Below are 70,250 nucleotides of genomic sequence, written 5' to 3'. Positions count from 1 at the left end.
ACAGCTTATAAATTCTAGGTGGTTTAACTGAATCGTTTTGAAATGTTTTATACATTTTTGAAAAGGTATAATGATCTTCTATCAGAAACTATGAAAAAATTAAAAATGGGTACAAATTTGACGAAGCTAGAATTTTTTCAATGGGTGAAGGTCCAAACTCCAGATTTTGGGGGTGTTAGGGACTTTTTAAATACCGTTTCGTAATCAGTGCGACTAGCTCTACAAAACGTGATAGGTCACAGTGTTAAAGAAGCATTATTTTTTATTCACGTCCCTCGCAAAAAAAAATAGTACGCTTACACCACAGTGACCGTTTAAATTTATTATTTCCTGATGTGAGCATTGCGCCTCAAATGTTATTTATTTGACATATAATTCTAACTTAATTGAATGTAGTCCATATAACATTCCTGTTGATTTGTTTCATTTCACCTTAAAAACCACAACATACAAATATTTTTTCAAGCGTAAAAATCATTGATTCTTTTGATTTACTTGAAAAAAAGTAAAACCTGAACTACATAGAAACGCAAAGTGAAAAAAGTACAAAAAAGTTTCTAATTTTTCAAATAATTTATATTTTTAAATATCACATCAATAAATTTTGTTTTTGTTATTTTGTACTTTTGTTTATCTGATTTTTGCACTTTTCTTGCCTTCGTGTTTCGATGTAGCAATCTAACCATCAGGCAGGTTTAAAAAAAAAATTAGCATGTGGGGGTGCCAACTTTTCACATAGCCCACTCACTTAGGTACAAAAATATTTTTTTTTGCTTTTCAAAAAAAAACAAGTACAAGTTTAACCCTTGTCGCGAAAAAAAAAATATATTTTATGAATTATTATTCTGAAAATGTTTCTTAATCAAACCAATTAAGTTGCGTCTTTTTTTTTTCGGAGGTCATATTCCTTAGGTACGACACGGTATTTTCTCTGTAGAACAAACAAACTTCTCAAGAAATCAAAAAATAAGTTGTTCCTTCTATTTTATTGTAGTAACGTGTTTTTAATCTTCACCAAACCCTTTTCTATTTCCTTTTTTTTTCGAATATCAACACAATTTTTTGTTTTTAATATATCTTTTTAAATGTAATTTATTTGAATAATAATATTTATAAGAACCAGTATACAACTTAAAATTAGTAAAAAATCATTAAAATATTTATGTATGTACGAGTTTATATATAATTACAAAAGCTTATATTGCAAAAAACATCATCAACTAAAATCCTACAATACCGCCACCGGTTTTACATCCTTCAAATATAATTCAAAAGTTTTATCTTCCTGCAACGCTGGATCAAAATCATTAATCATTTTGGCTAATTTTGGATTATCCAACATTGTTGTGTGACTTCCTTCAACAAACTTCACTGTTACCGTACTCGTAGTCAATTTCGACAAACTATAATCTTCTTCAACGTCCACCATTGCAACTTCTGATGGACGAACTAAAGTTATTGGTGCTTTCAATACATCTAATGATTCGAGATCAACTTCAGCAGCCATTTTAACTCGATTAAACATAGCATTTACCATTACTTTGGCATATTCTTTACTATATAGGCTTTGTTTTTCAACAAACTCCATGAATCTTGCCATTTTTTCTTCATATGTTTTTAGTGGTAAAAATATTTGAGCTGCTGATTCGGTTGATTCATTGGGAAAGATTTGATTGACAATCCCAGAAAAGAGTAAATTATACAGATCTTCATCTTTGTAATCGGCTCCCAAATGTCCTAAAGTTAAAGTCTTTAAAAAGTGTGGCGCACCATCGATCAATAGAACTTGTCCTCGGTAACCAGCTTTCTCTAATAGACTTGCAAGGTTAAGAGCTATAAATGTTCCAAAGGAGTAACCGATTATGTAAAACTTTTCTGATGATTTCAAAACCGATTTCACGCTCTAAAAAAAATTCAACATTTTATTTAAAACATTAATAGAAAGCAAGATAAATTCTCACCTCAAAAACTTCTTGGGCAACTTCATTAATTGTTGTTAGATTAGCTGTTGTATGTAACTGTAAGACGGTTGATTTTGAATACAAACGTTTGCCAATTGAATACCATGCCTCTCCAGTAGTACCCTCTAAGCCAGGAATTATTATACTAGGATTCAAGTTAAGCTTTGAAGCATCAGCTGAAGTCACCAAGGGACACAAAACTTTGTTACAATTGGCTTCATCACCCAAATTACGTAAAAGCAGCTTCATTCCCAATGGTGTATTCTCAGAGGCAAGTACCAGCTTAACAGTATCATTTTGTTCACCTTCCTTAGAATCTTCATATTCTTGAAGCTTTTGGAATGTCAAAGAACGCAAATCCTGTGGTGAAAGACACAACTCAAAGTCACGTTCAAGTGTTTGCTTAATTTCAACAGCCATCAAAGAGTCCATTCCCATTTCGGATAGTGTCATGCCAAGTGAAACAGACTTAAGATCCCTTATGCCCATAATATTCATTACTGTCTCTGTAATGCTCTCATTTCCACCGCGACCAACACGTTTTTCAGCTACAACCATACTTGCAACTATTGCATCTGTTGTTGGAATTAAATTGTCTAATTCCTGAAGACACGAAGAGATTCTCTGCTGTAAGGTTCCTCCAATCTCCATATCAATCTTATCTTCTGCCATATCAGCTACTAAACCTACTTCACCCACAGCACCCCATTGTACAGCTTTGCCAGGGAATCCATTAGCAACACGATCTTCGATTATTCGTTCCATAATCGAATTGGCCATTCCATAATTAGTTTGGCCGGCATTACCACGACCACATGAAACACTCGAGAAAACAATAAACTGTTCCAAATCGGGGCACATTTTTCGAGATAACTCATCCAAATATTGTGTTGCTAGAGCTTTAGGAGCGAAAGATTCTAAGAACTTTTCAGCAGTTTGATTGGCAAATAACCCATCTCGCAAAACTACAGCAAGATTAAAGATACCTCCAACTGGTTTGCAGTTAATGGCTTCTTTTAAAAGTTTTTCACAACCAGCTCGTGTGGTGATATCCGCTGTGCTAACTATTACTTCACAGCCATATGTTTTCCAAAGCCTATTTTTGGAAAAATATTTAAACATTAAAAAAGTCTCTTTTAAAAAGCTTCAATTTAAAAAACCTACGCAATTCTATAACTTTGATAATCCTTAGAGATTCCTCGACTTGAACTTAATACAAGCTTTTTCGCACCTCTCATTACAATCCAATCAGCCAATTCAAGACCAAATCCACCAAGTCCTCCAGGAATTACATAAGAAAATTCAGGATTAAAGTAAACTTGTTTAAGAACCGGAACTGGCAGTGTGTAAGGAGACTCTGTATCATCTCGCACCTGAACTAGTACCTTGCCAATATGTTTTCCACCAATCAGATGCCTGAATGCTTGCTCGATTTCATTCGCTGGGAAGACAGTAGAAGGCAATGGCTGAATAACACCTCCAGCGATATCATCATCAATCATCGCTTTAAGTTTCTGTATAAAGAAATGACTTTGGAAAAAACTTCACTTGGAGAAGGATTTATGAATCTTACATTAATAATTGAATCTGGAGCATGTAGTAGTGTATCAGCCAAAACAGCATGGAAAGTTAATTCCTTAAGGAAGCATCCCATACCAAGTTTGCTATCATTGGCCATATCAAATTTACCAATTTCCAAAAAGTGTCCACCTTGTCCCAGACATCGAACTGATGCTAAAAGTTTTTCTTCTGACAAAGAATTCAGGACAAAATCAACACCTCGACCTAAGGTCTGTTGTTGGATCATAATTTCAAAGGATGTGTCACGTGAATAACCAATATGTGAATCTTAAAAAAACAAACATTAAAAACAAACTCATACAAAACTCGCGCAATCAATTTTACCTTCCAATTCTGGGAATGTCTTTAGCAGGAATTCTCTTTTTTGTTGTGAGCTCACAGTTGTAAAGACCTCCAAGCCATAGGCTAAGGCTACTCTTATAGCTGCAAGACCAATTCCACCTGTTCCAGCATGAATAAGAATACTCTTACCCTTGCGTATGTCAACATGCATAAAGAATGCATAATACACTGTTATATAAACAACTGGCACTGTTGCCGCCTCCTGAAGTGACCAATTTTCGGGAATATTCCAAATCAAGCGAGATGGTTTGTCAACATAAGACGCAACACCACCTTTCATTACCATACTCATAATACGCTTGCCAGTTCGAGTATTAATTCCAGAGTATTCAAATCCCAATACAAGACTTAGATCCATTCGGCTACTGCCGTTGAGTTCAGCAGCCAAACGTCCAGTTGCTAACATAATATCACGGAAATTGATAGATGAATACATGATTTTTATTTCACAATCTTTTGGAGCAAGTGGTCCTTCGAACCAGCGAAGGGAGGACAAGTCTCCACGATGTATAACGTTTCCATAAATGTGTTCAGCACGTGGAAGTATTTGATTTTCGGTACTAAGTTGCAAATGACGGTATGTGCCCCATTGACCCTTGAAAAAGCAAAAATATCATTTAAATTAGAAGAATCAAACCAAAAAAAAAATATATGAAAAACTCACATTGCGATAAACGTTTATTCCCAATCCTAGTGCTAGTTGCTCCTTATAGAAAGGACTTTCTAAATTAAATTCTGGAGCATGGACATCGTCTACAAGCACGCATCTCACCAAATGACCTTCAGGTTCCTTTCTTAAACAATTTGTCAAACCAAGCAACCCATTAAACTTTTCATTTTCTGCATAAAGAACTACTGGACCGTTTTTCATAGCTTCTTGAACCTTTTCTATCCATTTGAATTCTATATCGTTAACCGATACTTTGATAGCTATTGAATCTCCTATCAACTTCTTTTTCTGTTTCTGAAGAAGTAGAATTACTTCATCCTCAATTGTTGGAATAACCAACACAAGTTTGAGATCATTTGGTATTAACATGTTTGCATCATACATTTGTCCTTGAGTTTGTCGAGCTACCAAAAATCCGCCTTCTGAAAGACTTTTCAATGCCAAAGTTAAGATATTCCCCTGGTTCAATAGATTTTTCACTAAAATAAAATAGCAATTTGATTGTGTTGAAAGTTTCCCATTTTCAACATGCACTCCAGGCAATTCTAAAGTCTGATTTGTTAGGAACATATAATCTCCAGTTACAACTGGTAAATCTTCGACTGCGTCCAAGAAATACCCAATCACTGGTGCCTCCTGTTCCGTATCAACTTCAACAATTTTAATTTTTGGTACAGGTACATTCTCAAGTCCCAATTGGATACAAATTCGTGCTGCATCGTTTAAATTCATCTTCGGTGCAGGAAAATGTGGAATAAAATGATATCTTTCCAATACAGGAATACCTGGTGGACGTTTCCTTTGAATTGGACTAGCATGTAGTCCGATCATTTCTACTCCTCCAGCAATAACTCTATCAAACTGCTGACTAGCATAAACATCAAATACACGATCATCGGGATTCATTTGAGACATCATATCGAAATGATGCCGCCCATTGATACGAAGCTTTCGAATCTTCGTTGGCAGAAAAAGAGTTCGTGAATCAGTGCCAACAATATGAATTTGCAACATTGCATCCATGAATGATACCCAATTGTATTTCCATTCAATTTGACCGAACTTTCCATCACTACGAGCACTACGAACAGCTCTAAATGAACCGTTATAATGATAACCTCTCAGCTTAAGTTCCTTGTAGAAATCTTTCTTAGCCATCATGGGAAATTTAGATTCTTTATCTAAAGAAATCTGCATAGGTGGTGGAGAATCTTCAGGAATTTCTCGAATACTTCCTGTCACAACAACACTATTTGATTCTGTGATCTAAAGAAAAAAATTGTTTAAATTTTCTAAAAAACAAGACATAATTTTTTAAAATTAACCTCAAAATTTCCAGTTCCATAATGAATCATAACTTTAAGTTCAACATTTCCTCCCGAAGTTATTGGTGTAGCACGTACAAAACGAACATCTTCAAATTCAACCGAAACATCCATATAACTTGGTCCATGGTACATTAGGGAGAAAGTTTCCCAAACATATTGCAAGTAACCAGTAGCTGGGACAAGAATTTTCCCATCAATCACATGGCCACTTAAATATTCCTCATCATCACTTTGTAGATTCACATTGAAGATTCTTTCTCCACTTGCTTTAGTTTTCATATTTTCGTATTTAGTTACGAACCAATCTTCATTATGATCCCATTTAATTAAAGCTGCAATTCCAGGTGTTCCCCGTGACACGGGAAATTGAACAGCAGGATAAAGATTTTCAAATGGAAGTGTAACACCATTGTTGAAAAGTCTACAAAAAAAAAAAAAGAAGAGAAGAGAGTAAAAACATGGTTCTCTTATGATTTTTTTGAGGAACTTACTTTCCAAGAGATCCTAAGAAGAATAAAGCATTATTTTTATTTCCCCTCTGAGTCAATGGAACATGAACACCACCTGGCATTGATCTTTTAAGAATCGCCTGCAATAGACCATGTGGAGCGATTTCAATGGTCAAAGAATTCTTGGGGAGTAAGGCAAAAGTCTCCTCAAAAAGAACACTACTCAAGAGATTGTTTGTATGGTATTCTGCTGAACAAAGATCACGTCCGGTTTGTTCCCACTCGGCTTTTGGTACGCTCGAACTCAGCCATTTTGAAGTTCTTTGTTTTGGTTTTGGAATTGTTGCTTTAAGGTATTTAAGAAGTTGTGGTCCCATGTGGGCAATATAACGCGAATGATAAGCAATATTTGAGCAAGGAACTTCCTTAGCGAAAATGCCTTGAGATTTCAAATCGGCAACAAAACGTGTTACATCTTCTGCTGGTCCTGAAATCGTACTTGAGTCTTCTCCATTATGACATGCTACTTCAATACTCTCTGGTAACAGATTAACAATTTGCTTATAGCCCATACCAATTGCAGCCATAGAACCACGGATTTTTTCAATTTCTAAGCTTACTTTTCCACGATAATAGGCAGCCAAAATCATTTGCTCTGGTGTAAAACCTCCATCGGCATAACCACAACCAAGTTCTCCCACCGAATGTCCAATAATATAATCTGGTTCCAAATTCAAAGCTCTCAAAATGTCTACTAGACCAATTTGGATAGCAGCTATTCCAACAAAAGAATGTAGAATATTATCATACATATGAGGATCCTTTGATGTTAGAATATCAATTAGATTTAAATCTTTAGATTTAAGTGCATTATGACAGAGCTGTATTGAGTTTCGGAAGATTGGAATTTCCATCAAAGATGCACCCATTTGAGTCCATTGTGATCCCATTCCACTGAATACCCATACTAAAGGTCGCTTAATACCAGTATAATGTTGAATATCTTTAACAAGACACTTTGCATTCGAGTCATTGCCATTTTTGGAGAAAATTCCATAACCTCGGAAAACTAAACCAGAAACATCTCGCTGAATATTATGCAACAATCCAATATATTCAGCATCAAGTGGTCGTTTTTCGATAGAATCCAAAATAGATGTGACAGCTTGTTCGGTTCTTCCGGCCCATCCAACAATTCTAGGAATTTCATCAAATGGCAATCCATTATTTATCTTCTCTTTGCCACATGCTTTTAGCAATGCATGTGCATTTGCACCACCAAATCCAAATGAATTTACTCCAATATAAGGTTTTGGCAGTAATTCAACATCATTGACAACAGTCAATCTTCCCTCAGCTAAAGCTGGAATCTCCTTTTTGATAGCATTGAAGTTGATGTTTGGAGGAATTTTACCATGTTCAAATGCAAAAACTGCTTTGACTAATGAACAAATACCTGAAGCTGCTTCAGAGTGACCAACATTTGATTTGACCGAACCAACAAGAAGTGATTCATTTCGTTGACTGCATATAACATTGTCAATAGCTCGACATTCTTCGGGATCTCCGACAATGGTTCCGGTACTATGAGCTTCTAGATAACCCAAATCACTTGGCTGGACATCAACGTCAGCATAGAATTCCCGAAGAAGTTTCTCCTGTAAGTTTCCAGAGGGATATGTGATACCTTCAGGTTTGTAGCCATCGCAATTTGTCTTGGAATAGATGACTTCAGCATAAATGCGTTTAGCATCACGTTTGCGTTGTAAAAACATGCAATTAACTGCTTCGGCACGTGTATAACCAGAAGCATCTTGATCAAATGGACGACAGAAACCGTGGGAGGCTAACACTCCTAACCTATAAATTTTAATTATTAAATTCAAATAATGTCTGTACATTGTTTTAAGAACTTTAAAACCCACCTAGCAAATTGCAGTGTCACAAATGGATGCAATAGTAAATTAGCACCTCCAATGATAGCAGCATCTATTTCACCATTCCTTAAAGCTGTAAAAGCATTATCCAAAGCATACATAGAACTTGAACAAGCTGTATCTAGAAGAAACGATGGTCCATTCAAACCCAATGCGTAAGAGATACGATTCGCAAGCATAGCTCGACTACATCCTGTGATACCAAAACCACCTGATGACACTTTTTCGTAAAACCATGTCTTCTCGGATTCGGAAATGCAAGATCCAATATATACTCCAGTGCGAGTACCTCGAAGATCTTTTGGATTGATGCCTGCATCAATGACTGCTTCGTAGGCAACTTCCATTAAAACACGACACTGGGGATCCATTGTATGTGCTTGCTTAAAATGGACTCCGAAAAAGGTGGCATCGAATTTCTCAAGTTCGTATAATTTACCCGCACGTTTAGGAATTTCGGGATTAAAGTGTCTCCATCTGCGTTCGTCATCATCAACCATATCAATCTTGAAAAAAAAAAATATGCAAAATTAAGGAAAGCTCAATTTTTTTTCTATAATTTTAAATATTTTTCCAAAATGATATGTATCGCTTCCTCAAAACAATAGAATGAATGCAAAATAACGAGGAGTCTGTTAAGTGGTCTCCTACAGGTAGGTATAATAAACCTAAAGTGAGATACAGGTGATAGCTTTCTTTTTTAGTATTTTGTAAATATTTTGAAAACAAGGGAATTACGATTTTGCAAAAAATTAAAACCCCTTAAATTTCCTACAAGAAAATCTCAAGCAGTTTAGTTCTAGGAGTATTAATTCACCTTTGATATACTGAATAAGGTTGGTTAGAAAAAAAAATGCACGACTGGGTCACACAACTTGCTCTAAGAGTTGTTAAAAATTTTAAGATTTTTAATATAGAAATTATGAAATTGATATAAAACAAAATATAAAATTCGTTTTTCAAAGGAAAAATAAAACAACATCTAAAAGCAAATTGATCACCAAACAAAGTATCTATGCAATTTCATTTGTTTTATTAAGATGCAATTTTAGAAAAAAAATTCAAAATCGTTAGAACCGTTTTTTTTTTTAAACTAATTTTTTATAAATATTATAAAAATAAGTGTTAAGAAATAAAATTGATATGCCATATTTTAGAAATCACTATTCGATATCTAAAACCAAAATATCAAAAATATTTAATGTCTCGTTTTCAAAAATTTGATTTTTCAAAAAATCCAAAAATTATTTTTTTTTTATTTTATTTCTGATTTATACTAAAATTATACCTATAAATGCTTTTGTATAAAAAAAATCGTTGAAATTGAATTATGGTAGTAGTTTGGCGGAAAATCAGATTTGGTAGGTACCGTCAAAATAATGATCTTCGAAAAAAAATGTGCATGAAAACATAGACTTTGCCTAAAGAATAACAGGACCCATTGGATTTATGTGCGGATGTGGGTGAAAATATAAAATGATTGGTATCTTGGATGGGTCTTTGATTTGGATGCATAAGACATGAAATTTTTGCAGACCCCAGGGGGTATTTGAAAAATAAAATGCATTTAAAATGCAGTTTTTTACGTAAGGAAAAAAATCTGTTGCCATCAGATACATCTTCCTGGGCTTATACCAAATTATCTGGTTTTTGAAAGTTTTATGGATTTATTTTACCACAATATCCACTTAAAGTATTCATTTTCAAGTGCATTTTTTGGTCAGAAGGCAACAATTAAACCATCTTAAACTTAACTTTCTCGTATCTAGGAAGAAAAATCATCGACGTATTTACTTTTTTTTCGGCAGCGTATCAGAATCCCGATTTTCAATATCCCGTTTTCTGAAATCCCGGAAAAAAAAATGTTTAAAATCCAGTTCCTAAAATACTGTATTTTGAAATCCCGCGGGAAAGAACGCTTTTTAAAACACAGTTTTTACCGCAAATCCCGTTTCGTACTTTCATAACTGCTACTCAATATGGTACACTTAAATTACATAGTAGTTCCTCAATGTTGAATAATGAAAAAAAAAAATGCATTGAAAATAAAAAATTTATTGCAAATAAAAAAAAAATTAATATTTTTTTTATTATTCGTACATTTTTAAAATAAAACACCTTGTGTTGACTCCAAAAGCGGGGTTATGAAAACGGGAATTTAATAAACGGGATGGCAAAAACGGGATTTTAAAAGCGGGAATTTTAAAAACAGTATTACAAAAAACGGGATTTTAATGGCAGGAATTTAAAAAAAAAAAAAACAGGATTATGAAAATTGGGTTACCGAACCTAACCCCGCGGCATTGTAGATGCATTAAATTTTGGGGTTGCCTCACCAGAGTCTGCAAGAACTTCGACTCTTATACTAATCAAAGAAGCATCCAAGATACCAATCATTTTCTTTTATCACCCATAACCTCATAGTTCGAGTGGGTCCTTTGTCTATCAAGTGCATTTTAACCAAAAACAAGCTAACAGCGTCATTTAAATATCAACCTTAGCTTATGGCACTTGATTTTGGGGTGTTTTTCGATGCTGCATCGCATGAAACTAAAACCAAAAAAATCGGACTTCCCTGAAAAAAAGTTTTGGCTGAAAAAACACTTTATAGCTTGAAAATAAGAATAGCCATAGCAAGTTCCGGGGATGTTTTTTTTTTTTTTTAAATCATATTTGTTATCTACTACTGATGCCCGTTCAAGCCAAAGCTATAGGTCTCTTTCGTATAGGGAAGAGTTGCCTATTTTCGGCCGTCTCCAGTTTCCGGCCACCTTTTGGAAAATCGTTATAGCTATGGATTTCATAGGGTTTATTCCAAAATTTTGTTCTTATGCTGTTTTCTTATTTGTTAGAACAGCATACGAGGGAAAATTTGGAATAAACGCCTTCGAAATAACTAGTTATAACGATTTTTCGAAAGGTGGCCGGAAACTGGAGACGGCCGAAAATAGGCAACTCTACCCTACTTGGTCTGGAGTTCTCGCAAATCGACGAGATTTGTTGCAGTGTTTTCGTGGCCCTCTAGCAGATAATTTTTTTCTCGAAAATGATTATGCGAGAAATTTTTAAATGAAGTTAAAACTAGAACAAATATTTCTTATTAAGGGGAAACATGTAAAAATTGGTCGCTTATTTATTTTAAATTAAACTTAGTTGATATAAAAAATTCCTTCGAAGAAAAAAAAATTTCCCTTTTCGATGCAAATTTAAGTTGAATAATACATATAATCAATAAAACAATGTGTAAATTAATTTTTAAATTAATTTAATGAAAATTAATTTTTAATAATAAATTTTTCAACGATTTTCCCTTTTGAAATTATCCACGCCTCGCCACAGCGCCCTACTGAAAGAAATGAACCAAGAATAATTTATAACAAGTTATATTTACTTGGTGTGTCTTAAATCGGAAATCAAAACATTGCGCACACAATCACAGAAAAAAACGAATAAGAAATAGTATATGGAAAAACCAAAACAACATTAGCGATTTTCAGATTCACAGTGCATTATCAATTTTTAGCTTTCGTAAATGATGGGAAAACTCTTGTTCTTCACAATTATATTCTTTTTGCCTAGTAGTCCAATAAATGAAGCTAAAAAAAAGGGGGTTACCCTACAAAAGGTCCGGTAGTTCTAAATTTTTGATATGTTGTTAGGTATGGTTAGTAGATAGAAAAACCCAATTTCCACAACCACGCCCCCTCCGCCCCCTTCAGCATCACCGAAAAACAATAGAAATCTGGCTCTTTTTTCACTTTTATGCCCATAACTTTCTTCTGGTGCATTTTATTGAAAAAAAGTTGTTGGTAGACTTGTAGAAAACATAATTTCCTACAAAAATGACTTTGGAAATATTTTTATACAACCAAAAACAACGAAGTTATGAAGCTTCCAAAAACATGTAAAATTTCGGATTTTGCAATATTTTCAGTTTCTTGTCACTTAACAGTGCTATAACTCTTTAACAATTGACTTTTACGCAAAAGTCTTCATAATCAATCTTATAGACAATTTAATTACCTAAAATAAAATATAAACCACTTTGATTTTGTGAATCAAATAACCGAGTTAGGGCTAAAATAGTAAAAAAATATTTTTGATAGTTTTCGAAAAATTTTTAACTATCCATTAAATGAAGGATTTGTATCCCACAAAAAGTCGGGTGGTTCTTATTCTATATTTAATCAGGTTTTAATGGTAGATTGAAAAAAAAGTTCATAGCCACGCCCCCTCCGCCCCCTTAACCATACTCCAAAAACCAATTCTGCATTTTTCAGTTTTATGAAGTTTCATACATGAGTTGATGAGTTGACAAGTACGATCGAAGGAGGTTCAGCCTTATTGCTATATACAATAGGGTGCTCCTTAGGAACAAAAAATTGGGGACGCTCCCTAGAATGGTTCCAAATCAGGAAAAATAAGTCCTAATTTTTTCAAATTTGTATTCCTAACCCTTCCTGACCATATTTCATTAAGAAGTTTATATCAAAAATCCGCCATTTACCCAACACTGGACACAGAATATCGCCCCTGCTATAGTAACTTCTTATCAAAATAGGGCCAGGAAGGGTCAGAGATAAAAATTTGAAAAAAATAGGGTTTTTTTCTCGATTTGGAACCAATCTAGGGAACGTCGCACTCAATTTTCGAAAAAGAGTAAAATAAGGACTACCCTAATATACAACTATCAATCGATAGTTGATACAAATTTAATTTTAATATCTTATTACTTAATTAAAAAAAGTTTTGAAAGCAGATAATGGTCCTAGTCGTTATAAAGAAATCTAATTACAAAATTCCAGTTGACCAGTTTTTCTATAATTTGGTTTAAAAATCCCAAATTTCAGTATTTATCAAAAATCGATTGACAGTTGTAAATCACAATACGGGTGATTATAAAATTGATAATAGCACAGTCAAATCCTGTTTTGATAAGAAGTATGGAGAAGGTTAAAAGGTTGAGAGTAGTCAAAGCAGCACAGTTTTGGAAGTCATTCGGTCTAATACAGATGAGTACCCATCCTCTATTTTTTGAAACTGTAATACTGAAGAATAAGATAAGATTGGATAAATGGAAAAGGAAATGTTTGGCCTTATCCCATGCTGTTATAGCTGCTGCTCGTCCCCGATCCTTCCTTTCCCCCCTTCCTAAGCTTCTCATTGATATGATTAAATCCCTTGGCTTTTCATCAAGTCTCCACGAGGCTCAGCTACTTGAAGTTTCTACTATCATGCAACCACAACCACCCCTGATTCAACTCGAACGTACAGATGCTTTCTTCCAGTTGCGCCAGAATTAGTATCTATACCATAGAGCTTCAAAGATTTTTGAGGAAGACATCGACTTACTTTACCTAGGGCCGATAACGTGTACCTTCGAAAACCTGGGAGGATCAATTTATCTGATGAATTCTCATTTTTCACATTCAATTCTATGGAGAACGTCTTACTCATTCATGCCATAAGTGAATGTGACACCACCTCAAACATCTTTGTTTTCGGAAAAAAACAAATTTTGCAAAATGTTTCAAAAACCCCTCTGCACTTGAAGCTGCAGAGAAGTTAAGGACCCAAATGCCAGAGTTCAGAAAGTATCGGAGGCGGAAGAACATATCTTGTTTATATTATATGGAGAGGACAGTGGACAATCTCTAAGCTCTCTTCGTTATTTCAAATTTATGAGCAATTCAACAAAACTTAATTTGTGCAAACTACCGCCTACAACAGATGCAGCACACTTTCATTTCCTCCGGACTTATCACCAGATCATGGCGTGGATGGGTATTGAGAAAAATCTTCTGGAATGGGACTGGACGAGAGGATGCCACGTATTGCAGTCCATTAAAACTGTACAAGATCCTGCTCCCCAAAAATTGATGAAAGCTGTGTCATGCAAATACCTATGTGCCTAGATGCATGGGAGCTGGCAGATGCAGGAAAGAGGGACTTAAATGTTCACATTCTGTAAGTTTTGCTGTGGACAATCCTGTCAAAATCGTCCACATGAATTTTTTATGAAGACGAAGAAGATCAGATATCATGGATCAATTTGAAGAAAAATTCAACGAAGCCAAATTTTCTCATAATTCACCATCTTCAACTCCACCTATTACTCCTATATTTCCCCACCTGCTACCCCTGCCCCTCATACCCCAATTCTTTTACCTTCGTCCACTCATAGCCGACCGCTTTATAAGCGCATGAGATATTAAACTAGGTTCTTATCAAAAGATAAAAGTTGTATTCATGAAAATGAATTCCCTACAAAAGGATTTTTGGCTAAAAATTAAAAATTAATAAGTTATAGCGCTGTAAACAGGTAAGAAACTGAAAATAAAGAAAATCGGAAATTGTAACTTTTTTGAAAAATTCTTAGTTTGGTGGATATTGGATGTGCAAGTTGTAGAAAATTTTGTGTTCTACAATTTTGCACATTAATTTTTCACATTTAAATGACCAGAAGGAAGCTACGGGCATAAAACTGAAAAAATGCAGAATTGGTTTTTGGAGTATGGTTAAGGGGGCGGAGGGGGTGTGGCTATGAATTTTTTTTTTCAATCTACCATTAAAATCTGATTAAATATAGAATAAGAACCACCCGACTTTTTGTGGGATACAAATAGTTCATTTAATGGACAGTTAAAAAATTTTCGAAAACTATCAAAAATACTTTTTTACTATTTTAGCCCTAACTCGGTTATTTGATTCACAAAATCAAAGTGGTTTATATTTTATTTTAGGTAATTAAATTGTCTATAAGATTGATTATGAAGACTTTTGCGTAAAAGTCAATTGTTAAAGAGTTATAGCACTGTTAAGTGACAAGAAACTGAAAATATTGCAAAATCCGAAATTTTACATGTTTTTGGAAGCTTCATAACTTCGTTGTTTTTGGTTGTATAAAAATACTTCCAAAGTCATTTTTGTAGGAAATTATGTTTTCTACAAGTCTACCAACAACTTTTTTTCAATAAAATGCACCAGAAGAAAGTTATGGGCATAAAAGTGAAAAAAGTGCCAGATTTCTATGGTTTTTTCGGTGATGCTGAAGGGGGCGGAGGGGGCGTGGTTGTGGAAATTTGGTTTTTCTATCTACTAACCATACCTAAGAACATATCAAAAATTTAGAACTACCGGACCTTTTGTAGGGTAAAACTCCTTTATTTACTGGACTATAGCTGCATAAGTGAAATTCAATGCACTTGTATTTTTGTGTTGTGAACTTTTTCTCTTTTTTCTGCTTTCAGAAACAAATTTCTACGTAAGTCGTTTTTGCCTGTTTGTTTAGAAATCGAAAAAAGCCTCTTAAAATAATATTAAACAAAAAACGAAAGAGATAAAAAAATAGTTGGTTTGAGTTATTAAATAAACTATTTTTTTTTTATTCTTTCATTTTTCTAAACAAACATGCAAAAACGACTTAAGAGGTTTTGCAGTTTAACCGTCGAATGATAAAGTAAGTAGTCTGCAACAAATTTCAAATGTTGCTAAGCGCCAGACACCTGTTAGGGCACATCTCGAATTTGTATAGCTGAAATTCCCTGGGTACAGAATTTGGTTCTAAATCCGACATCATTACTTGTTACAATAATCTTTGTATTAATTTGTTGGCATTCTTCTTCACTACATTTTAGTGGGTATTATTAATTATAATATTACAAATAAATTGAAGATAGCAAGATTATTCTGCGGAACTTTTTCGAGTTAGGACATATGTACGTAAAAGCAACTCATAGAAACTAAGTTGGTAGCAGCTAATTACAGTCGGCGGCGCCCGTTCGCCATTACACTATCAAATCACTCACTTGTTTATAATTCTTGTTTTTTATATATTATATATAGGTACATATTATTTGTCAGACAATTTCTCACCTTGTTGAACAAATTATATTCATATTCAGCTATATTACGCGAGTTGGGAAATTTTCCCGACATTCCGGAAATAACAATTTGATCGCCATCGGTTTCGGGAAAAATTCGGGAAAACTTTTTATTTTTATTCTTTGAAAGGGTTTCACTTGTTAAATCAGGAATGGACGTCATCTTTTTTTAATTAAATGTCTTATAAAGTTCACAGCACTATATTTGTATTATGGTATATCCTTTGGATCCTTTAAGGTCACTTTTTATTAAACAACAAAATTAAAGTTGAAGAAGAAGAAGAAGAAAAACCCACGAAATCAATGCGAACGAATTGCTAGACACACGGCAATTGTTTCTTCGTTAATGGGGTTTGTTCTTTTATAATCTGCCCGGTACTATCCTATTTAAATATTCAACAACAAAAAAATATACATACATAGAAGTCCATAAGAACGAATGATATAATGTATCGATTGACTATTCTTATAAAAAAGTCAAATTAGTAGCTGATAAATTTATTTATGAATACGTTTTTTACTGGTTATATTAAAGTGAATGTTCCTGTCACTATGCTCTAGTCAAAGCGTCTGAAAAAAAGGGCTTAACCTTGTGCACAGGCACAGAGACACTGTCAATTTTTATTCCATGAATCGGATAGGGGGTTTGGCTTTAAAGCTTAAAACCAAATTTGCATCACCTGGACCATTCTTTTTAGCAGATTTATACAAAAAAAATGCATTTATTGGTTTTTATCAAATATCTAGGCTTCAATATTTCGTAGTAGCCCAGTCGCAATAAATATTTCAAATGGAAACAAATTAATATCACTGGGAGCTTAAAACCATTTTTTCGAGAAAATCAAGCTTGAGCCAAAGCAGCCATCTTTGGATTTAAAGAAAAACAAGTTTTAGTGAATAACTCGGATATTTTGGATTTTTGCAAAAATTATTGAGACAAAATTGTAGAAAATTTTATTTTCTGCAACTTTTATCTTGATACATTTTTCTCTATCACCCATATTTTTCTTTTTAATTTGAAAACACTATTCCCTTAGTATAATTCAACATTATAGGCCCAATTTGAGTATAGATTTTATTGGTTTTAAGATATTTTGGTTTTAATCTGCCCGTGATCTTCTCTACGTCCTATGAAAACAAAAAAAATGGCTGCTGGAATGGGTCTGGCAGTGTTAGTTATACGATTTTGTTCTTGTCTGAGTGCAACCTACACGCCTAGGTTGTTGTTACATCTAATGCAAATTACCCTGTACTAGAACATTTTTCCTATATTCAAAAATTGCAACCTTTTTGAAGTTTTTTTCCTACAGATCAAAAACGGACTGTCAAATCGAAAAACCGTTAATGTAATAATTGAAGGTAATAAAAAGATCTACAACTTTTACTTCAAGTTAATTTTAAAAAAAGCTCAAATAAAAGAGATATGACGAAAATATGGTTTCAAAAAAAAACCACCCTAACTCTTAAACCGAAGGTATAATCGAAAAAAGTAATTTAACATATATTGTAGTAAATTAAATTATCTTCAAGTTTGCGATACATTTTTTTTTCTGTAGATTCAAAAATACATGAGTTATGTGAAAAATTGAAATTTTTATTAAAAAAACAAAATGGCGGCCAAATGACTCTAGATGCGATTGTTCAAAATGTGGTTTTGACTCGTGTCTTGATACTCTTTCGAGTCCTGAAGTCAAAATGTGTTATAAATTTTTTCCCAGACCTCCATATAACAAAATCTAACTTTCCCGAATACTAAAATGTGTGTCTGGCAAGGTGTTAGGCCCATCCGACGGGTCTGGCAGCTTACAAAAATTAATGTATTAGTTCCCTGAGTATTAATATAAAAATCAGCCTTGAGAAAATAAGAAAAGTAACTACGTATTTTTCGTACCTTTAGCACCTGTAAGTGGTAAAATGGCCGTCGGCACAAGATAGCCAGTATCCATACACTAATAGTATGTCCTAGCACTACGTAATTCCATACATTTTTTTCTTGAGAGAATAAGTAATGTCTGGCGGCCCTGGGATCTTGGACTATTATGGGCTATTGAAAAAAAAAATAAAAAAATCAATGTGTTCCTTAAAACTTTTTCTATCGTTTGGGTGTATGTTACTTCATTTTATTTAGAAAAAAGCCCACCTATTGGTTCTTTAAACAAAAAGAATGTATGCCAAATTGATAAAAAATGTTATATTATAACAAATAAATAATTCCTTTATTTTTTGACGAGGATATCCAGAAGACGAGAAACTCGAAAAAAAAAACGATTTTTTTTGTTTCGTTGTCAAAAATGCATTTTTGTGCATAGACCCGCTAAAAAGAATGGTCAAGTGGTGAGAATTTAATTTAAAGATAAAGTCAAAAGCAGACAGATTTTTAACTTAGTAAATTCATAAAATTGTTTTAGCATTATACTAAATAGTTGAAAATATTGCGCTAATAATTTTAAGAAAATAAATCAGCCCAACTTATTCACACTCAATTATATTTAAAGCCACCATTTAAAATGGGAAATTTGAAACTTTATTTGCGATTTGACAGTTTTCTAATTTTTAATGCGAACTTTGGAAACACAATGAAGAGTAAATAAATTGGCCCTTTGACATTGACTCACCTCAAATTGAGATTTTAATGGTAAAGTAAACATGTCAGTCATATAAATTTTATACTTCTGTTATAACCAATTACAAAACATAAAGAAATTGTGACCATCATTCGCTATTTAGAGATGTTAATGTTAATCTTAAAAGCGTTCGTTATATCGAAAAATTCATTATATTGATAATTCGTTATACTGGACGTCTACTGTACAACATAAGAATAACAGTCATTGCCCACCAAGCCTATTGAAAATCGTAAACAAAATTATTTACTTTTATTTATATAAATAATGTAGATATTCTCTTCATGTAGGTACCTATTTAATTTCTTTTTTTTTTTTTTTAATGCATTCCATTAAAATGCTAAATAGTCACAAATTATATGCCACTTCTTACTTTTTCTTTCTTTTTGAAAGGAAGGTCATATGAAGTGTTTTAAATAGATATATGAAAACTGAAATATTAGGCGTTTTTAATTCAAAACTCTACATTCATTTTTTTGTTAAGAAACTCAAAATAGTCTATTGAATAGACCCTTTTGAATGGAACAAATTCGTTCAAGAGTTTTTATTGCTGATTATGATTCCTTGGCATAAAAGAATACTCCAGCCAAAAGTGCTACTAAATCCATTGGTGCATTTCTGAGAAAACGGCAACACTGGTCGGTTTTCATTTTTTTTTGATTTAACTCGAAAACCAAGAATAACTTTGAAAAATTCTTTGATAATATTCAATTTTTAATTTTTTTTGTCAAGAAACAACTTAAATGTACCTATTCAAAAATTAGCACTTTTTCCAAATTTTTGACTTTTTTAGTTAAAAGCAAGTTTTTAAAACTCGATAAAATCGTATAAATTGGTAAGAGAAACTTTTCGTTGGTCGCTGATCTTACAACAATTGTTTTTCAGGCCATTGAAAACAGTAAAAGAGTTGGTATTAAATGTTCTTCTATGCAATAGACCAAAGCTAATGGCTCTCCGTCGATCCATTCGATCTGTATTTATAAAAATGCACATACACAAAATTGCACACAAGCCCATAAGGATGCAAATAAATTTGTTTGTTTGTCATATTTAGTTTATATTAAATCAATCCCTCTAAGTATGTTTACTTTAAAAGACTAAAAGTTACCAATTTATACGATTTTATCGAGTTTTAAAAACTTGCTTTTAACTAAAAAAGTCAAAAATTTGGAAAAAGTGCTAATTTTTGAATAGGTACATTTAAGTTGTTTCTTGACAAAAAAAATTAAAAATTGAATATTATCAAAGAATTTTACCTCTACTTTATTTCATTAGTACAAAGTTTGGACGTACCGGCTACATACACAAAATGCCCCTTGATTTAGTAAAAAAAAAAATAAAATCGTCAATTTTTTAACTTTTTTTTCTTTGATTTAAGTTGTTTCTTGACAAAAAAAATTAAAAATTGAATATTATCAAAGAATTTTACCTCTACTTTATTTCATTAGTACAAAGTTTGGACGTACCGGCTACATACACAAAATGCCCCTTGATTTAGTAAAAAAAAAAATAAAATCGTCAATTTTTTAACTTTTTTTTCTTTGATTTAAGTTGTTTCTTGACAAAAAAAATTAAAAATTGAATATTATCAAAGAATTTTACCTCTACTTTATTTCATTAGTACAAAGTTTGGACGTACCGGCTACATACACAGAATGCCCCTTGATTTAGTAAAAAAAAATAAAATCGTCAATTTTTTAACTTTTTTTTCTTTGATTTTAGGTTAGAATTTCAGTGAAAAATAATTTTTAAAATTTTGTAATTATCTTAACATGACAGAAAATTTAATTTGCTATGAAAAGTGTCTTTGAACCATTTCAAAGTTAGGCTTAGTTTTCGAATTAAATCAAAAAAACTGAAAACCGACCAGTGTTGCCGTTTTCTCAGAAATGCACCAATGGATTTAGTAGCACTTTTGGCTGGAGTCTTCTTTTATACCAAGGAAGCAAAATCAGCAACAAAAACTCTTGAACGAATTTGTTCTAGTTTTGCTCTGGAGCTCCGGTCTATTAAATAGACTAAAAAGTATTATTAATACAGTAAAATAAGGAGAAAAAAGGGGTAAATCTCGGAATGAATGTTAGTAGAAATTTTTTTTGCTCAATATCTTCCTTTTTCCATTCTATAACATATCTCAAAAGTCTAGATAAATCTCATGTCCGCTTGTCGCGATTTCAAGGTCAAATCCCGAAATAGAGATTTTCAAAATTAGCAAAAATAGGCTATGGTATTATATACACATATGATACATGATTTCAAAGTATTTTTTAATGCTGATTCCAAAAAATTTAAAATCAAGACAATCTGACGTCTCTGGAAAAAGTTATACCTGTTTTGCATCTGTCAACTCATATTATTATAACAGTTGCAAACTTACTGCCGAAAAACCCTTAAAAATTATGGTAGATGAACCAAATTTTGCATGAAGATTTTAGAATCCATCATTATTAAAAATCAAAACAATCCCCTACAAAAAATATATATACCTACGATATAATGGTATTTTTTGATGGAGGGGCAAATTTTAGGATATGCACTAAAGAAGATTCTTGTTCATCTTAGGAATAAGTGCAAATAGGCTAATTTTTTCATTTTAATCTTTGTTTGGATATTCTTTAACTACCCTCAAAAATCTAAAAAAATCCCATGTCCGCAAGTACTAATTTTCTTGGTTTGAAAATAAGGTGCAGATTTTAAAAAATTGGAAAACTACACTTCAGATATTTGTGTCAGATCAACATGAATAAGGTGCATTACTTTTCAGGGATGGTCAGGTTGACTTGTTTGTGAGTTTTGTTGGAATTACTGTTAAAAAATACCTTTAAATCATGTCGCTTATGTTGGTATACATATAAAAATTTAAACTTTTCTTATTAATTTTTTAAAATCTGCACCTTATTTTCAAACCAAGAAATTAGTACTTGCGGACATGAGATTTTTTTAGATTTTTGAGGGTAGTTAAAGAATATCCAAACAAAGATTAAAATGAAAAAATTAGCCTATTTGCACTTATTCCTAAGATGAACAAGAATATTCTTTAGTGCATATCCTAAAATTTGCCCCTCCATCAAAAAATACCATTATATCGTAGGTATATATATTTTTTGTAGGGGATTGTTTTGATTTTTAATAATGATGGATTCTAAAATCTTCATGCAAAATTTGGTTCATCTACCATAACTTTTAAGGGTTTTTCGGCAGTAAGTTTTCAACTGTTATAATAATATGAGTTGACAGATGAAAAACAGGTATAACTTTTTCCAGAGACGTCAGATTGTCTTGATTTTATATTTTTTGGAATCAGCATTAAAAAATACCTTGAAATCATGTATCATATGTGTATATACTACCATAGCCTATTTTTGCTAATTTTGAAAATCTCCATTTCGCGATATGACCTTGAAAACGCGACAAGCGGACATGAGATTTTTCTAGACTTTTGAGATATGTTATAGAATGGCAAAAGGAAGATATTGAGCAAAAAAAATTTCTACTAACATTCATTCCGAGGTTAAACCCTTATTTAACTGGATTATATATACAAATAAATAAATTATAATATGCCTTTATTATATTTAATATTTTTCAAAAGCATAACAACAAACACTGATTTCCAGATTTGGATGAAATTAATTGGAACAGTTTATTTTACGTATAAACGTTTTTACTTAGTTGTAATTTTAAAATTAATTATTTCGATAACCGTTGACGGTTTTAAAAAATTAGCAAAAAAATACTTCTTAATCACAAGAGTAACCTACCCTTGTTTTTTATGTCATTTAAAGTCATTTTTAGTAAATTGACAATCTTCTGTTAAACCTCTCGTTATTATTATGCGTCGACAAGATAATATTATTTTCACATAAAAAAAAATACGTATACGCCACAGTGACCTGTTTAGTTCAAACAATAAAAACATGAAGCATTCTCAGTATAAATCACTTAAGATGAATAAGATACAAAAAAAAATATAGGTATGAGAGGGGTGGGAGTGGTATTCAAACCAAAACTGGTTTGTTACTTAAAATAGAATAAACCCTTATGTACGATTTTTCTTCGAACCTCAGTATGTAATTTATTTTCTTTTTAAATAAACATAAAGTTAATGGGCCTTATTCATAGTCATATTAAAAACTCAGAACTAACTTAGAGTAATAATTATATTCACTATAACTCAACTTTGGGCAAACTTTTAACTTTTCAAACTTAAAAGTTGACTTTAACTCATACATAAGTTAAAAATTTGTTTCACAACTTGCTATTTTTAAACCCAAAGCTGTCCTGATTACATCTTTTTTTTAAATAAATCGGAAACATTTTCACGTAGAAATTCTTTTGATCAATTACTTGTAACGGATTTGGAAAATATGAATTGAATTCGATAAATTCAATAAAATGCGGATTGAGAATGGATTTTGAAAATTTGTGCGAAGATGGCCCAACTTTAACCGACTATAAAAAAAAGAAGGTTATCTTTTGATTTGTATAAGGTATGACAGATTTTTTTTTACTGTCATAATTTTTTTTTACTCCATACTTATTTAAAAAAAAAACTGCATTGTTATTGCAATCTTTCTCGGTACTGCCCTGCTCTAATATGCTAGAAGACTAGCGTATTTGTTATCCTTATCACTATGTTAGAGCCTGCCTGTAATTTCAATTTAAATGAATTGGTTACCTCACGCTCAAAAAAAGTGCTGCCCATCTTGCAGTCCATGTGTCATATTGTTGATATTTTATAATATTCACATATTGTCATTCTCTTAGAGCTTCTAAATGTGAAGCTATACTCTTATTCACCACTCTTACGTAAGTGGTTTGTATTAAAACGACTTGTTCTACGAACGCCAATTTGTGTTAACTAAGAAATTTAACTTAGCAGTTCCGTCCGCTTTTTGTATCGTTTTTGTGTCGTTTAAGTACAAACCAATTTTACAACCAAAATTGTAAAGTTTATGAAAGACCTTATTCAATTTCAATCTTCTCAATCTTTCTTTTTTTCTCCGAGATATCTTAAATTAAATGTGTTCGGAAGAAAGGCTCCCAATCGAAAAATTCAAAGAATATCATTTCTTTTTTGTTTTAATTTTGTTCAATATCTTCGTTTTGGCATTCTATAATTTACCTCAAAAGTCTAGAAAAATCCCATGTCCGCAAGTCGCGATTTTCAAGTTCAAACCGCGAAATGGAGATTTTCGAAATTAGCAATAATAGACAATGGTATCATACAGGGTGTCCCAAAAGTCACAGTTATCAGAAAAATAATTTAAAAAATCCTAGCCACATATTTTGTGAATTATAGGCATTCGAAAAAAAAAAATCGAAAAATGGTCACCCTGTGACGGTCTTTTATGTGCCGTGACTACAAACAGTTAAATCTTATCAAATTTTTCTTTTGCTACGGAACCTTGAATAGCCCTGCCAACAATTGCATTCGAAAATTTTAACTCAGCTCCATCAGTTTTGAAGAAAATATTACTTTTTTGCCCAACTAAGTACTCAAAAATTTTACATGACCCTAATTTAATGAACCGTAGTGTAAAAAAAATTTAATTTTTGTACCCTCTTAGAACTTAATTTGTATTTTTCGAAGTAGAAAAGTGCTGAATTTTTGAAAGATAAAAGAAAGTAATGAATACTCGAAAGGTAACAGTTGGTAAGCTACGTTTTAGCACAGGTTTTGAAAATAGTGGAAAAAAAAAACTATCCTTCATGTCTTTTGACCGGAAATGGCGACCGTAAAACAACACTTGGTCAAATAACTCATCACATAGGTATGATATTGGTCAGTTTAATATGTTTTTTTTTCATCTCCACCTTCTTCCTTCACTTTCGTTCTACATTCCAAAATGAAACATATTTTTTTTTGGTTGATTCTAACTGCAATGTTTTTAATTATTTTGGACAGACACCATTTTATTTTGTTCAATTACTAAGTGAAACTGACCGTTTCCTAGCAATTGAAAAAAAAACCTTGGAAGCTTCAAATCTAATATATGGGCACTAGGACCAATTGGGACTATAACACGTGTAACAATTTTTTCCATGAAATAATCTTTTCCTACTGCGCTAAGCTCGCTTTAATAGAGCGTAGTGTAGAAATGTGTTTTTTTTAACGAGATTTTTATAATTTGTAGCCGAAAACGGTTTCCCTATCGGACTTCATTTCGTTTTTGAACATTATTCCGAACAAATACAACGATAAAGCTGATTGTCTTGCGACACAAAGTTCAAAATTTACTTGATTCTCTACTTGCTTCTTTTTTAAGTTAATAGTTATTTGATGAGTAATCTATACACATTAAACTAAAGCAAATAAATTATAAAACGTGTACATTTCTTTGATGACCCTTTTTGTGGTCGTAATGCTTTCGTTGTCTGTGGATATTAGCATTTTTGTGTGGTTATGGTAATTGGATATTTAATTCTACCGGCAGAAAGTCAAGTTCAATGTGAAAGATTTTGTATAAAACCATTTACTTCAAGTTCAATTACCTTAAATGCAAATTAGCAAATGTGTGGACAAACATTTTTTTTTGGTTTTTAAAATTGATGCATATGCACAGGGTGGAATGTCGAATTTTTTGACATGTTACCTGTGAAGAACCTGATAATAGTGACAAGGGAGAACAAGCTTTTTAAAGCAAGACTAATGGCAGGATTATACGATCTATATATTCATAAGCTTCCTTGTTCCCTAAGAGGTGGCACTCATGAATACTTTTCCACCTTCAAAGGAATTCGGCTAATAATGGAATTGATTCTTTTTTGAAGAAGGTCGAATTCTTCCCACAGATTTTCAAAATGTATAGTAATTCTAAACAAAATAAATAAAAGAGAAAAGAAATTTTTATTTTCGCTTATCCACTTTTATTTTCGTTTTAATTTTTTCTGTGACTTTAATTTTCAAGTCAAAACCAGACAAGAGAATAACAAAAGAAACATGACACTACCGTTAAACTGCAACAACGCTTTAAGACTTGGCAACAAAATCAACACCCTTCTTGATGTTCTTTTGGAGCTCAGGCAAAGCTTCAACCAAAAGTTTCTTTTCGTAATCATTCAATTTTGGCAAGCCAAGGTTTTCCTCGAGTCCGTTCTTGCCCAAAACAACTGGTGTAGAGAAGAAGCGTGCCTCTGTGACAGTTGATTCAACGTACGAGCATTCAATGACATTACGTTCGCCATTCAATCCCCTCAACAAGGAATTGGCAAGGCGAGCTCCAGCGTAAGCCATTGAAAGTGTAGCGGAACCAGCTCCGGCCTTAGCTTTGACAACCTCAGTACCGGCATCTTGGATTCTCTTAGTAAGAGGTTCGATTTCTTTGGAGTATTTAGGCTGGCTCTGGGACAGAACTGGAATGATTGTCACACCAGAATGACCTCCGATGACAGGGATTTCTACTGATTGTGGGTCAACGTTGTTTCCGTGACCAATAAATGCTCGTGAACGAACAACATCCAATGTGGTGATGCCAAAAAGACGTTTTGGATCGTATGTGCCGTTCTGAAAGAAAAAATTTTTTTTTTCAATTAATAAAATTAAATTTTGTTAAAAATGTATTTCTAATATTACCTTCTTAAGAACTTCGGCAGCAATTGGAACAACGGTGTTCACTGGGTTGGTGATGATGGCGAGTAGAGCTTTTGGGCAGTTTTTGGAAACGGCATCAGCAATATCCCTGACAATACCAGCGTTCATGTTGAACAAGTCATCTCTGTCCATTCCTGGTTTACGAGGAACACCAGCGGAGACAACAACAACATCGGCTCCTAGAATAATTATAAATAACGAATTTATTAATTTTGATTCCTTTCCATTGTTTAAAATGTGGTCGAGATTTTTACAATAACTTATACATCTAATATATGTATATACACAACATCTATGTGTATGTTAACAGTCAAGGTATCGTTTAAGTACTTGAAAATAGTCACTTGTATATGGTTTCGATGGGAGCGATTTTATAAGCGATTTATACCACAAGAATGAAGTGATTTGGTAGAAAAAGAACTCATAGCAATTAAGGTAAGTGGTAGCACTGGTCAACAGCACTGGTCAACAATATTTAATATTTTTTTTTTCGTACAGAAACCAAATTATACTTTTCTAAAGGATTTTGCTACCCTGAGCTATAACCCGAAGTCAGAGAAATTTCGAGGTTATTTTATAGCGTTTGGTTATTTGTTATACTTCAATTTGTGCCGGTTTCTTTCTAAATCCGTTTAAATGTTTTTAAAATCTCTCTTGTTCTTCGAGAAATCTTAAGTTGAAAGCAACGTGTTGGATATATGTATCTCTTGTTCATTTGCTTTTAATAGCAAATCTCGAAAAGTTCTTTAACAATCGCTTTTAAATTTTGACACATCGTTCCATTTACATTCTTGTTAGTTCTTTTAGGTCGATTTTATTCACTCAAAGTTGAAAATAACTCGAGGATTTTTATTTTCAACTTAAGAATTCGATTTTATTCACTGAAAATTGAGGGTTTTAGCTTTCAGTTTTCAAATCTCAAGTTTGTCAACTTTTGACTTTCTCAACCTCCGAAAATATTAGAAGTGTGCAGAGTAAACTTGAGATTTTGCTTTGAAATGTCATTTTTATTTTCATTTTTGTTTCAAAAAATTGGTTTTAATTAATTGGTTTTTTTTTTTTGGAAAATTATTCATGTACCCATAACTGATGAACCTTTTTTCAAAACAATATTTTGTGACGCCAAAATTGAGATCATATTTGTTGAATAATTTAAAATAAATAAAAAAGTGATATGTGTGGCAAAATTTATTTTTTTTTTCTTCGCAATCCTCGGACAATCTACTTTTTTTATTGTAAATTGGCTCTGATGTTTCACCTTGGTTTGATTAATTAAACATTATAGCATGATATTCGAAATCATTAAAATGACATCATTCAAAATAACATTTAAAATTGACATTTTATTTTATTAACTGTCGAAAATATCCCAGGGATATTTTTTGGTTCGAAACTAGGGAGCTATGAAAAAAATTATTGAAAAAAACAAATTTTCAGCTTGCGATTTTAATCTATAGTTGGAGTTAACTCTCAAGCTACACAACTTCAGAGTTTTTCTAAAGTTGAGTAATAGTGAATAAAATGGCTCTTAGGGCGATTTTATTCACTCGAAGTTGAACACAACTCGAGGATTTTTATTTTCAACTTGAGAATTTGATTTCATTCACTAAGGCCCAATTTATTCACTCTCCATTATTTTTAAAGGCTCCATTAAAAATTATAAAACTGTCAAATCGCATACAAATTTTAAAATTTCCCTTTTTTAATGGCGACTTTAAATTTAATGGAGTGTGAATAAATTGGACCTAAAAGTTGACGTTTTTAACTTTTAATTTTTAAATCTAAGTGCCTGGCTACACAGTAATTTTTCAATCGATTGAAAAATCACATGCGGTGGCTACACACTGGTGTGCCCAATCACGTTCCACTTTTTAATTTTCTAGGAACAAATGTCAAAAAGAGGAAAAATTTAGCAATGGAACTGTACTACCCTCAGAAAATTCAGTTCCCTTCGTGAGCATCTTCCCCCTTCACTCCTCATCCCTCTTGCCTACAAATTCACTGCTTAGGCGATTGAAAAATCACCGTGTAGCCAGGCACTAAAGTTTATCAACTTCAAATTTTCTCAACTTCCGAAATTATCAGAAGTTTTCGAGCAAACCTGAGATTTTATTTTAAAATGTCAGTTTAAATTTGTATTTTTGTTTCAAAAGATTGTTAAAACTTAAAAGAAAAAAACCTTTTTTTATGATAAACAATTGTTTTTTTTTTTAATAGTGCGATGATAAAACTGGTGAGCCTTCGTGTGTTAAAGGAATTCAAAGAATTATTTTTTGGTGCCAAAATTGAGAAATAAAGAAGAAACATATTTTCCGAAATTGAGAAATAAAGAAGAAAAATATTTTCTGTACAATTTTGCTGGAAAATAAAAAAAAAATGCAAAAGTGATGTCTGTAACAAAAATTGATTTTTTTCTTTTTGAATTTGTTTCTTTGCAAAAAAAACATTTGTTTCGGAGTTTCTTTTTGTTTTGTCCGTGTAAACTGTCTCTAATGTATTTCCGCCGACATCACATTGGTTTAATTAGTAAAACTTATGTAGGTATATGTAGCATATTCGAAACCATGAAATTAAAAAAAAAACATATATGAAACTTCAAGTTGCAGTTGTTTTTATTAACTGTCACAAATATCCCTGGGATATTTTTAAAACGGCAAGTTGCGCAACTTTTGGTTTCGAACTAGCTAGGAAATAATTTATTGAATAAAACAAATTTTCAACTTGTGATTGAAATCTCGAGTTGGAGTTAACTCTCAAGCTTGTCAACTTCAGATTTTTCCAAAAGTTTAGTAATAGTGAATAAAATCGCCCTTAGGATCTTTAGGATAATCCATCGAAAAAGTTCCTAAAATTAGAAACCTATCAATTAAGTAGGTAAAAATCTAAATAATTTTGGAAAAATTACATTAAAAACTAATGATTTAATCCTAAAAATAATTTATTAAACTAATTTTAAGCTAAAATTAAATAATGACCCCAAAATAGCTCGAATGTTTTGTAAAACGTAAACAAAGTTTTAGAAGTATTGACGCAAGCAATTGGGTTTTACTCTGATACAGGAACAACTTTAATGGCTAAATAAAACATACAGACTAAAAGTGTCATCAATTTTTGTTGTTGTATGAAGTTATCACGTTTCTCCCGAACACCACAAATATAATTCTGTGTATGTTTGCAATTATTTTGCTCACCTGTTAAAAAAATCGAATTTCAATAAAAATATCCAAAAACAAAAAAAAATAAATTGCACGACTGGGGTCGCACGTACTTGCTCTCATGGTAAAAGTTACTCTAATGTTAAAGTTTTTCATTGAACAAAATAAGGGAAAATTTAAAATTTGATATTTTCACGGAATTTCGTTAGTGGTGCAAAAAAAATAAAATCTGTTTTTATAAATAATTAAATGCCGTTTTAAATGATCTTTTACAAAAAACTAAGTATGCCATTTTATTTCTAGTATAAAAAGGAATTTTTAGAAAAAAATTTTCGAAAATCGTTAGAGCCGTTTTTAAAAAAAAATAATTTTTTATATATAAAAATTTTCTAACATTTTTCAAAAAAAAAGTTGATATGCAATTTTGAATGAATAATTAATTTACACATAAAAACAAAATTTCAAAATTTTTCACCAACTCGTTTCCAAAAAATTGATTTTTCAAAAAAAAATTTTGAAATATTTTTTAAAAATCCAAAAATGTGTTTTTTGAAAAATTAAAATTTTTTTTAAATAATGATTGTTTGAACGTTTCTGTATTAAAAATTTGGTCGAAATCTGTTTTGTCGTTTTTGATAAATTCATAAATCCAAAAAACCGTTCTATGGCAGGTACCGTTAATAACGGTACAAAAAATATTTTTTTTATTATCAAAAGAGGCTCTTATTTGTAACAGTAAGCAGAAAAATTTTAATCAAAATCGTTTGAGCCGTTTTTGAAATAAATCAACTTTTCTGTTTCCGTTATATGACAGGTACCGTTAGTTTTGGTCCTAAAAAAAAAACTTCAATTTCTCCTCAAGGGAATCACCCAAAACTGTTAACTACCAAGTTTGAAGAAAATCTCTTCAGTAGTTTAGGCTGTAGCTCGAGGTTCTTACAGACAGACAGACAGACAGAATTGCCGGACCCACTTTTTTGGCATTTTCCATCATCGTAATGTCATGTAAAATTGTTATCTCGAGTTCGATTTTTTTTACGAGTCCTAAACTTGCCCTATAGTACCTATATCGCAAGTAAAAATGAGCTTAAATGGGACATCAAAAATAAACTAGAGTATTTAGATATCATAAAATGGCCTATGGAGCTAAAATGTTTTGTCTCCCCAAAAACTTCCATCTTTCCCCGAAAAACATAACAAATCTCATTTTTCTCTCTAGTAACTCTTAAAACAAAAGTAACAATATTACAAATTAAATTTTTAAAAACAAAAATATTTTCCAAAGAAAAAATTTTTTTTTTTAATAAGCTTTTAGGTCAAAGAAGGTTATCTATCTATCAAACACATTATTCTTTAAGCATCTGTTTGGGGATATAGATGAAAAAATACTAGAACAAAAAAAATATATGTTTTTTTACGCATCACATTTGAAGAGTCTTGGTGATCTACGGTATATGCACAAAGAATCGATCTTATCTCTTTAGTATCAAATAATATGAAACCACATGACAACAGTATACCATAACCGCAATATTAAAAAATAATTTAAAAGAAAATGAACAAGTTATATAAATCTGTTATATCCAAATCTTACCTTTCAAGGCAGCTCCCAATTCCTCGGGTCCCTTGAAACCTTGTGTTGTGCTGGAAGTGTCAATGTGTGAGAGATCAGCAGCTACACCGGGTGTTCCCACAATATCGTACAAATTCAATTGCGTGACCAATGGGTTCAGCTTCAAGAGCAGGGACAGGGGTTGTCCAATGCCGCCATTAGCACCGCAAACAGTTACTTTGAAGTTGCTCTAAAGAAATGTAATTAAGAAATAAGAAATCAGTACAAGGAAATAGATAAAAAATTGTTGCATCTGGAATAAAAAAAAAGTGCGTGAGGTCGACCTTCAAATGTTCCTATTAAGCGATAATACGACAAAAGACGAAATAAATTTTTGCACTGTTCTCAGATACCAAAAAGTATTACGTAAAGCCTCTGACGTTTTCTTGGTCGATGGGAAAATGATATGATTTTTTGAAATAAACTTACTTGTTTGCTGGTGGAGAAGTTCCTGGTAGCTTGGAAAGCTAATTGTTTGCTAACTTGCTTGAACATTTTTAATACCGTTAAATTATTTGCGGGAGCAATTGAAAAATAATGTGGATAAAAGTGATACACTCGACAACCGACCTTCGACACAGAGGTTATGCGAAATAAAATGAAAAATTTGAAAAAAAAAATCCCGATGAATAAATCGATTGACGTTTAAAAATGGAATGAACTTGGATTCTATTTGTTTACTTTTTAAACCTTAAGGTTCAAACACAATAGAGCTGCAGATCATGATTAAAGTTAAGTCCAAACCACAAACCACATTACTTGTGCTACATTTAAGGCTTGGCCACACTGGAGGGTACGCGGTAGAGGTACAGGTAACGGTACGGGTATTTGTATGGAAAAAATTCCAAACTGACACATCAACGTTCGGGTGTGGAATTTTTTTAATACAAATATCGTTGCCGCTACCCGTACCGCTACCGCGTACCCTCCGGTGTGGCCAAGCCTTTACACAAGTTAGTGATAATTTGCCGGTATTTAAAGGCTTGGCCACACCAAAGGGTACATGCGGTAGCGGTACAGGTAATTGTATGAAAAAAAAAACTCCAAACGGTGTGGGCAAGCCTTAAAGGCTTGCGGTACGGGTAATTGTATGAAAAAATTTCCACAGCTGAATTTTGATGTTCCTGTTTGGAATTTTTTTTCCAAACTGACACATCAACGTTCAGATGTGGAATTTTTTTCATAGAATTACCCGTACCGCTACCGCATGTACCACATTTTTTTTTTGTCTATTTTTACTGCTCTGCTATTGTCTATAATTAATGAAAGAAATAAAAAAAGAAATTTGATTTATATTATCAAAAAAAAAAACAAACCGCATTTGCAAAACAATTAGTTATCTTTGCTTGTCAGTTCTGTTTTTTTTTTTTGTCTGCTATCAGTTCTTTTTTTTTTTGTCTGCTGGATTGTTGCTGAATTCCTGAAAAGGTTTGTTTGGTTATTTCGTTTGGAGTTGAATGTTTTCATTTTCAGGTTTCTGGCAAGTTTAATCAAAAACTTGTGTTTTACGAAAACTTGTGGTTTATGAAAAATGTATGGAAAAACTTGTGTTTTTGATATAGGTTTTTAGGGTTTTTCGCAAAAACCGCGTTTTTGACTTGGTGTGAAAAGGCTATTAACTATATTGGCCACTTTTTGCAAATGTTCCAAAATGAAAATATTATTTTTCTCTGTAGCGCAATTTGTTTGGGAAAAAAATGTTTTTTAGACCAAAAAATAAGCTTTCTGAAAATTTTCACTTTAAAGGCTTGGCCACACCGGAGGGTACATGCGGTAGCGGTACGGGTAATTGTATGAAAAAAATTCCAAACTGACACATCAACGTTCAGATGTGGAATTTTTTTCATACAATTACCCGTACCGCTACCGCATGTACCCTCCGGTGTGGCCAAGCCTTAAAGGCTTGGCCACACCGGAGGGTACGCGGTAGAGGTACAGGTAACGGTACGGGTATTTGTATGGAAAAAATTCCAAACTGACACATCAACGTTCGGGTGTGGAACTTTTTTAATACAAATATCGTTGCCGCTACCCTTACCGCTACCGCGTACCCTCCGGTGTGGCCAAGCCTTAAGGCTTGGCCACACCGGAGGGTATGCGGTAGCGGTACGGGTAGCGGTAACGATATTTGTATGAAAAAAATTCAACACCTGAACGTTGATATGTCAGTTTGGAATATTTTTCATACAAGTACCGTTATCTCTACCCGTACCGCTACCGCATACCCTCTGGTGTGGCCAAGCCTTTATTTGTACTTTTTAAGCCTTAACTACATTGGCTCAAAAAGTGAAAAAGTACAAAAGTGAAAATTTAAACAAATGATGCAGAAAGCTTATTTTTGTGGCCTAAAAAACAATTTGTATACCTACTATTTTTCACAGAACAATTGCGCTAGAAAAAAAAATATTTTCACTTATGTACTTTTTCAAAAATTGGTGTATGTAGTTTAATGTAGTTAAGGCATTTTTGAATGAGAAATTTTTTGGAAGTCGCTCATGGGCAAAAGAATGCAGTTGATCGTGGCTCTTTTTTCAACTTTTTTCAACTTCGTCGTGCGACCAGCTTGACGTTATTTATGGTTTTTTTTCACGAGCTGCTTTTTGTTTACTGTTTCTTATATTTTATTTAATACTTCTCGAGTGGGTCAGTGGACCTATTGTTCATAAAAAATCATTATTAATAATAGGGGTATTTTTATTACGGTTTTAACTCTGGGTAAACCTGGAAAAACGGTAAATTCGGTAAACGAAATGTCAAATCGATACAAAATTTTGATTTGCCACGTTTACCAGGTTTACCCAGAGCTTACACCGTTTCATGGATTCTCCTAGTAAAATAAAAAAAAAAAAAACAAAACAAAATAGTCCCCAAATAAAGCCTTAAGGCTTAACTACATTCAACTTCAAAAAGTACAAAAGTGAAAAAATGTTTTGTCTTTCACCAACAAACTGCAAAATTCTATCTTTCATCTCAGAAAAACAAAAGTGAAAGTTAAAACATTTTTAACTTTTACTTTTTCACTTTTTGAAAACACCAACACATGCAAACCAACAACTTAAGAAAATGATTGCTAGATGGCGTTGCAAAGGATAGTTTTCAATGAACATGCCTTTTTTTGACAGATTTGTTTTGTAAACAAAAAAAAATTTCAACAAAAATTTATAAATTCGAAACAAATTCCAATCCAACATAATCTTTTAAAAGGTTTGTTGTAATTTCAAAAGGTTTTCCTTTGTGATTTGATGTAAAAATATATCATTTCTATAGCCTTGGAAGCTGTAGCCCTCCTGCCACATATCTTGATACAATCGGTATAATACAATAAATGAAACCCGAACACATGTTTTCAATTTAAAATTTTTCTTTGGCCCAAAAGATACATAATAATTGCTTATTTCACTTTGGTTTCTTTTTTGTTTCGTTGCTTTTCCACCGACTGAGGAGACGGTATTAGTTCGATGGTAACCTCCAAAAAGAAATTTCTATCGGCCACCGCAACACCACCACCAATCACAATCTCCTACTCCAAGAATAAATCTATCCTTAAAGCTTATCATACTGGACCACACCATCACCCAGCAAGTGGTGTTTATTTCCAATATTTGTATTTGCATGAATAGCGCAATAACAAAATCCAATTAAATTGGAAAACACCATGTCGTGATGCTTCTCGGAAAAGCGGGGACTCTTTGGTTTGGTTGTTGTTTTCTTTTCCAGCGGTGGCGATGAGCTAGATGAAAAACGGAAATGAATGCATACAGTTCAATGATGAAGTTTCTTTATGCCCACATATTTAAAAGAAATTATAAAATAAAAATAATAAAATCTTAAGAAATAAAACAAAAATGTTAGTACTCACATCTTGACCGCAAGACAAAAACTAATAACTGCACAATTTTTTTTCATAAAAATGACAGATAATCTTAAAGTTTTAAACACAATTTTGATACTCAATTTCGTATGAAGATGTCGCTAGTAGTATGTGTGTATTTTTCACTTTTTCACTTTTTGAAATCAAAAAGTGAATGTAGTTAAGCCTTTATAAAGGCTTAACTACATTGGCTCAAAAAGTGAAAAAGTGCAAAAGTGAAAATTTTCAAACGCATTTTTATATAGTTTTAAGGGCTGGAAAATTAAAACAAATGATGAGGAAAGCTTATTTTTTGGTCTAAAAAACAATTTGTATACTCTTTTTCACAACAAAATTGCACTAGCCAGAAAAATAATATTTTCACTTTTGTACTTTTTCAAAAAGTGGTGTATGTAGTTAAGCTTTAAGCCTTATAAGCTGAAGTGAAATGAAATTTTCCGTACAAAATTTCGTTAACGAAATCTTGAACGAAATTAAATTTGTTTTGTTTTTGCTTTAAAAAATATTTTCTGATATTTTTTTCTTAAATTTTTTTATTTTTTTGATTTGTATTATTGTATTTTTTTTCTTTGCTATTAGTACCCGATGGTATTTTTTCGTTAACATGTTCGCTGTTGACTTTGGAGACTTCAAAATTTTTCGTTTCGCTTCAGCTGCGTACTAGTCTTTAACAACAATGACCTAAAAAGTGAAAAAGTGGGAAATTTACAAAAGTAAACATTTTTTATTTCTTTTCAGTGCTATTTGTTTTTGGAAAAAACTACAAAATTTGTTTTTTAGATAAAAAAAAGCTTTCTGCATCATTATTTTTAATGTTGTGGTCAAAAAACTGTCACAAAGTGAGTTGGAAAATTTTCACTTTATGACTTGGGTTGATTTGGATTCACCTATTTTACTCAGAGCGCAAGTGTCAAATTCTTACCAAGCTAGATAATTTCAATCAAAATTTTAACGCAACTGACACACGGCCTTATTAACAAATTTTTGAAACAATGTGAATGGCCCCTAATATTTGATTAAAAAAATTTTTTATCAAACAGAACAAAACACAAGTTCCACAAAATTTTGCAAACTGTCAAATAAATACGATTCACAATTCATCGCCACTGAAAACAAATTCAAATGGAATGAAATTTGGTCAAAGAAGCAAAAGATCCCAGAAACAGAGTAATCGTTTGATACTCCCAAAATATTTAAGGATTCCAATTCGCCAAACGAAATATGGAATCTCCAAAGAAAAAACCCAAATCATCAGCTCGAAATAACGAATGTGAAACATCTGACAGTGATAATAGTTACACTGAAGATGAAGACGATGATGATGAGAGCTGCTCCGACGAGGACGATGATGTTATTAGTTCAGATGATCCCGACCAATTCCATTCCGAAGAATTCGATTTCGATTACTTGGCTAGTGTTGTCAAAGTGTTGGAAGATCATGCTGAAGTCAATATGGAAAATTCAATTGTTCTCAATCGAAAATTACAAGAAACAATGGAAGAATTACGAATTAAAGTTGTTTCAATGCTCAACAAGTGTCGCGAAATATACGAAGAGAATCAACAAAAACTTGCCAATCCATTAACCATGACATCTTATTTAAAAGGCATTGGAAGTTGTGGTAGACCGTTTTTTAAAGACAAAACTGGCAGACGTTGCCCGCCAAATCCAGATTACAAGTATCGCAGTGAGATTGAAAAAGAATTCTTCCCTAGTGATTTGGAACTGTATCCACATTTCACCTGGACTGCTAGAGATAAAGTCGGAATACTACAAGGGATCAAGGAACAGGTACCTCTAATGTTAAAATATATAGCTTTTATATTTTGAAATAATGTTGCTTTATCTCTGTTAAGAACTATTCTTGCTCAACATTGTATATAATGGTTAATTGTGAAGCATGCCGACAATTGTTATCTCGATTGGGGGCCAACACTCTTCCACCCTAAATTTCGACCTATAGCCTGTTGATCTCGGAAAATTGTCTCACGCTTCCCGGTTTTCAGTTCTAACATTCAAGCAATTGCAAATAGATATTCCGCCTTTCTTGTATTATTTCGTCCCCGTTCTAGTTGTTTCTTAGGTATCTTTTTGTTTGCAAATGCAATTTATGTTGTTCATGTTGTTTATTTACTTTACCTATCTCTATTTGATAAAAGTTCAAAGTGAAACTTTGAGTTCTAATTGAATCGATCATTTCAAAAAGCACTTAAGTCCAACAATTTGAATTTTTCAGGAACCAATATAAACTGTTGCATGCTCAAGCAAACGAACCTCGAAGGACTTTTTAAAGCTTAATAATTTAGTATTAGAGGTGTAAGAAACAGATGTGTAAAATAACCGTCATATTTTATTATATATATATTATAATCTCTTTTGCGTTTTTTTTTTATTGGCTTATTATTGAAAATTATTCTTTAAAAAATATTTATTTACATGTCACATGTATTTATTTTGCATAATTCATTATTTTACGGCCCATATTAATCATATTCTCTATCATTCTTATTTGGGTTAAATCACCAACCGTTTCAAAAGAAGAAGTCTCTGTTTATTTGTTTATTTGTAATTATTAGAGTTTGTTGGTTTATTTATATAACAAAGGTGATAAACAATTATAAGAAAACAGGTCTTGCTTCTTGAACGTTGAAAATACGAATGAGAAAATTTCTGACAAATAATTTTCTCAATAATAAATATTAAAAACGATTGCTTATGTTTTTCAATAGTAATATACATAGTTCCTCTATATTTGTAGCAAATATTCTCCAAATTAAAGACTTGAATATTGTTGAAACAATCAGGACGATGCCTATTTTAAATTTAGGGAAATATAACTACAACTGCCATCAACTAGTGCAAGCAAAAACCTATTAAGTCTCTGGACTTAAGTTGTTTTTGGAATAAGCGTTATAATTTGAAGAGGAAGAAATGTATTATCTTATCTGCTTTTTACCCAGAATACGCATCTACATTTGAGAAATGATTTTCAGCAAAAAAATCGATTTAAAAAAAAAAATGTGACTTTAGTAGTTTTTGCAATGACCGATTCAATTCTTGTGATATAGGGCGAGTTCATAAATGCAGGACTGCAGCAGTTCTGCAAAATAGAACTTCCATTTATCCAGCCAAGGACTGTCTGTTGAAAAATGTATCCAACTTATTAGAACTAAAAACGAGTTTATCGAACAATATTATTAATTCTTTTTTGCAGCACTGCTGCAGTCCTGCATTTATGAACTCGATCATAATAACCTTGTTTGTATTTTGTACTTGCGAATGGTAGTTGTCATTGTATTTGTATCCTTATGTTTGATTAAACCGTTTAGCTTTTTAGAATGATATACCTAATCAGACAAAACCGTATAAAAAATTTTCCGAGAAAAAAAAAACCCGTTAAATCTGAAACACGCAACCAACTCATTTCTGACTTCTTTCTATATTCGCTTAAATATTCCCAAAATAAACCCAAATTATTGTAAGCGCCAATTTAAAATTATGGGCAGCATGCAATTGTATCTTTGTAGTTTGGTTTGCATTTGTCAGAATTATTGTAGTATGTTTGAAAACCCATATTAATTCATTTAAAAAAAAAAAAATTAAAAAAGATCTTCAGGAAAAGTAACGAATTTGTTTTCAATAGGTCTTTTTAAAAACTAAAGAAATTTTTAAAAAAAACTGTTATTGACCTTTCAAAGCGCTGCAAAAATCTCATTTTTATGGCATACATTTGAAAATGGAATTTTTAAGCTCCTCATATAGTTAGAAATATTTATAATAGGATTTTAAATTGATTTAAAGATGTGAAACTTGGAGAATATTTTGTGTTTACATATTTTTTTAAAAATTTATGAGCCCATGGAAATAAAGCACGATAATGACTTAAAATGGTCTTTTATGTGTTTTATCTACTACATCCTATTTTAGAAGAATTGGTGAAAAAAAAACAATTTTTTTTAAATCATAACTTTAGTTTTTTTTTTTATTTTGTTTAACCATTATAGTTTAAAAAATAGTTCTCTGAAAAATAAATGTTAAAAAAAGTGACCAGTAGATTATAAATTCTCATTTAAAATTTTGTGTTGTGTGTTCTACGTTGAAACTTAAAAAAATTTCTAACAGCCAATAATTAATTAATAAATGTTATTATTTAGTCAATAAACCAGCTTAAAATATTCGACCTTATAATTGTAATTTAAAGAGTATAAAAAGCGATAATTTTGGTCATTGTTTCAGTACTTAGTTAGTATTTGTTTTGTGTTTGTTTCTTAGTCAGACTACAAATTTAATTTTTTCTAAATTCTATTTTGGAAAGACATTGAATTAAACTAAGGAGTAAAGTTATTTGGAAAAACTTTAATTTTATTTTTATTTTTAAGAAAAAAAAAAATGAATCGCAACTGATGTTATTTTTCTTGACCTTGTAATGTTTGAACAGATGTACTTCTGCATAAATCAATATAATTCATCAAAATAAAAAGTAATAAAAAGCTCAACACAAATATGACCACCTTGATTTTTTTCAAGAAAAGAAAAAATGTTCGGTTTTAAGGTATCAAACAAAGAAAAATGTTCAAAAAAAAAATTGTATTTTTACTTTTTCAGAAATAATAATTTAATTATTTTTTTTTTCCAAAGTAAAATTTTGTTTATCATTTTACTTTTTTTCCCTAAAGTTCTCAAAAACTAAGATTTTTTTTTTCAAAAACCAAGGTATTAATATTTGAGTTCAGCTTCTTATTTCTTTTTATTTCGGTAAATTATAATGATAACTGCAGAAGTAACACTTGTTCAAACATTGCAGGTAAATAAAAATAGCATCAGTTGCGATTAATTTTTTTCTATAAAAAGCAAAGATGATGTTTTAATCAATCTCTTTCCAAAATAGAATTAAACAAAATATGTAAAATGGTTAGTCTGACTAAGAAACAAACACAAAACAAATGAGTCGTACTGAAAAAACGACTAAAATTATAGCTCTTTATTCTCACTAAATTACAATTGCTCAAATTTAGAAATTATAATGTCGAATATTTTAAGCCTTGCTTATGTTTTTACTGAATTTATAAATTATCTATCTCTTTTAAGGCTATTGAGTACATCGAACGAAAGGAATCATACGAAAAAAAACTTGCCAAAACTACTCCTTTAAGTAAAAAAGTTAAACTACATTCATTGAAACTCAATAAACTCCTAGACAAAGTCGATAATGACTTTGAAATTGATTGGAATCAAATATCAGTACACAATTTGGGTTCACGTCATACAGCAAATAGTTGTTTAGCAAGTTGGAATGCATATTTAAAGCCCGAAATCAATCGTGATGAATGGACAGAAGAGGAGAATATTAAACTTAACGAACTTGCAAAGAAATATCAATTTCAGGATTGGATTGCGATAGCATCAGAAATGCCACGTAGATCTGATTATCAATGTTTTGTTCAATATCAGACTGTGGTGTCGATTAAAATGCGTGAAGATAAAGGCGAACGCTGGACTAAGGAAGAGGATGATTTATTATTGTCGCTTGTAGAAAAATATAGTATGGGCAATGTAATAAGATGGAATCCAATATGTTCACAGCTGCCAAATCGTACGAAAAAGCAGTGCTTTGCGCGTTGGAAATATAGTATTAATCCTAACATTTCAAGAGGTAAGGCAAAAATTTATGTGAGCTCATCCAATGATATATTATCAAACTGCCGTGAAAATTTAATATTATAATAAAATGCTTTATTATATTTTCAGCTCTATTTACGCCCGAAGAAGATTGCATTATTCTAGCCGCTGTCGAAGAGTTTGGCGAAAACTTCAATTGTTTTCCCAAAGATCTATTTCCTAATCGAACAGTTGTCCAAATCCGCAACAGATATAACAATTCAATTAAATCCCGCGGCACAACCCGTCACTGGTCACCCGAAGATGACCGATTGCTACTTGATCTTATAGCAAAATATGGTGAACACGATTGGAAAAATATTTCCGCCTCAATAGAAAGTCACACTCGAACCAGTTGTCGTACCCGCTATTTAACTATTGCAAAATTTTTCAAAGACAACCCCGATGCCACTGTTGAAGACATTCCTAGAAAAAAACGTAAAGCCCGATCGAATGTTACTAAAAATAATTGGGTAGAAACAATCACAGGTTTAACAGAATCAAATCCAGTCAAAGAACCTGTGGAAAATCCTAGCTTATATCGATCCAGATTACGTCACAATGAAATACAGTGGTATAATTTTTTGAAATACTCATATGACTTTAGATTCGGTGAAGGTTATAGCAAAGTTCCTAAATGCTTGGCAAGTTTAGAGTTTGTTCGAAATGTTTTCGAATGCAAATTAAATATGCCAGTTGTACTTAAAAAGGGGTATGCTAAGGGTTTTGTACCGGTGAGCTTGGAGAAACTTATACGACTCCATGATCAAGATGAAAAAACTTTAGTTTTCGAGAGACCTGATGTTGGTTTTAAATTACCACCTAGTTACAGCACTCTTTTAGCGTTTCGAGGACTCTGTATACAAGCTTCGTTCAATGGTAATGAAGATAGAGTTGAGGCAAGCAACATTAAACTACCTATCAATGTGATTGAAGCAAGAAATAAGTTCCGCCAACGACTTATAAGTCTTTTATATAAAACAACTCTTCTAAGTCGACTTGAGCCGAAGACTTCCGTAGAGCACAATACATTCGAAGTGATTTTCGATGCAAGCACTCAAATGGGTCAGGCTGCCGCTATTAATTTGGCTGAATTGAAAGTAGCTCAAATGAATAAATTAGCTGAAAATCTTAAAATAGCCCAACAGAAAGCAGATAAAAATAGACAATACAAAGAAAAGTTAAAAAGAATGGAAAAGAAAAAGAATCAAAACGATCAAAATAACGACATCACAAATAACATAAGCCAGCAACAGCCAAAACAAGAAAATGCTCACATAAATGATCAAATACAAATCATAGATGAATCACAGCACAAAGATGTTTCACCACTCATAACTCCTGTTAATCAATCGAGAATTGTCGAACTGAGAGATGAACAGAATTTAATAATTAACTTAGATAATTCTTTTCAACTAAATTCACAGCAACAGCCACAAGAGATTATAATAGATTTAGAAAACTCCTCTAAAACACAGTCATTACAACAATCTAACGATTTTATAATAGAATTAGAAATGCCCTCCCAATCGATAACAGAAGAACCACCTGTCTACGAAACTTTAACAGTAGCAGATCCAAATATCGATACTAAACATTTTCCTAAATATAAAAGTTTTGCAACACAAAAAGCGAATAGAAAAAGAACATTTGAAGAAAGTTTAATCATAATGGAAGAATCATCTCAGTCGCAGATATTTGAATCAGCGGCAAAAATAGTAAAACGTGAAAAAGAATAAATTATTATTTAGAAAGTACATGTATTGTTTTATTTTTATTAAAATTGTATTAAATTATTATTTTTTTATACAATTTAGCGATAATTTACATTTTTTACCATCCAGTTGTCGTATTAGCCAAGCGACGCATTCTTCTTGTATTTCTATCTTGATCTCGTATTTTCTTTTCCATTTCGGCATCGGTAAGAGTTTCCAGGAATGGAGCCCATGCATCAGCATCGCTGGGATTGCGAAATGGAACATCAATAGTCGAAAGTGGTGCTTCTGAGAAAGCATAAGTACGTAAATGCCATGATAATTGACCTCGAATAGAGTAAGCGATTGCTGTCACAAATTCTCCACCCAAACCAAGCTCGGCACAAAGTTTCATGGCGAATTCTTCGGGATTGTTATTCTTTTCAGACATATCCCATTCGACTTGATCTACTAATGATGTATTGCCTACGTGTATGTTAAGCTTTACAATTACACGCTGATCGCAGCTTTCTTCCAGTATTGGTTGTTCATTTGGGAACGCTTCAATTTGTTGACGGATAGCTTGAGCTATTGCAGGAACAAAGGGTACTGGATTAAGGTCTAAATCATCGCAAAGTACTTCAGCGAATTGTTCAGGTGTGATCATGCTTTCTAAAAGTACAAAATTAAAGAAAAGGATGAATTACTTTTTTTTTTGTTAAATTATATGTTTGTATATTGTTTTTAAACATTTCCATTATTTTATCGGTTACACACAAAAAAAAATATTGAGCTTTTCGTTTGGAATTTTTGGTTCCGTGTGAAAATTTTCAACTCCAACCCAGAGGGACTATGGAGTAGAGGAAGACCTCGTCTGAGGTGGAAGGGGACATCAGTTTACTTGGCTGGAAGCAGCGAGCTAAGGATAGAGCTGGCTGGAGGAGCTTGTTAGTTGAGGCCCAAATCCTTTTAGTTTAAAAGCTTCCCTCAAAGCTAAAAACATATTTTTTTTGTGATATTGTGTATAATATTCTGCACAATAGAGTTCAAAATATGGCTGAATTTATAAACGCATCGTTCCTTTTTCACCACTGGCACGAAAACACTACCTTACCTACATCATTTGTAAAAGATCTTTGGGTTAAACTAGTAATAGTGAGTGGGAGGCCGGGGGGTCATTCCGTAATTTTGAAAACGATAATCGAATCGATGATAAGCGTTTTACAGTTTGAGAATCTTTAAAGCTATTTTAAGTCAATTCTGATTCAATATTTCCTAAATAAATAAAACTTTTCGTGTTCTTAGAAGTCGTATTAGTCAAAGTGATTTAGTAGTTGCCTCTGATCTAGAACAACGCACTGTGCAAAGTTGCATTTCTAGGGGAAATTCAAAGTCTTCCGAATGGAAATATTTTGATATTTGTATGTAGAATAAAAGGTTAAATTCCAAACTATGAATTAAAACTGCATGCGGCGTTCTGCAGTGTCATGCACATAAGATTCAAATATGCAAACAGATATCTAAACCCACTTGATTTTTTGAGTGAAACTAATCAGTGCGTATTTTTTTATTTATCAAAGTTAGCTGGACAACATTTTTTTTTTGTATTATTTGTTGGCATTCTGTTAACATGTAAGCACAAGAAAAAATGTGTTGAGAAGTCTTAAAATGGAGGAAAATTTTATTTTCTTTTAAGGCCCTTTATTTCAATCATGTTTTCTGACATTGTCAAGCGTTTACGATACACATTTATCCGCATATATCCGCCATGTAATGGTGCCTGGCCCTTGCTCAATGTTCTTTTATCAGAATCCGTTTAAGGTTTTTGTGAATAGCAATATACAATATTTTTTTTTTTTTTGTTCAAGCTCATAGGGCAATAAACCTATTTTGACTGTTTTGAAAAATAGTAAATCACATTTTTATGAATCGCAAATATAAGACGAAAAGATTAAATAAAATTTGTCGATATCTTGCTTCGTTTTTGAGATATAGATAGTTTGAGAAACAACGATGTCATGTATCCTCTATCTTCTTATACTACATATCGGACATATAATTAGATATATAATTTTGAAAATCAATAATACACTTGTAGAAATACATAATTTAACATAGTTAAACTGGTTTGCATAAAAAAATTAAGTGTACTTGGAACCACGAATTAAGTTCTGCTAGATTGGCAAAATTGCACACTGTGCAGCGGAGTTAAACTTCCAAATTTTGAAAATTTCAAATACCTATATAGGATCAGTGGCGTATCCAGAAAAAAATTTGGAGGGGGCTGGAAAATTTTTCAAAAATTTTGTATAGGGTACCTAAATGTAGGAACATTTGTTCTCTTTTTTTATTCGTCTTTGAGCAGTACTGAAAGCTACATTTTACTGCTCTCGACAGCTTCGAACTACTGTCTCTTCCTTTCACAGTCAAAGTAGTGTTTTTTCAAAGTTCTTGTATCTCAATCATTTTACACAAACAGCAAGGTGTTGAGTAATCTTAAAAATAAAAAAACACTATATCGTTTGAACTTTGTCATGCTGAATTCAAAACTGTTTACGTATTTATTCCTACCACGTCTTGTTTTTGAGCTATACTCATTACTATTTTCCGCAATTCGACCGAAAGTGAATTGAAATCACTTTTCAATTTCACGTGAAATCTGTCTTCGATCGATTTCGACAACTTCGTAAATGCTTCGAACTGTCAATTCTGAAGTATTTTTATTTTTTATATACATTTTTATTTTGTTGCATGGATGCAATTTTATTTACAATTTTAATGAACAAAATCAGAATTTAAAAGAAAAAATAAGTAGATAGATTTTTCGAGACATATCAAATATGTATGCAAGTGAAATGCAGAACATGGGCGATATTATTGCAATTTGTAAATACTCAAATAAAAATTAATTAGGTAAAGTGTAAAGTGAATGAGGTGCAAACACAGAGGCAGTGATTAATAATGATATAAATAAATTAGCCACAATTTTGTCCAAAGATTGCAGATTTATTGAAAAAGGCACCAAATTCACTTACAGAAACAAAGTGAACTGATTTCGATCAGAAAATCCAAAATAAGTGAAAAAATGCAGAACATTTAATTTCACTATCGGCAAGTGAATGCCCAAAAAGTGAAATGCAGAACGTGAAAAAAAATTTCTATTTTCTTTGAGAAAAATATTATTTTGAAAAAAAGTAAATATACTGAAGACGATGTTTGCATAAGAAGTTTTACAAAATTTAACGGTGATGTAATTCGACGCCAAAATACCAAAAAAAAAGATTTGAAGAGTTCCAAATTGGAATAAAATCCGAAAAAAATGTATACCAACCCTCAACGTCAGCTAAGGCCCTTACTCAAACAAACACAAACAGCCCTTTCAGAATTTGGAGGGAGCTCAAACATCTGAGCTGCCTCTAAATCTCTAAGATTTACGAACAAGTTTCATTTAATTATGTACATTATGAAGAAATCAGCTAAATAATAACATTCTCTTGGAGGCTTGGGGGGGCTTGAGCCCCCTGAGCCCCCCCCCCCCCCCCCCTCAATACACCACTGTATAGGATCAATGATCAAAAACGAAGTTGCTTGTGGTAACTTCACTAGTGTGAAGTAAATACTAGATAAATTTTCCACTAGTTTTGTCTGTGAAAAATATTTCTGATAAAAACCTGCGTACTTAACAAGTCTATAAATGAACAATAATCAGAATATTTACCATTCTTATTCCAAGTGAAAGTGTCCCTTAGTTTTTGCCCTTCCAATTCCATGTCCAAACGTATTGGCACCAAACACTCCCGTTGCGAAGCATTCTCTATGCTAGCTGTTGGATCTGTATCATCAAAACACATTGGGAATGTTCGAACTTTCTTTGTGTGCACCCGATTCCGATTGATCGGAGTTGCTTGTGGCACAGCATCCAAGTGACTTGAATTGGGCATTGTTGGCACCCATTGTGGTGCCTTCTTCGACTTGCTCTCTCTTGGTAATGGTGTCTCTGATGTATTCACTGATATAGCTCGATATCTGGATATAGATACAAATTAATAGGTACATACAAATAAAAAACACCACCATGAAATAAATACTTTTCGTCATTTCCAGCAATTATTTCATCTACTTCTGAAGCCTTCAATAATGAAACCGAACTTGCAAGAATATGATTACTTAGTCCAGCATCAGCTAGACGTTTTCTTTCATCGTTGGACAAAACAATTCTTGTCATTCCTGGATATTTTTTATACAGAATACCACGGAAAAGACGTAGATAATTGCCGACTTCTGAGCCGACATAATAATATTCGCCACCTTCTTCTAGTTGGAAACTAATTGGCTTATCACCGTATGTTGGTACAGCCATTATATTTAATAATTTAGTTTAGTTTTTTTAAGTAAATTTAACAAATTTTAACAAATAAACAAGCGTCGAATAATTAAAATGCACTCCCAACAAATAAATATGGCGATAAGAATTAAGATCTGTTTGATTATTATATTTTGCAAGAATTCATTTTCAAAAAGTGCGTTCCAGGTGTAGAAAATTATAAGGCCCCGGTTCAACTATCGTACCATTGTGACGAGTCGCTGCATAAGTAACGAGTTGGTTTTGATCTATTATTTAACATTACCCAACTAGCACAACAGCTTCTGTAAATTGAAATCTCTCAGGTTCTACTTTTTATACAGCTTGTATTGAGCTTGCTTCAGAATTTATTTGCTTAAGGCTTGGCCACACCGGAGGGTACGCGGTAGCGGTACGGGTAGCGGCAACGATATTTGTATTAAAAAAATTCCACACATGAACGTTGATGTGTCAGTTTGGAATTTTTTCCATACAAATACCCGTACCGTTACCTGTACCTCTACCGCGTACCCTCCGGTGTGGCCAAGCCTTTATAGAAGTTTGGACTTGTTTAACAACTTCTAATAAGTTGTTTAAATACTGTTAAAGAGACTAATACTACGTTTCCACCTACGCTAAATCCGAGATTTAGCTAAGTAGATTTAGCACAAATCTCGAGTTTTATTCTAAATCTCGGATTGAAAGTAGGTGAAAACCTTAGATTTAGGGTAGCTGAACCCAAATCTAGGTTTTAGCGAAGTAGATTTAAAATAAATCTCGAGATTTATTCTAAATCTACTTAGCTAAATCTCGGATTTAGCGTAGGTGGAAACATAGTATTATACTATGTTTCCACCTACGCTAAATCCGAGATTTAGCTAAGTAGATTTAGCAAAAAACTCGCGATTTATTCTAAATCTCGGGCTGAAAGTGGTTGAACATCATGGATTTAGGGTAGGTGAACCCAAATCCGTGATTAAGCGAAGTAGATTTAGAATAAATCTCGAGATTTATTCTAAATCTACTTAGCTAAATCTCGGATTTAGCGTAGGTGGAAACGTAGTATAAAGCTTGTTTTTTCGGATAAGCCTGTTTAATGAATTAATAGAAGCTTTACAGAAATTACCAAGTTTTGTATTTGATTTTTGGTTTTGATATTAAATAATCTAGCTCGGACACTTTTTGGTTTTGACATTGAATAATTTGGCTCGGACATTTATTTGCTATTTGAACTGATTAAGTTTTTGATTTCATTAATGAATATACTAGGATGGCCGAGTGGGTAGAGTGGTGGACTACCACTAAGCAGATACGAAGATCGATTCCTGGGTGTGGTAAAAAAAATTATATACTTTTAAAATTATTATTAATAGATATACTAAAAACTAATGGAATGTTATATATAATATCAGATCAAAAGATAAAATTAATGAATTAAAACCAGTTAAAAAAGAATTATTTTTCGTTTTTGTAGTTGTTTTTTTAATTTCGATGAGACATGTATTAAAGAGCTATACAAGCTCTTCCGAAGCTATCTGTCAAATCTCAAAGCTTCAGTAGAGATTCGGTAAAGCTTCGTTTAAGATCCTTATAGAAGGTCAAACTTGTATAAAGTTCTCCTTTTTCCATGCCCATCAACCTAACTAAAATTTAAAAGAAGCTGAAATGTAGCTTTTGTAATACCTTAACCGAAGCTGAAATGTTAGTTGGGTCATTTTTTTTTACAAAATGCGCTACTAATAGATAAGTTGTGTTATATTTAGTAAAGCCTAGTATGCAGCTGAAGCGAAACGAAATTTTCCATACATGTTTCATTTCGCTTCAGTTGCGTACCAGACTAAGTCTAGTACTTTATTTTGCATGTAGATTTGCATATATTTGGCAATTTTCGTACGTCAACGTACGCACACTCTTCCGACTTACAGCCATATTATTCACTCTGGATTTAGTTTGGATTAAAGTTAATTTTAAATCCAATCGCTCAAATCCGAATTTCATAAATCCAAGGATTTAATTTTCTGTTCATATATTCACTCAAAAAAAAAAAATTATGTGATTGTCAGCTATTACATGAAGCCTCAAGAGGCTTGACTCTTTTTTCGAATTTTCTTTTGATATTCATTCTGTGAGGCGCGTACTATTACACGATGCCTCTTGAGTCAAAGACTCAAATTTGACATTTCTTTTTTGATTTTAGTATTGTTGTTGTTGTATTCCACCAAGAAGCAAAAAGAAATGAAAGGGAATGTTGAAAAAAGAAAGAGTGGAAAAAGAAACGTCAAAAAAGAGTCTCGGAATTTTGGCCCACGACTCTCCGGTCGGATAATTTTTTGTTTTATCTTCTTTCTCTTTTGCACTCATTGGTTTTGAAAAGAGGCGCGCCTCTTGAGGCTTCATGTAATAGCTGACATTATTCAATAAATTTTGATTGATTTGCATTTATCTTTATTTTTCCTTCTCAAAATACTTGACAAAGCAACTGAACACTGTAAAAAAGAATTTTACATCTGGATTTATAAAGTTAAACAGACCTCCAGAGAGCAGTTTAAATTTGTTTGGGTTTAAAAAATTGGATTTAAAATTGGATTTAAGTCGGGAATACTATGGAATTGGATATATTTTTGACATTTGACAATGTTTACATCCAGATGTATTTTTAAACTAGTGAAAAATATGGCCTTAAAAATAATAGAAATTTAAAGAGTTCGACATTAATTTTTCTCAAATATTTTCCCACACCTGAAACGCATTTTGTATTCTTGTCCCTCTGTCAAATATAATTGTCATTTTTGACATTTATAAAATGCGATGGCGAATGTTTGTAGACTTGTAAGAAAAATATTCTATATTATTCTTCCAAATACAAATTAAACAAAATAAAATTGTTATTCATGGGTCTACTAATAAGAAGCGCAACATTCGGTCGCATTGCCTATTGTGATATATTTATTCGAACAATATCCACTCGTAACGCACAACTAACCAAGTATGTATTAATAAAAAAAACCATAAATAATTACTAGACAGTAAAGTTAAATAAAATTATTTAATCAATTTCATCAAATATTGCATGCATCAAATAATTGCGCACACATTTATATCTCTTTAAGAATTGAGTTGCATAATTCAACTATCTATATTCCATAGATTAGCTGAAGTCGGCAGACTTGAGAATCCTAAACTCGATGGCAAATACCTAACTGGCCAATTATTTTTGCATCGAATTTTTGGTTATCGCGGAGTTGTGCTCTTTCCATGGCTTGCCAGAGTATATGATCGGGATTTGCATGCACCAGGCAAGCAGCAGGTGCAAGCAGATGAAAGTAATTTCAATAAACAAGAACAGACAAATAATAATAATGAAAAGACGGGTGCCACATCGGCGGCGACGGAAAATAATGAAAATGCTTCAAAAGAAGTCAAGGGCAAAGTTAATACATTCTATCAAGTTCTAATTGATTCGAGAGATTGTCCATTTATTGTAAATACCGGATGTCATTTCAATCAAGTGTTACTTTAGATTAATATTGTTTTATTTGTTTTGTAGAGAGCTCAAACTGAAGCTGTGACGTTCCTTGGTAATCAAGATTCAAATCGAAGTCTCTATGCAATTCCAGGCTTAGATTATGTTTCGCATGATGATATAATGCCGTATTCGTCAACAGAAAAAAATCCTCTACATCATGAGTTGTTTGATAAGTTCTTAGCCAGAGTTGAGGGAAATGATCCTGCCTTTGAGGCTAGAGACACACTTAAAGCCTGGCAAGAAAAGAACTATCCTTGGTTGGAATTGTCTGATGTTCACAAGGAAACAACGGAGAACATTAGAGTGACGGTCATTCCGTTTTATATGGGATGCCGCGAGACACCAGCTTCATCGGTTTACTGGGTAAGAAAGTTGTTATTTTTTTAAATACAATTTAGTGTGTAAGTATTTAGCAGAAGGATTGTTTATTGGGGGATACTAGTATCAACCAATTCACTCTAGTTGCCTGGAATTTGCCTTCGAGAAAACTTCGGAACTAATTCTTCTTTTTCTTCTCCATTATCGACGACAGTCATGATCTCGAATGGGATCATAGCTCTCCCAATTTACTGCTTCACATTACTGCTCCACATGTGGGGTTCGCCGGGTTGACCTCAATAAACGACGGCAGGCCTCTCTGTTTTGAATGGTTCCATGTCTAAGGCCAACTGAATGCCACTGTCGTTGCACTTGTCTTCTCCATAAGTTCTTGGACGTGCCTCTTCTTCGCGATTGCGTTGGAACATCGTATGCGATCGCCTTTTTAACTGGGTTCTCAGGGTTTCTTCTTTGTACATGACAGTACCAGCTTAAACGGTCATGCTGTATTTTATCCAAGACGGTATTTTTAACATGAAGGCTTCCTCGGATTTTCTTGCTTCTGATTCGATCAAGCTTTGTTACTCCAGCTGCCATGCAAAGCATTTTTATCTCAGCTGCTGTGAATTTACTCTCATACGTTTTGTACATTGTCCAACATTGTGAACCGTATGTAAGTGCTGGACGAACAACTGCAGTATAGAGCTTTACTTTCAGTTTAGGGGACATTTTTCTATTACAAAAAATGGCACATTTTTCTCGCCACTTCATCCATCCTACACTTATGCGATGGTTGATGGTTATCGCAAGATGCCTTCTTGTTATTTGAGCTTTTCACACTTGGGAAGAATTGTTCCATTCAAATAAATGTCCAGAATAGGGCCGTCTGGGTCAGAAAAGGGACAGCATAGATAATTTGTCTTTTTCTCGCTAATGCGGTATCCACTTCCCTCCAGAACATCCACCCATTCATCAAGTGCTCGTTGCAAGGATGTTGGATCTTCACTTATGATGGCTGCATCATCAACAAAGAATAACTGATTCACTTTCGGATCCGTCACTTTTCCTTCAAGCAGAAAGTCAAGGACTGAATAAGAGCAAAGGACTCAGGACGCTTCCCTGGTGCACAACGACTTTGATTGGGAACTTTTCGGTGACTGCTGCTTCCGGAACCCCTCGCTGTCTCAGGGACACCCATGCCATATCAGATCTCGTGGTTTTCTATCGAATGCCTTTTCGAAATCAACCAGCACAAATCCAGCAAATCCCTTGAGGAATCACGGTGTTTTTCCATTCGGATTCTTAAACTCTGTATGGCATCTGTGGTTGATTTGCCCGAGACAAACCCGCATTGGTCATCAGACAGTCGTATTATTTTTCGCAATCGGTCATCCAACGGAACTAATTAAGTTCAGTTCCCCTTACACCAATTTTGAATTAAGAGACTATTATCAGTTTTCCACTAATTCCCTTTATTTAAATAGCCATCCTAAATTGCATCCTGACGAACGTAATGAATCCGTAGTGACTTAAATATTTTTATAGCTCCACATTATGTAGTTTGAATTTTCTAAAATCTTTCTTTCTGACTTAACCTCCTTCTCCTTCCTAAGAGATTCATTTGAACTCTCTTCAAATATTGATTAATTCACAAATTTTTAAACCCTATTGGTATAAGGGTGTGTTAATTTTCCAATTACTTTCGTGTTTAAATAATATTTGATTAATATAAATTAGGGCTAAATCGCTTCACCCGAATCCAGCATCAAAAGTAGTGATGCTAATTCAAGGGGACGACCTCTTGCCCATCAAAAAATTAAGCTTTAAGAAAACAATTTTTGCTAAGCAACAAGTGCCGCGCATTATTGTTTCATTGTGCTAAAGCATCATCATGCGGTTAGCATGACATGTTATTTTCCTTACTCGTTAGTTTAAGGCACGAAGTTATTCGGTGATTTTACAATTATGTATGTCATATAGATGATCTAAGTGAATGTGAATTGTAATAAATATAAATTAAATTTATATAGAACTATGAATTAAATAGTAAAATTGCACATTTATGAATAAATTGCATGATAGTTTTGTGTCATACGAGAGTATTTAATTTCAATTAGTTTTTGGTCGTTTAGAAATGTTGTTTGTTATTGAAAATTAAATTCGAATAATGTGATACTGAAAATGTTAACTAGTGTTTTCAATCAAGAAAATTTCAATAAAATTGTGGTTCGTAGGGCTTTGCGTAATTGGTATTTCGGAGAGTTGTCTTTCTTTGAATTGCTTTAAGGGATACTAATTGGACAAACGATGTTGGCTTTGAAAAATGGAAGACACTTCAATTGCATCTACACATACATAGTTATTAATTAGCATTAGGGCATTCATCATTTGTAACTGTAGAATGAAGATGATCAGAGATTGTATGTAAAATTAAATTAAATTATTAAACATTAAAAAGGCTGTTAGCTTAAAAAGATGGTATGTATTTGTCTTTTCATACCTAGCAATGTAGGTAAGGAAAAAGTTTAAAGATGCATCTGATTTAGGTCATATGGGTGATGAGACGTTCAATAGAATAACCTAACTTAGATCTCTATGGATGCATTACCTTCGTCAGGATGTTATTTAGGATGTTTATTTTAATAAAGCGAATTTATGATGGTTATTTAAATTAAGAAAATTTGTGGAAAATAGATAATAGTCCCTTGATTAAAAATATGTGTACGGGGAACTGAACTAAATTGGTTCCGAAGTTTTCTCGAAGGCAGATCCCAGCGAACTAGAGTTAAAGGAGTAACCTCGAGGCCAATACCAGTTAATATTTCTATCCCCCAATGAACTTTACTAAGTGTTAGATTGTTTGTTGTTTGCATCAACGATATGGAAAAGGTTTTGATACATTCTTGACTCAAACTTGTTGCAGACGATGGATTTTTGTGTATTTCTGGTCGAAAATGAAGATCTTTGTGTAATAAGTAAGTGGCTAAAAATAAAAATAAATCGGCTCTTGTTAATAAAATAAATAAAATAAAAGTTTAAAAAGATGTTATAATAAAACCTCATTTTCTGTCCCAGTGTTCTGTATTTTTTTAATATGTCCCAAAAAAATCGAATGCAGATTTTACAAAATAAAGCAATGCGCATTATATTTAAACGTGATAACCTCTGCTCATATAAGAGAAATGCACGAGTTGTTAAACTGGTTCAATATAAACCAAAGACCGTTCATCATCAAAATTAAAAATAACGTGTCCTGAATACTTAAGTGCACCAACTAATATAAATGGATTATATCCTTTTAAACCAAATTAAACTGAATTTTCTTTTGTTGGTTCTGTTTGTGATGATGAACTTGAACAATGATACTGTGTCGTAGGAGTATCAACTGCATCTCTGCTTAGCCGTTCGGACGCGGTTGTAAATTGTAGGCCCATGCTATTCTTGGAAATTGATTAGACACCCATAGTTGAGAGTTTTAATTCACTTGGCGCCAATTTATTGAGCCTCCATTAAATTTTGAAATTTATCGTTTTAGTTAAAAGCGTAGTTAAACTATTGACGCCTTTAAGTACACACCATTAAAAATTCATTTAATTCACTCTTCTTTAGTTAAAGTCCTTACTTTTAATGGAAACTTCAAATTTAAAACTCTGTTAAAAATATCCTAGGGAATTTTTATTTTTTTTGAAAATAAATCTGTCAAAAGCAACGATTTTGTCAAATCGAATATATATATTTGAATGAAGAATAATATAACAAACATAAAAACTGGTGCGTAAGCGAGGGTATCAAAGTTCCAGCGTTAACCAGAAACTGAAGGAATTGCAATTTTATGAGATGACAATATTATGCAGCATCGCAACCTGGACGTGTTTCTTTGGAAGTGGAGAAGATGATTTAGTATATTGTGCTCTTCTGCGTAGTAGATCCATTTTTTTAAAATTTGTTTCCATTCAAAATCTTTAGTGCAATGTTGCAATGAAATGGAAACGTCGTTTCTATTAAAACGACTTGTTCTAGGAGCGCCAATTTGTATTACTAATTTAGAACTTTAACTTCGTAGTTCCCTCCGCCCTTTGCCGCTTTTCCGTATGGCAGGATAATTACTTTACTGGAACCTCAATATTGGTGTCCAAAGCAATTCTTTTTTGTGTCGTTTTAGGACAAACGACTAACGTATTGGGGTATTTATGTATGTCATAAACATGTATGAATCTTAACCGATTCTTAGCAATCGCCCGCGTGACGCTGATAAATTTACAAAAGTGTTAGGACTAAAAAGATATTTCAACAATCCTTTGAAGACATTTCATCCAATTTATTAATGTCTGTACTTTTATTCATAATTGTGTTTTTTTTTTTTTTTAATAATTCTTTAGCTCATTTGACAAACAATTTTTTTTTTTCAAATAAAATAATAATTAAACAATTTATAAAATGACATTTGACACTAATGGAGAGTGAATAAATAGAAATTCTGTTTAAAACCTCCATTTGCTCTAAAAATCCCTCTTAAAAGGTCGAATTCGGCTTTTTATCTAAATGGAGTTTTAAATTTAATGCTCAATTAGTTAATGATGTCAAACTTCAAAAAATTGCTTAAAAGAGACTGAATTAAACGAATTCGGTTTTTAATTTTAAAATTCCCTTTTTTAATGGGGATTTAAGTTTAATGGACAGTCAATAAATTGGGCCTTGGTCTGCTTTTTCATGAATTGTCGTGCCACAAATTTATTTATTAGATTGTTAAATACATTTCGTTTTAATGAATTAATTTTTGTATACTAGAACTAGGCGGCATTGTCTAAAGTTATTAGTCAGCGGGGTTTATAGTTAACGTTGACGATGGTCTTTTTTTTTTCTAAACAAAAAATTCAAACTAAAATAGAATGATATTTCGGAAATCTTTGAGTTGGGATCCATTTCCTGTAACGATTTCTTATTTTGGGTTTCAAGGGAGAAGTGAAACTTCAACAATCACAAAATCCATTCTTAATGACGATTTGTATGAAATTTTCCATTACGGATTCGGATTCATAGCAATTCTCCGATCTTGATAAGGCCGAATATATTTAAACATGATATACATTTTTTTTTTAATTTGAAAAAGCAAAAGATTAAATAAAATCACAGTACACTGTACTGTGAAATAAAATAGGGGTACAAAATACAAGTTTTATTTTATTTTTTAATTATTTTAGTGGCGCTACTGTATTCGATTGGAAAATTTAGGCGAATTAAGCGTTCAACTTCGTGAAAGACACTGGAGAATCTTTTCTCTCTCGGGTACCCTAGAAACGGTCAGGGGACGAGGCGTTGTCGGACAAGAGCCTATACTTAGTCGAAAATTGCCGGCCTTTCAGTATAGCAGTCACGTAAGCTTGCAAGCTCCAAGTGGACATATGTGGTAAGTAAAATATTTATTTTATTAAAAAAAAAACTCTACTACATTGAATTTTTGTTTATAGGGGAACTTTCCGTCTGGAACGTGAAGATGGTCATTCTTTCGATTGTAAAATTCCACCATTTTCTTTAGAAAGCAAACCCGAAGAAAATCCAACACCTTCTTCAAAATCAACAAAACCTGATAACCCGGAGAGTTCACTTTAAACGCAAATACTACCAATAGGAAATGCAGATGTGAATTAATAAATTAAATTATTTTAAACCCAGTCCATGTCGACGTTTTTTTCAAAGACGTGCGTCGTCGTTTGCTTTCTATTTTGTTGGTTGAAAATTCGTTTTTCAATGAAAAAATAATTATATAAATAAATTTGTTTTAGTCATATGCCAATTCGTAGTCTAAAGAAATAAACAACATTTTGATTTAACAACAATTCTTAATTATTTAATTTTTTTTTGTAATTCAATCATTTTTGAAGACGTTTTGTTGCTTTGGCGCTTGAAAGTTCTTCTACTTGAATTGAAAAATCAAACGGTTTTACATTGTCCTGAATGCCAAATAATGAACGCAAAGCATCTAGCGAAGCTACATGGATTGCTGTTTCGATGTCTTCACCAAATCCTGAAAAAAAGAAAAGAAATTCATTGTTTTCCAATAACTCTCAAGGAATTAAACTAAACTTACCTTGACCAATTTGTTTTTTATTTGAATAAATAGCAACTTGATACGCTGCAAGTACGGTATTCTTGCCAGCTTCACCAATTAACCTTGGTTCAGGCTCAGCAAGTTTCAAATCTTTGCAGATATCTTTTAAATATTCAACTGGATTCTGAATGTCCCACAATTCAGTTAAATCCTTTTGGTTGAGTTGTGTGCAAATAAAATCTCGGATAAAATTGAATGCCTTCTGTGAACCCGAAGATTGTTGAAGGGAACCAATGACAGCAAGTAAACTTTTAGCCATGGTATCGTTTGATGGTGGATATTCAGAGGAAAACACCAATTCGGTAAGACCCAAGTGTTTCGATACATGAGCAAGAGTTTCTTCCGACATAAGAAACGCTATATATGATTTAATACCTTCTTGTGGAACTTTTGGCAAAGAATACTTAAGAAAAGCATCGATATATTCTGAGACAATTGCGGCACCTTGTTCAACTAGTTTTGAATTGTCGGTTAGATTGAGTTGGGGTTCCTCAATGCCAAGCTCACGTTGTTTATTTTCTTCTTTTATAATATAAGATCTATTGGTTAGGGCCGATCGCAGAGAAGATAGGTCAAATTCTTCGTTTAGTCGTTTGCCAAATGCATACAATTCTGATTGATAGTTCCATTCAATGAATTGTGAACGGGGTTGTGGCGTTTCGGTACCGATTTTTTCTCGTCGACGACGAAGTTCACGTAATGTTGGGGCAACCCATCTTTTTATATGTCGAGTGTTATCTACAGCAAATGGATATCATAACAGATGAAATAAGATTTATGGAAAAAGCCAAGTAAGACTTACTTAATTGCGTATATGAGGTAAGATGAGAAGTAATTAGAAGTGTTTTTAGGCTGTTTCGAATGAGTGACATTTTGTTTTATTAAATAATAATAAACTTTTATATTTATAAAAAAATTTTAATGTACAAATCTTGTGCAAAGCCGAAAAAGAAAAATCGAAGACTTTTCAGTTTTGACGTTTGTAATGTCATTGTTTGACAACTGAAATGGCAGCATTCAAAGTTTATAATTTTTTATAAAAGTGAACATCGCATCTAGATGAGCCAAAAACAGAGGCATGGTTTAATTTAAACCCATCGTCGAAATTTGTTAATTTTTTAAATTAAATTTAAATGTTAAATTTTTTCCATATAATTTCAATAGGGGTATTCACGATGGTCTTGCATCGTTGCAAAAGTGAAAAAGTGTAACATTTTTTTAAACTTAAACAGCCAAATATACAAACTATAATCTTATACCTACTTTTGCACTTTTTCTATACTCTAACCCTATTGCAAAAATAAAATACAATGGTGCAAAATGTGTGTGTGTGAAAAATAAAATTTAGCAATTTTACACCTTTTCGTTGCACCGGATCGTGAATACCCCAAATGTAAAAGCCAAGTGTGTTGCTGAAGTGAAAATAAAAAACTCATAAAAAATATTACAATGAAAACTTACAGGAAAAATTTCGTTTTGCCAGTGGCGTACGTTGAGTTGGGGAGCCCCGGGACAATGCTAAATTTTGGGGCCCCTTTGATATTTGGGTCTTATTTGATATAAAAACTAAGAACAAATAAAAAAGTACGTATACGCCCTACTCTTTTTTTTTGTTGGGGTCAATGATGTATCATCAATCGTTGGTCGCTAAGATTACTCAAGTAGGTAATATTTTTTGGAGGTATATAATTTTTATGTCAAAAAAGCTATTTAGTTGTTAGTATTTTTTTTTTTTAGATGAAATAAATATGTAGTAAATATGTACCAATTCATTGTGTATTACATTGCAGAATATAATTTGTCTCTCTTGTGTCCAAAGTGATTCATGTTAAACATCTTATCTTTTTCTTCGTTCATGTATAAAAAGTTGCCTTTCTCTGCATTGTCTTCATTCGGTGCCCTGGATCTTGACGGGGGCCCCGGGGCACCGCTGCGCTTGCCCCAATGGTGTGTACGCCCCTGATTAGTAAGTTCAAATTGTATTTACTCGTAATTATCTTTATAAATAAAAAAGTTATATAAAAAAAATATTTCAATGACTGCATACCATCTCGCTCCACCCTCCAGAATCATGCCATAAAAAAACTAGCAAAGGTTGGCCCTGAAAACCATACCAATCCGACTTTGTCTATCAAGAAAAAAAAAAGCATAAAACACCACACCCAGGGGCGGAGTGTACCTACCTACTACTAAACAAAAACAAAAAATTAAATAAAATTAATTATTTCTGCGGGAGGATCATAATTTGCTATAAATGGGGCCACACAAAAGTCACATTCATAAACAAAAAATACCAAGACTGGAAACTTTCGTACGTCTTTCCCCCCAAAACCCTTTTGTGTACAGTGCTGTCTGTGAATATATGTGAAAGCCACCACGTTGGTAAATGACGTTAACACGCACACATTTATAGATTCACGACATTCACCACACATCGGACACGAACACAACGATAAGTTCACGACATTCACCACACCTCGCAGCTTGTAGGCAAACGTCAGTTGACCGCCGAGTTTCCAGTCTTGGTATTTTTTGTTTATGGTCACATTATTCAGTTTGGCCGTGGTCGTCGACGAGTTAACATAGGAAGTCAGCTCCTGGCATCGGTAAGTGAGGACTCATGAGACATCAAACGTGTCTCATCGGACATGTCTCATGGGACATGTTTCTCATGGGACATGTCTCATGGGAAGTGTCTCATGGGATATGTCTCATGGGACATGTAACATGGAAAATGTATCATGGGACATGTCTCATCGGACATGTCTCATGGAACATGTCTCATGGGACATGTCTCACGGGACATGTCTCATCAGAAATGTCTCATGGGGCATGTCTCACGGGACATGTCTCATGGGACATATCTCATTGGACATTTCTCATGGAACATGTCTCATGGGACATGTCTCACGGGACATTTCTCATCAGAAATGTCTCATGGGACATGTCTCACGGGACATGTCTGATGAGCTTTTAGAATTTCATATGGGTCTGGGTAGCTTCAAATTTCTACAAACAGTCCGGAAAACTATACAGAAATGCGTTTGAAAATTTTCACTTTTCGAGCCAATGTTGTTTAGGCTTAAAGCTGTATCCAAGTCTAGGAGATGGAGGGGGCCTCCAAAAAAATGTGGATACAAGGCCCTCAAAATGCTAGCTATAACAATGGATGAAATTTTTATATTTACATAAGAGAAACCATTTTTGAAGAAATATTCTTTTCCTTTAAAAACTCCTTTTGTTCTTAAATAATGTAAATGCACTAAGAACCAGTTTTAGAAATATTTAATCGGTGGATCAGCAACTTTTATCTTCTGAAATCGGAAGTAAGCCTGCGGTTTAGCTGTTTAGCACTGGGTAAAGGTCCATATATGTAAAAGTAGCCACATCCATGCTTGAACCGAAGTTGACCCACAGTTAATCCGCCGAAATCGGCGAGTTAAATTCCTGAACCAAAGCTGATTCGCGTTTGTGCAACTGGAACTAATTGTATTCTTAATTCAAATAACATATGAAAAACTCGTATTGGATTTGATCAATATATCATTTTATTTTCAAGAGGAATATATACGATAGCTTACAGCAAATTTTGGGAGTGGAGGTAAATAACCAAAATAGGAGTATGCAGTTTTATATCCTTATGAGTTCTTATAACGAATTCAAAGAGTCTGACAGCTTACAATCGCGACCTTATATGATTAACAGAAATTCACATTGTGAATAAAGGGATTGATGCTCTGTCATTTCCCCTAAGTATGAATATCCCAATCTTGGTGATGCGACAAAAAGAAATCAAGATATGAGCTTTTTAAACTAACCGTATCGGCTCTACTGTTGGAGAGTTTTGAATTAAAGAAAAAAACAAAAAAATAAGAAAAAAGTCTCTAAAACAAACCTGCATCGTCAAGATACATATTTTCAGGCTTAGGGGATCTTCTGGTTCTTAGACTAATAGGATTTCAACTTTTCATATAATTTTGATTTTTAAACATCTCAAAAAAACTACACCTGTATAATTTTATTGTATGTAAATTTTATTTTCATGAATATCAAAGATCAGTACTTTTTTGTTGTAGGTATCACATTTAACATGTTCTTAAAATGAACATGAAAAATATAAATTTCTAGATGTTCACATTTTTTATTTTTGTTTTCTTGTAACTTAAAATAACTATGATTAATTTAAATTTAGGAAGGCAGTGAAGTTACTAAAATTAAACATGCGATATTAATAATGTTTGTAAAAAAAAATGATAAACTTAAAAATAACTGTTATAAATAATTCAAAGTTCTTTTTTTCTCTTTAATTTATTACATGCTTGGGATTTTTTTTAAGCTACACTCGATTGATCAGCAGAAAATTCTTTTACCTTAGATTGAGACAGTCTTTTAGTTCTGGGTGGAGGAATTGGTGGCATAGCTAAGGTTGAACACTTTAGGTCAGATGCTTCTCTAACAGCTTCTTGCATGTTGGTGACTCCCTTGCCACTTTTATCATCTTTTGCATTTTTCCATCGTAACAATTGTTTGACACGTTGACCATGATAGTGATACAGATATATACTGGCCAAGATGCACAAAACAAAAAGAAGAGTGATTGCCGCAATAAATATGGCCAGGTATGGTGAAACTTCTTCGGGCAGTGGTTGTTCGTCTTTTGTTGTTGCTTGTGTTTGGTTTTCTTCTGTGGACGGAGGTTGCGTGGCTGCTGTTGTGGTTTTTGTCTTAATCGTTGGCCGGAACGGACGCATTGTTGTCTTGCCACCTTCTCCGATTGCGATATCCGAGCATGCGCGAAACTCTTCTTGTGGACCACATCCGACAGCACCAACACCATTGTCGCACATTCCCCAATTGTTTCCAGCTATGTAACGCCATTGGAGGACACAATGATTGCATTTCATATCTGTGAAAAATAGAAGAACATAAATTACTATGCATAATCTTAAATGAAACAATATTAGGTATTGGTAGGGTTTAAATGACCCAGACTTATTGTGTAAAGACAAAATTGTTTTCTAAAGGCAAAAGATTTAAATTCCCGTGTGTTTAACTTGTAGATATTTCTATATTATTATAACCTACCTCGTCAAAATAAAATTTGTTAGTATTTTTTAAGTAAATTTTTGATCATATTAGTTGCTCTATAACTTCATATATCAGTTAACATAATAGCTGGGTGGCTCAACTCACCTCTGCTGATGAGCACCGGATACGTATTTTATTTTCACTCATGCTCAAAATTAACACATACCCTATTTATCCTTATAGAAAAAGGCGTTTATTACCTTATATCTCAGTAATGGCTCATATGTGATAAAGTTACAGAACCCCGACAAACATTTTTGGTTCTATAAAGCTTTACAGATGCTACCGTAGCTCCTGTAAAGCATTATAGAAGCAAAATTGCTAATAGGAGAGGTGCGAATTTGGCAAGACAAAAATAAAAAAAATAAGGATTTTTCAAAAAAGTGGTCACAAAAAAGTCTCTTTATAACGGTGAAAATATATTTTTTCGAATTGTAAATACAATATTCAAATTCATCGGAAAATTCTACATCAATTTCATGTATGATTCTATTGAGACTGAAAAAAGTTCTAGCGACATGAAAAAGTACAAACCAAATTCGCACCCGTGTGCCTATCATGTCACAAAAAAGAGGTGTGCCTACAGAGGGTTAACATAGTTTGAATTCCTATGCAGTAGGTGCATTTTATGAGAAAAACTGTCAAAAAGATCACTATTTAATTAAATACATGCTTTGTATCGTATTAATAATTCTCGAAAATTACAAGAAAAGAAAAAAAAAAAAAACAAAAAACATAAAAGAAAATGAAATGCAAAATGTTGACCAGTTCTTGTTAAATACTTAGCATAACCAGTGTTGCCAGAGAATTTTAGAGGCAAGGAGCCGAATTTTAGAAGTCTTGGAGCCAAAAATCACCAATTTCAAAAATGTTTCATCAAAACTCAAAATAATGCATTTTGTACCATTTTTTGTTTGTTTTTTTCATCATTTTTTTCCAACTTCAAATTAACTTAGATATATGATAACATAAACAAAAATTTAAAAAAGAAATAATACTCTGTATTAAATTTATCAGACTTCAAGTTAGATTCTTTAATTTTTATTTAGTAATAAATAAGAAAACAAATATAGATTGTGGAAAAGTGGAAACAAAATATGAGGCGTTCAGAATAATAATGGGTCAAGTCCATTATGGTTCATTATTCTGAACTTTGAGAAGCTTTTTCTCAGAAACTAAAGGAACTTTTGAAATAAATGTTTCACAGATCGATAGCTCCATATAGGATATATGTATCTCCAAAATGTCTTTCTTTTATTTTATTTGACATAAAACGAAACCCTTAATTTTTAAGACCTTAAAACATCCAACCTAAAGAGAAGTGGACTTGCCCCATTATAATTCTGAACGCCTCATATATGAATAAAAATGGAAGTAGGTACATTCACAATTGTGCTTTTCAGCAAGACGCCAGATTCTACATACTTCGAAGAAGTTTAGTTCTACTTCGAAGACTTTTAATTCGTGATCATAATAATCAAGTTCTTTTATTATAAAAGTTTTAAATATCGAAGGAGCCAAAAATCGCCAAATTGAAAACTTAAGGAGCCAAATTTTGATAAATCGGAAATCAGAATTTGAAGGAGCCGGAGAAAACTTGAAGGAGCCGGTTTGGCTATAAATAGCCGGTCCTGGCAACACTGAGCATAACATGAATAACAAATTAATGAATTGTTTTTGTAAACAAAATTTAATTTATTCGGAAATTTTACTCAAAAAAATGTAAAAATGGTAATATTCCAAAAATAAAAGGAATAAATTAAAATAATGCATAAAAATAACCGGACAAGAATCTTAAAAAAGAACAAAACTAATTTTAAGTAAATTTCAATAAACACTCATTCTTTCTTCGGATCGGTTGGATGAAAACAAAAAACGATGAATAATTTTATAAATTTACCAATCAAAGGACAGATTTAGTATTTCAATAACAAAAGGGAAACAACTCAGTTTCAGAATAAAACGCTTGAAAATCATAACTGTGAATTTTTTAGATTAAGATTTCATTGAAAATGCTTTTTGCTATTTTTTGTTTATTTTATTAATTAATTTATTTGTTATGCATGCAAACCAATACAAGCATTTACAATTATAGTCACGTTGCATGGACTAAAAATTGTAGTTCGGATGTTAAACAAAGTGAAACGAAATTGTAAGATTTGTGAAGTTCTTACTGATGAGGACATTTGTATCCTGGAGAATATGTATGTTAGAAGGCTGATAACTGATAAGTGAGCATAGTCCATGCTCCATAAACAAGTTCATCTTCAGATGATAAATCATTTAAGGGCAAAGTTTTCCAAAGGATACTTTAAACTAGTTAAATAACGATAGGTGTTAACAGTATGGGCAAGAAATGTTGCTTTCATTATGATCACGGAAATTTTCCTTTAAATTGTCTATATTTTAAAAATTCATATTTGTTTTTAGGTGCAGTGCAATAAAACCCGCAGCAATAACCCTTGCAAACCCAAACGAAAAGGAAATATCCCCTGCAGGCTTTACTTCCTTTTAAAATTGGCAATAACACCCACTTCGAAAAGGCATTAAGTCCCACGGTTGTTTTTTCATTCTGAATGTGAATAATAAGCACTTTCACTTGTAATAAAGCATTTAAAATTCGAGGAACCCCCCTGTTTTGGCTATAGGATTTTGAGTGGGGACAAGGTTGGGTATGTACAAAGTTTCTTTTGAATTCCAAGAAACTTTTAAATTGTTAGGAAAATTTGCCTACACACAACCTTACACCCACCCCAAATCCTATAGTATGCCCAAGTAGGGGGGTTGCAGGGGGGCAGCATTCCCTTCGATAGCTACCTCAAAGTATCATTGCAATTTTTTGGTTTTCGATCTTATAAAGTGGAACAAAAATAAGAAAAGGCTAAAACACCCACGTCCCACGGGTGTAATTGCCGTATTAAAAAGGAAATAAAGCCTACAGGGGATATTTCCTTTTCATTTGGGTAATAACACCTGCAGGGATTATTTCCGCGAGTGTTATTGCACTGCGCCTTATTTTTAGCATTCAAAAATACGTGATGTAGTTTTTAAAGGCAATTTAATTGATTTAAACGAAATACTCTCCCTTTTACTCTTGAACAACTGAACTTTTAGCCGTTAAAAAAATAGATTTCTCTACTCACCTGGTAACTGAGCCTTGATTTCGTATATTCTGCTTCCATTTCTTGGATAAAATCTCGTTGTTAAGTCTTCTGGTATAGGCATGGCAGGTGATCCACCTAATACAGTCAATAGATTCTTATCCAAACAGTCTTGCTTTGCTTTGGGCTCTGGACACAATCGAAACTCAAAGTATCTAACAAAAAAATTAAATCTATAAAAAGGCAATTCAACAATAAATTAATTTCTTATTCAACATACCCCATATGACTAGCGGTCAGTTCTACTCTAATGACCATTTCTGATCCTGGATTATACCGACGTACAATAACTCCCTGACCCCATTTACCACCATATTCATGCGGTCTTGGTTCGGGCATATTCCAAGCATCTCCGCACTCTCCACATTTACCGTCATTGCCTTTCCATTGACGCGTAAATCCACCACAATACAATTCATGGTCGTTATAGTCTGGAGGAGTTTGGAAACCATATCTCCATGCTGATGCTCTACTTGGTGGTTCAATCAGTCGGCCATGACCAGAGCAGGTTGTGAATAATGTGCAGAAGGCAGTAAATAGTAGGCATACAACAATGGAGACTCCATTGAAAGCCGCTAGTTGCTGGGTAAATGTCTTCTCTGCCATTATTTAAATGACGAGCAACTTTTGACAACTTTTTTTTATCTCTTAAAAAAAAGAAAAAAAATATTATAATAGAATTTTGAATTTATTATGTTCATTTGTTTGTTATTAAATTTAAATAAAATTTCATTTATTATTTTGAACGGTTTCTAATTAAAGAAACCTTCACAATTCCTATAACCCTCTAAAGATTATTAATCAATTTGCGTGTTTTAGTTAAATAATTTCATTTCGTGCATGAAATTATGGTTTTTTTTTCTTATGAAAATAATCGTACATTTTCACTACAAGAGGCATTAAATAAAAACATTTTATTACATTACATTAATAAAGTTCATTAACCTAAAAAGAAATCATGAATATCATGATAAAAATATAGGAGTAAATTTAAAAGAACTAAATAAAGCTATACAGCGAATTATAACTTAGGCATGTACTTTTACTTAGAGATGTTATAAGTTTTGATTCAGTAGATAAAATAGCTTTTAAGGACACTGATATGACATCTCTAAGAGAATAATTTTTAAAAATAGCTAGAGTAAAGTGGAAAATATTAATTTTAAAGAGAAAATTCCGCAAGTAGAAGAAAATAGTATAATTTCAGTTTTGCATTTCTTAATTCATTCTTTACTTAGTCTTCAATTGGCATGTTATTGTATTGGTTCAAATCTGACAAATAATTTAGTAATAAGATTGAATACAAATAAAGTTTTTAAATTTCATCATTGAAAAAAAATTACAAAAATATTTTTTTTTTCTAAAGTTTGTAAGTGAAGGAATAACCAAATCAGTTCACATGAATACTAGCAAAGGCAATAATTGGCAAATGGCTAGAACTGGAAACTGGACGAACACTTAAAAGGATTTCATCCTATGAAGTTTCTGTAAAGTAAACTTGCATTTTGCATCTCATCGATCTCATCGTCAAATTGTAATTTGAAATTTTCTTAAGCTCGATGAGTAAATGGTTTCTAACAAGTCCCTTTCACCCTATTGTGTACTTTTATATTTTTCCCATATATTTTTTACTAATCAATTCAATGTGAAATGCACTTTTAGCTGCGTTGACGTCATACCGAAAATATTTCATCCTGTATTTTCAAATCCAAAAACTTATTTTCCTATTTTCATTCTGCTAGACTTAAACTCCGGAAACGGGAAATGGCCAATAAAACGACAAAAAAAATAACTAAGTATTTGAATAAAAACAATAAATGTTGCTCTATTTGGAAATTGTAACATCTCTTATAGTGTTCTTAAAATTCAGATTCCACCAATCAGAAGAGCGTTCTCAAAAACCTGAGAGAGAATCAATAAATTTTGTATTTAAACAAAATTTTATCGATTGACGATTTGATTCATTTTAAGCGCGTAAAAGTCAGTTAAAGTTGTTAAAATATTTGTGCATATTTATTTTATTACATAATTAATTAATTAAAATTTAGATAGCGTAGAGTCGCCTAAATCCGAACACTCCCAGTAGTCGAACACTTTTTGAAAAAAAAAAACCGTTTAAACTGTGTAATTTTCTAAATTTTCAACTTATGTAAATGCAATAGTCTAAATGTGTTACTACCCTAAAGCCTAAACCTTGAGAAATTTTCAACTAGTACAATTCATGTCAACGTTTATAAGAATGGTAGTTTGTGTTAAGCCTTCAGAGAGTGCCATCGTTTAAGGGTTTTGTAGAAAAAAAAAAAGTGTTGCGAGTGGTGTGGTAAACTGTTTGTATTGTGTGAAAATTGAGGTCAATACACATTCTTAAAAGTTTTTTCTTTATTTTAAATCTATTATTATTCAAAAACATACAATTTGTATCCAAAAAATTAATAATTATTTAATATTTTAACTGTTCGAACATAGGAAGCTTAATTTGAACGAGTTTCCTATTCGAACACTTGTGTTCGAATATAGGCAACCTCGTCAAAATAGTTTTCGTTCGCTCAAGCTTGAAATATTATAGGAAAATAAATCATTCTCACGATTTTCTTACGATAAAGATAGCAAAATCTTAAGGGCCAGTATTCGAACACATTTTTATCGGGTGGGCCAGTATTCGAACCCATTTTTATCGGGTGTTCGGATCAAGGAAACTTACTATTTTTGGTTTCCTTTGTTCGAATAGTTGCTAAATTTAGTCATTTTTTGCCTTGAATTTGAAAACTAAAAAATCTTTCACACAAAATGAAACGAAAATATCAAACATATAGTGAAGCCTCCCTAAAAAATGCATTGAATAGTATTCGTGACAACCATATGAGCATTCGAGGAGCAAGTAGGGAGTTCGTTGTTCCCATAACTACCCTCCATGATAGGATTAATGGGAAATTTGCAGATGGGCTTAAGCGCATGGGCCCTTCTACAGTCCTTACAGAAGATGAGGAACGCAAGGTCGCAGATTGGCTCATAAACTTACCGTGAAAAAAACTGAATTATGTTTTTTATAACTTTTTGTATTTATTTTATTATATTTAATTTACTTTTATTACCTAGTATGTACCACTATACATTACGTTATGTTTTTTTTTGTTTTATGTTTGTAAGGTTTATTTATTACTTTCGTACCTATTTCAATTAAATTGAATAAAAACTACATATTACTATGAATTTGTTCGTTAAAACTGAAATAAAAATTCCAAAAATTAGTTTTAACATTTTTTTATGTTTAACCTGTGCCCGAAATCTTACGTTCGAAATTAGGAAACTCTATGTTCGACTTCAGGAAACAAGTGTTCGACTACTGGGAGATTTAGCTTTTTTTCATTTTTTATTTTTTTATAAAAAAACAATAAAAGTAAATAAAAGAAACTTAAATTTAATAAAAACAATTTGAGTTCCAGCAATTAATTAACTTAATATAACGAATTTAAGTTGAACGATTTCCTCACAGTTGAGGATTACTTTTTTGTAAGCTACTAGGTGTTCGATTATAGGGGAAATGACCCTACTATTTATCATTACTTTCAATTTTAATTATTTTAATATAATGCAATTTCAAAAAAGTAACACGTTTTGTATTTTGAAAGGTATTACTAAAACAAACAAATATAATAATGTATGTCGCTCTCTTTTTTAAGATTTCAACAAAGAAAATAAAGAAAAATTTGTGTGTGTACCATCAAGACCTGAAACCTATGGCTGAAATATTTATGTTGCTTTTATCTCTTGGGAACGAAGATGTATTAATTTTCCAAGATGAAACTGAGAACAATTGTGGGAACTAAAAGATTTAGATATTTTGTGTATGATATTATATCTCTTTTTATTGCTCGAAAGTGTGTCTTCAGGTTTAACTAAAGGTAATATTAACTTTTTGCAAAAAAAAAAAACATTTCAGAATTAAACAAAAAAATAGATATAAATGCAAAAAATATATCCACTGAGTTCTCAGTTCTCCGAAATCAGTCAAAACTACTTACATCGTAATTATAAAAACGAATACTACCTATAAAGCAGTCTTGCATTGCATCGAAAACATTGAAATATATTTAATGTCATTTTACTATGCGACCGATTCGTAAATCTTTGTTACAAAGGGAAAGTTGCAAGAGATTTCATCTTTTTTATTTTATCTCTTCTTAGTGCAACTTTAGGCCAATAAGTCAGTTGGTTAGTTTTGTTTTTATTTATTCACGACAGTACGGTGTCATTAGCTGCAATGCAAAGCTAGAGCTGCAAGACAAACACCACACACCAGACCAAAAACTAGCAACCAGCAACCACAAAAAGTTTCTTTTGTACCTCTGTATAATACTAGCATACTAGTATAGACATTAGACATAACCTCAGGTAACATGAAGAAAATTGTTGTTGTATTATGGAACACTTTATGCGAAGGTGAGTTTGACTAATTTAAATTTTTCAGACAGCAATTGTTTGTCTTTTTTTTTTTATTGTATTTCATTTCTTGGCTGAGTCTCTTTGTATGGCCTAATTCATATCGATTTGTATGACAAGAGGTTTAAATTTACCACACACACGGCTTTGGCTGTTAAGTAAAGTATACTTCCTTAAATGATTGGTAAAGGCCAAGCGTTTGCCAGTAGCTGCTACCTCCAATCAAGAGGCAACAATACTCATAGACTGTAAAACAATTAATTAAAAATAAAATGTTAGGACCAAAATTGAGTTCTAAAAAATAATTTATTCTAGATGGGTTTTATAGCACGTGTGGTGTTCAATTGTATTTAGTTAATGATATAAATATTGATTAAAAAATTCACTTTCATGATGATCATACAAAATTGTTTGTTTTAGAACAAAGTTTCAGTTTCTAGTAAAATTGGATGAAGTTATTTTGTGATATGTTTGATAATGAATAAGATTCGTCATCATAGCAATTTTCATAGCTTAAAAGACAAAAAAAAAGAACAAAAGAATTACAAACTCAACTATATTTGAGATATAAAATGAGAACTGATAGAAATACAGGCATTATGTACATTGTACAATAGTGAAGTCTTCTACGGCAAATTAAAATCTACTTTAGGCAGGAATTTTTCTAAAAGTAATGTCATGTGCTTTTTGCTATTGTCAGGACTGATTATATTGAAATATAGTATAGTGTATTCTCCAATTTTCCATGATTTTTGTACAGTCCAAAGCAGCTTTTGAGATAGTGCTTCTCAAACCAGTAAATATTTTACATTTAGATAAAGTTACGCTGAACCATCCAGGACACGGAATCATGAGCCTTATACCTTATTAGGGACATATTGCAAATTAACTTTGGTAACAAGTTGTA

The 70,250-nt window shown here is 32.4% G+C and overlaps 7 protein-coding genes, 2 long non-coding RNA genes and 1 other non-coding gene across 10 annotated transcripts; 3 read left to right on the top strand and 7 right to left on the bottom strand.

Moving 5' to 3' along the window:
• Positions 1 to 1,093: 1,093 nt before the first annotated feature.
• LOC129917064 (fatty acid synthase) lies at positions 1,094 to 16,508 on the bottom strand. Its single transcript, XM_055997380.1, has 10 exons — positions 16,144 to 16,508; positions 8,257 to 8,774; positions 6,374 to 8,191; positions 5,880 to 6,303; positions 4,549 to 5,820; positions 3,867 to 4,479; positions 3,535 to 3,809; positions 3,126 to 3,475; positions 1,962 to 3,057; positions 1,094 to 1,903 (listed from the first exon to the last, which is right to left on the bottom strand). Exons 1-10 carry the CDS (start codon positions 16,312 to 16,314, stop codon positions 1,229 to 1,231), a joined length of 7,212 nt encoding a protein of 2,403 aa, XP_055853355.1. The 5' UTR covers positions 16,315 to 16,508; the 3' UTR covers positions 1,094 to 1,228.
• A 9,114-nt stretch (positions 16,509 to 25,622) lies between these two features.
• Positions 25,623 to 31,745, bottom strand: LOC129917045 (malate dehydrogenase, mitochondrial). Its single transcript, XM_055997359.1, has 4 exons — positions 31,566 to 31,745; positions 31,119 to 31,326; positions 26,352 to 26,548; positions 25,623 to 26,282 (listed from the first exon to the last, which is right to left on the bottom strand). Exons 1-4 carry the CDS (start codon positions 31,629 to 31,631, stop codon positions 25,749 to 25,751), a joined length of 1,005 nt encoding a protein of 334 aa, XP_055853334.1. The 5' UTR covers positions 31,632 to 31,745; the 3' UTR covers positions 25,623 to 25,748.
• On the top strand, positions 31,244 to 31,742 carry LOC129917068 (uncharacterized). Its single transcript, XR_008772583.1, has 2 exons — positions 31,244 to 31,405; positions 31,486 to 31,742. It is a non-coding gene; the product is annotated as an uncharacterized LOC129917068 (long non-coding RNA).
• A 2,732-nt stretch (positions 31,746 to 34,477) lies between the features above and the next one.
• Positions 34,478 to 35,058, bottom strand: LOC129917067 (uncharacterized). Its single transcript, XR_008772582.1, has 2 exons — positions 34,996 to 35,058; positions 34,478 to 34,866 (listed from the first exon to the last, which is right to left on the bottom strand). It is a non-coding gene; the product is annotated as an uncharacterized LOC129917067 (long non-coding RNA).
• Positions 35,059 to 36,081: 1,023 nt separating this feature from the next.
• On the top strand, positions 36,082 to 42,422 carry LOC129917031 (uncharacterized). The gene is made up of 3 exons (XM_055997339.1): positions 36,082 to 36,798; positions 40,096 to 40,660; positions 40,756 to 42,422. Exons 1-3 carry the CDS (start codon positions 36,229 to 36,231, stop codon positions 42,402 to 42,404), a joined length of 2,784 nt encoding a protein of 927 aa, XP_055853314.1. The 5' UTR covers positions 36,082 to 36,228; the 3' UTR covers positions 42,405 to 42,422.
• A 4-nt stretch (positions 42,423 to 42,426) lies between these two features.
• Positions 42,427 to 46,831, bottom strand: LOC129917043 (SWI/SNF-related matrix-associated actin-dependent regulator of chromatin subfamily B member 1). Its single transcript, XM_055997354.1, has 3 exons — positions 46,448 to 46,831; positions 46,078 to 46,385; positions 42,427 to 43,031 (listed from the first exon to the last, which is right to left on the bottom strand). Exons 1-3 carry the CDS (start codon positions 46,717 to 46,719, stop codon positions 42,499 to 42,501), a joined length of 1,113 nt encoding a protein of 370 aa, XP_055853329.1. The 5' UTR covers positions 46,720 to 46,831; the 3' UTR covers positions 42,427 to 42,498.
• A 2,659-nt stretch (positions 46,832 to 49,490) lies between these two features.
• On the top strand, positions 49,491 to 56,285 carry LOC129917042 (polymerase delta-interacting protein 2). Its single transcript, XM_055997353.1, has 5 exons — positions 49,491 to 49,687; positions 49,849 to 50,182; positions 50,249 to 50,590; positions 55,747 to 55,952; positions 56,014 to 56,285. Exons 1-5 carry the CDS (start codon positions 49,593 to 49,595, stop codon positions 56,153 to 56,155), a joined length of 1,119 nt encoding a protein of 372 aa, XP_055853328.1. The 5' UTR covers positions 49,491 to 49,592; the 3' UTR covers positions 56,156 to 56,285.
• Positions 52,282 to 52,485, bottom strand: LOC129917416 (U12 minor spliceosomal RNA). The gene has a single exon (XR_008772774.1). It is a non-coding gene; the product is annotated as a U12 minor spliceosomal RNA (small nuclear RNA).
• Positions 56,286 to 56,305: 20 nt separating the features above from the next.
• Positions 56,306 to 57,631, bottom strand: LOC129917046 (39S ribosomal protein L44, mitochondrial). Its single transcript, XM_055997361.1, has 3 exons — positions 57,457 to 57,631; positions 56,634 to 57,392; positions 56,306 to 56,570 (listed from the first exon to the last, which is right to left on the bottom strand). The coding sequence occupies exons 1-3, from the start codon at positions 57,524 to 57,526 to the stop codon at positions 56,416 to 56,418; spliced, it is 984 nt and encodes a 327-aa protein (XP_055853336.1). The 5' UTR covers positions 57,527 to 57,631; the 3' UTR covers positions 56,306 to 56,415.
• A 3,271-nt stretch (positions 57,632 to 60,902) lies between these two features.
• LOC129915123 (uncharacterized) lies at positions 60,903 to 65,509 on the bottom strand. Its single transcript, XM_055994587.1, has 3 exons — positions 65,124 to 65,509; positions 64,886 to 65,058; positions 60,903 to 61,560 (listed from the first exon to the last, which is right to left on the bottom strand). The coding sequence occupies exons 1-3, from the start codon at positions 65,507 to 65,509 to the stop codon at positions 60,986 to 60,988; spliced, it is 1,134 nt and encodes a 377-aa protein (XP_055850562.1). The 3' UTR covers positions 60,903 to 60,985.
• Between the last annotated feature and the right edge of the window lie 4,741 nt (positions 65,510 to 70,250).

This window comes from Episyrphus balteatus, chromosome 3, assembly GCF_945859705.1.
Source record: "Episyrphus balteatus chromosome 3, idEpiBalt1.1, whole genome shotgun sequence".
NCBI classification, from domain to species: Eukaryota; Metazoa; Arthropoda; class Insecta; order Diptera; family Syrphidae; genus Episyrphus; species Episyrphus balteatus.
The sequence above is the reverse complement of the archived record's forward strand: the minus strand, read 5'-3'. Positions and strand labels throughout refer to the sequence as shown.

Coding starts and splice junctions, on each gene's coding strand:
- LOC129917064 (XM_055997380.1), bottom strand. CDS start 16,314: ATGACGTCCATTCCTGATTTAACAAGTGAAACCCTTTCAAAGAATAAA. Junction 4,480..4,548: donor GAATAAACGTTTATCGCAAT/GTGAGTTTTTCA, acceptor TGCTTTTTCAAG/GGTCAATGGGGCACATACCG. Junction 1,904..1,961: donor TTGCCCAAGAAGTTTTTGAG/GTGAGAATTTAT, acceptor AATTTTTTTTAG/AGCGTGAAATCGGTTTTGAA.
- LOC129917045 (XM_055997359.1), bottom strand. CDS start 31,631: ATGTTCAAGCAAGTTAGCAAACAATTAGCTTTCCAAGCTACCAGGAAC. Junction 26,549..31,118: donor ATTGGGAGCTGCCTTGAAAG/GTAAGATTTGGA, acceptor TAATTATTCTAG/GAGCCGATGTTGTTGTTGTC. Junction 26,283..26,351: donor CTGCCGAAGTTCTTAAGAAG/GTAATATTAGAA, acceptor TTTTTCTTTCAG/AACGGCACATACGATCCAAA.
- LOC129917031 (XM_055997339.1), top strand. CDS start 36,229: ATGGAATCTCCAAAGAAAAAACCCAAATCATCAGCTCGAAATAACGAA. Junction 36,799..40,095: donor TACAAGGGATCAAGGAACAG/GTACCTCTAATG, acceptor ATCTCTTTTAAG/GCTATTGAGTACATCGAACG. Junction 40,661..40,755: donor TAATCCTAACATTTCAAGAG/GTAAGGCAAAAA, acceptor TTATATTTTCAG/CTCTATTTACGCCCGAAGAA.
- LOC129917043 (XM_055997354.1), bottom strand. CDS start 46,719: ATGGCTGTACCAACATACGGTGATAAGCCAATTAGTTTCCAACTAGAA. Junction 46,386..46,447: donor ATTGCTGGAAATGACGAAAA/GTATTTATTTCA, acceptor ATCTATATCCAG/ATATCGAGCTATATCAGTGA. Junction 43,032..46,077: donor TTTCACTTGGAATAAGAATG/GTAAATATTCTG, acceptor TTGTACTTTTAG/AAAGCATGATCACACCTGAA.
- LOC129917042 (XM_055997353.1), top strand. CDS start 49,593: ATGGGTCTACTAATAAGAAGCGCAACATTCGGTCGCATTGCCTATTGT. Junction 49,688..49,848: donor CGTAACGCACAACTAACCAA/GTATGTATTAAT, acceptor TATATTCCATAG/ATTAGCTGAAGTCGGCAGAC. Junction 50,183..50,248: donor CGAGAGATTGTCCATTTATT/GTAAATACCGGA, acceptor TTTGTTTTGTAG/AGAGCTCAAACTGAAGCTGT.
- LOC129917046 (XM_055997361.1), bottom strand. CDS start 57,526: ATGTCACTCATTCGAAACAGCCTAAAAACACTTCTAATTACTTCTCAT. Junction 57,393..57,456: donor TACCTCATATACGCAATTAA/GTAAGTCTTACT, acceptor CATTTGCTGTAG/ATAACACTCGACATATAAAA. Junction 56,571..56,633: donor TAAAAAACAAATTGGTCAAG/GTAAGTTTAGTT, acceptor TCTTTTTTTCAG/GATTTGGTGAAGACATCGAA.
- LOC129915123 (XM_055994587.1), bottom strand. CDS start 65,509: ATGGCAGAGAAGACATTTACCCAGCAACTAGCGGCTTTCAATGGAGTC. Junction 65,059..65,123: donor CTGACCGCTAGTCATATGGG/GTATGTTGAATA, acceptor TTTTTTTGTTAG/ATACTTTGAGTTTCGATTGT. Junction 61,561..64,885: donor AATCAAGGCTCAGTTACCAG/GTGAGTAGAGAA, acceptor TATTTTTCACAG/ATATGAAATGCAATCATTGT.